This window comes from Musca vetustissima, unplaced genomic scaffold, assembly GCF_032173495.1.
Source record: "Musca vetustissima isolate MV318-11 ecotype Yass unplaced genomic scaffold, APGP_CSIRO_Mvet_v1 utg4915, whole genome shotgun sequence".
Classification (NCBI taxonomy): domain Eukaryota; kingdom Metazoa; phylum Arthropoda; class Insecta; order Diptera; family Muscidae; genus Musca; species Musca vetustissima.
The window spans coordinates 1-72,089 of record NW_026885991.1 but is presented as its reverse complement, the minus strand read 5'-3'; the positions used below and the strand labels follow the sequence as shown (position 1 = coordinate 72,089).

The window sequence follows — 72,089 nt, the reverse complement described above, 5'->3', positions numbered from 1 at the left end:
GTACAACATTGTTACCCAATCGCAACCCAGTGGCATAGAAAACGATTGAACAATCGATTGAATTATTAATGAATTCTACGGATTGCTTAGCGGAAATTGTTCTGAAGGAAACCAAGTGGGCGAATAGAGAGTGGAGGGAAGTAGTTTTGAAGTTGTGTATTTTGTTTCAATTCAAGGACGTTTGAATAAATATGCCAATGAAATTCATCGATTAAAAAACAAACAGATGACGCTGATTCAATTCGTCTCAATATTGTTCGAGCTCATACAGATGGTAGGAGAGTAACATGTATGTAGGTACTGCTACTTGTAAATAGCTGAAATTCCTTCTTTGTTGTCATAATTCGAAATGCATTGCATTTAGTGAATGAGTCACAAATAAAAGTCCCAATCTTATGCTACAATTGTTGATCATGCACATGCCACAGTTTGTTGACTTCTAGATGTCGATGATAGATGCAAGGAAATTCCACAAAACTCAAATGGTTTTCCACCATTGACAACAGCATCATTCTTGCAGCCGAGACCATTGGTCATCGTCACACCACCTCATCGCCACATGGTCATCATTTCTAATATTTTAAGTAGAAAATTGCTATGAAAATATTTGCACACTTATTATTTCCACATGAAATTAGCCGAAGCCGAAGTTTCAAAAAAGGGGAAATGACACTGAAGCACTGACATTCGAACGCACCATCCATCCAGCATCAAAACTAATGTCATTGGAAAAGTCATTCATGTGTTCCCGACTTTCAACTCATCTCCCCTGGATGTGAACTGACTTCTGCTAAATTGACCTGGGACTTTTCCCAAAGTGATGAAATAGAGAAGAATCTTGAACTGAAAAATGAAATAAAAACAGAACAGCCACATTAACATTATTACGGTATTTAGAAAATTATATTTTTCTCAAGTATGCATGCATTTCCAAGCACCACGAAGCATGGAAAAACTGAACAGCAAAGAATAAGCTCGAAAAGAAAAACCAAAAAAAAAAACAAGAATCTTATGACGGTTAGAATTTGTTGCAAATTAATGCACAGAGCATAGAACGTTACAACGAGATTCAAGCCAAGCCAAAACAATTCACAAAAGAGAGACAGTGGAAAGCAGTGATTTGAGTATCTTCTGGAAAATATTCCAAAGTCATAAGTCCGTCCAAAATGAATCCATCATAGCAAGCTTGTAAATCGCAAGCTTGATTTGATCGAAACTATTAGTGTCAAAGATGTTGCGAAAATCGGCCATGACATAACAGTGACCTGTAATGCACCGGGAACTATTTAGAATAGTTCAAATCAGACAATTCTTGACCAGAGTAAAATTTTAAGTCAATTCAAGCCCGTCTGTTATCCAGTATAATCTAAAATGAGAAAATTTCTTATAATATGTTAGTAGTTCTTAACTTTACTTTTCGCCCTGAAAAATCACTGTTGTCCGTGGAGCAAACTGAAACATCAAGAATGAAAAGTAACAGAAATAAAAACACTAGGCGACACAAGTGGATGTGGAAACAAAAACTGTTCACAGGTGCATGATGCCTTCCATACAGCGCTTGTCTTTGCCTAGCTATAGATTTGAATTGGTTCTTTTTGCCAGCGAAAAAGTGGCCGCAAGTGTGCAAACACTTTCCAAATGCACACTCAAGGCAATGGCCGGCCAAAGGCAACAACGTCTTTGTGCCGAAGTGTGGGGATCTACAGTTGTACTGAGCCATCTGTTTCAACAAGAAGAAACCATTCGCATAGATCAATGATATATTTTCCAACAATGGAATGCAATGCGAATTTTAGGTCCGGAACCTTTGAAGCAAAAAAAAAAACTTATTTTCTTTATTGCATTGCAATGTTTCCGTAATTAGCTCGGATTGACCACAATCGATTAGCCAAAACAAAAATGACAATGTTCCACAATGCGCAAGTATGCAACGCTCTGATGATAACCACGTCAACTCCTATCCATAATTCAATAAAAAGCCGACTGGGTGCCAAAAATAAAATAGTCGCAGGCTGTCAGATATTCGACTTGACTGATGTTGAAAGATGGTACGATTAGCATTTCTTAGTTGGTGCTTGCTCAGCTCATCGATAATATGGGCTCCGATATTAGACTCGACTGTTGCCGTTAGTCTTTCAACAAGACTAACTGAACTGAACATAAAGGATATTGTACCAACATGGGACATTGAAAATATCTACCATTCGGAAGACTTGACACCCTCCGAATCGAAACATCACGAAAAGGAAGAAAAAGAAGAAGAGGAAAGTTATGAATCGGAATCGTCAGAAGAAGAGTCCAGCAAACACGAAGAAGAAAAGGGAAAGAAAAGTAAGAAGCATCATAAAGAGGAAGAGGAGCACGCCAAGGGTGAAAAAGGACATCATGACGAGGAAGGAAAAAAGGGTGAACATGAAGAAGAGGAGGGTCATGAAAAGAAGCATAAGAAAGGCTCAGAGCACCACAAGAAACACAAGAAAGGTGAAAAAGGCGAAAAGGGACATGAATTTGAGGACCACGGTTCCTATAAGAAGGGCCACTCCATTAAAGGGAAACATCACGTTCACAAATTAGACGAAGATAAGAAAGAAAAGAAGTACTACGACGAAAAGCACGATGAGGGGGACGAAGAAAAGCACGGTGAATTCGAGAAGGGCGATCACTTCAAAAAGGGAAAACATCACAAGAAGGGTGGCAAGAAGAAATCTGAAGAGGAGGAAAAATATGGTAAAAAGGGCCACAGCCATAAGGGCCATAAGAAGAAGGGGCACAAGGGACACAAAAAGAAACACGAGGAGAAAAAGAAATGGGGCCACGAGCATGGTGATGACAAAAAGAAAGAGGAAAGTGAAAAGAAGAAATGGAAGAAATCGGAAAAAAAGAGCAGTGATGGAGGAGGCGGTCATGGTTGGTAAAATAATACAAACTGGTTGTATCGTTGGATCGTGGTAAGAAGACTTTTTGTGACCTATCCAAAGTAATAAATATTCGAGAGTATTCGATTAGTGACGCTGTGAAGATCGATGACATTGGTAATTTTTGTTTAAACAATATTTTTTGTCAGTATTTTTTATTAATTATGTACAAAATAATAATAAATGTTGCAGAGCATTCAAATGCTAAAGAAATATATATATATATATATAAGAGAGCGAATTTTGACAGTTGCTTCGATGGAAGTCTTTCACATTGGAATGACCATATTCGATATCGACGTATTTGTTTTTCCAAATTTTCGATAAAAACTAGTTAAAAACCGAAAAAAACAGTAAGTAATGATCAAAAGTCGGACGTGGCCGACTATATATGGGAGCTACATCTAAATCTGAACCGATTTCCACAATACTTCGTAGACATCAATATGGAACTATTCCAATACGCTTGGCAAAATTTTGTATTAATCGGACAATCCTTGGGAGTTTGTTGCACTATTTAGATAAAATCCGACGAAAACATATATGGGAGCTATATCTAAATCTGAACCGAATTAAACAAAATTTCGTATACATTAATATGTACCTATTTCAATACGCTGTGCAAAATTGGACAATCCTGGGAATTTGGTGCACCATTTATATAAAATCGAACAAAACTATATATGGGGCACCATTTACATAAAATCGGACGCAACTATATATGGGAGCTATATCTAAATCTGCACCGAATTTCTCCAATTTCAATAGGGTTCGTCCTTGGGCCAAATAAGTGAGATGTGCCAAATTCCAAATCAGATCATAAATGCGATCTGTACTTTGTTCACCAAAAATACATGGACGGACATGCATAAATCGACTCAGAAAGTGATTCTATGCATATTCTTAAAAGGAACCATGGTTCTACCACGATTACTTTTGCCTGTTACAAACATATGCAAAAATCCATTATAAGCTGTACCGCAATGTGTAAAAACCAACAATAATACCAGTAAGCTAAGGGCTGGGATGGCTATATACATAATGAAATAATTTACTTACTGCATTACTGTTTTGATATAGGTTATATTTCATAATAAATGATATGATCAGACCTATTTAGATCTGAAAGAAGAACCACAAACAAACAGATATCTACTATATATATATATATATATATATATATATAAAGATAGATTTAAATGTTATAGAGAATTTCCCCGATATACACATAAGTGGGAGATTCCTTTTGAAAACTGGGATAAAGTTTTCAAAGTTTCCAAATGCAAATATAAAAAGCTTACTTGGCCACAAATAATATCTAGTTTAAGCAGTGGTGTACGCCGCTAGTTTGTCAATGAAAGATATAGATCGTTTCATTAAAGCTCGTAACGAATTGTAAATTCCCCAGGGCAGGATTTAAGCTTGAATCATTTGTGTGTCTCTATTTTAGGTGTTTTATGAACACATTTTTGTGACAAATTTAAAAAATCCAGAAAATAGGTTGAATTGTGAAACAATGACTACATTTTTCACACAAGGCCATAACACGTCTTTTCTTTTCAGTTGGCATGCTCCGTTCATCTATTGTATTAAATCGACAATGTGAGGATATATTCAATATCCCAAAAGACAACATCATTCTAATGATAAAATTGTTAATACTTACCATGTTCCACTTTAATTTGCCAAACACATACACTCTTATTGTAATATAATTGTGATCGGTCTTCGATGTCTGTGAAGAATTAAAAAATATTTATATCATAATTGCACATTCTTCAGATTAAAGTGGCCAAAATATTGAAGGCAAACAATTGTACGAACATTTATGGAAAACCCAACACTGATATTATCCTATCCCCTATTATCTATTGACAAAAGTACAGCATCATTACGATGACAAATCGAATATTTTCCCAAATTCAATTATTCACTCCGAACTATTAGCTAGAATTATTATGTCGACAAAACGCTCAACGGCACTTTATTCACAACAATGCCAATCTAATGAAGCTCATCCATCCAGCCATCCGCCGTTCATTTACCATCCAAGCCGTTACAATTCCTTCCCGACGAGGTTCAGGGGTCCATCAAACATTTGTCTGATTCCCACCAGAGTGTAATTGTTACAAAGCAACGACAGTGACTACTTTGACATCAGAGCACGTTTTAGACTGAACGCTATCCATCTCTCCCAGCGCCTCATCCACCCCAACGGAGTGTCTATTTCTGTAGTCTTGTAGTCTGAGAAAGCCCTTTGCAAATTACAGGTCATGTCAAATATTACGAAATGAAAATTAGGCTGTTCTTTTAACAAATGTTCACAGATTGGAAAAATAACAACAACAGCGATGTTAAACAATTTTCCGATGCTCTACTTTGTCCCATGTTTGGCCGAATAGACATCGTCAGCAGTATTTGAATCTTCTGCACAGTTGTGGTCATTGCAGCCATAAGTAGATAATTGCGAAAGAACGCTCATTAAATCTTGTACCGTAACAACAGATTTCCAAATGTTGCATCTAAGCAAGTAAGCGTTCAGCTAATCACACTGGGAGTAGTAAAGGATGTTGATGATGGTGAATGGCCATGACGATGCCGATGTACTGAACGTATGTCTGACAGTAATATTCAAAATTAAACAGTGGTTGAATGTTATATACAAATTGTATTTAGCTTCGTTGTTTATAGTTTGAGATGGCCCATACGGAATTGCACACATGATCTATCATTAGTTTTTATCAAAGAGTAGACCATATGTGGAGTGCTACCAAAAGAGCTGCCCTATAGACCCCATCATCAGATTTAATGTAGGTTTGGCAAAGTATCACGATGTGCAAACAAGGGTTCAAATCTGTTATTCAGTTTAAATTTAAACATGTTCAAAATGTTGACACTTGACGAGAGATGCCAGAGGCAGTGGAACGATGGGTACCACTTTCGGAATTGATCTATGTAAGGTAAACATATTACTATATGCAAAGTTTCGATGAATTTAGATATTGCGTTCGTTTCATTTGAGATTTACAAGTTTTCAAAATGTTGACCCTTTGTGGGGGAGGCACTACACGGAGTGGACCGAACGTTACACAGGCATGACATTATAAAATTAATTTACAGCAAAATATTGACCATTGTGTGTGGGACGTACCAAAATGAGTTGATCGATTTATACATCTTCAAAGAATAAAATATTACGAAGTGCTCAGTTTGGATTAAATCGGACTTTATATTCGCCTTTGTTGGGGAGGTACCCATCTTATGACTCGATCTTGTCTTGGTTGTACATAGCGTGGTTCAAATCTGATAGACCGTTCGCAAAATATTCAAACATTAATTTTTCAGAAGGAATGGAACTGGATCTTTGAACTTAGATTTAGATTAAATATTACGATGTGCAAAGTTTGAATGAAATTGGTTACTCCCTTCTAAAGTTATCATGCGTACCATCCAGGCAGACGGACGAACCTTTGTTAATCGACTGCAAACTGTCAGAACGGATTTGCTTCAAAGATGTTCAAACATGTTTATATTACATGTTTCTTTGGACCAAATCCAATTTTTGTCAAGTTCACGAGCAGATATGGTCGGTCAGAAACAGCGACGTAAATGACATACATTTCCAACGTATAACACATACGTCAAAAAGTCGGAAACCCACCCAAAACCATTAGTTTTTCAACAAAATAGCTATTTCCATTAAACAATTTGGAATTTGCATATGCCTTTCTAAAATCCATTTTAAATTTCAAAATTTTCTTCTCAAAAAAGTTTCGAATTTTTTTATCCGTTCTAGTAAGGAGTAGTCAGATATAATATCTATTCTTGAAAATAACTGTATATGGCGATAATATTTAAAATAAATGACGTTTACTACATTTTTTACTATACGTTTTCGACGTTTACACCTTTTTGACAGTCGAAAATATAAAAATTAGTCACAGGGACCATCCCTGTTCAGGAGCCAATAATTCTGATTCCGAAGTAACAACATCTGCTCGCCCATTCTATTATTTAGTTGCCCACCGTTTTACTGATGTTCAATTTCATGGCAAATAAGTCCGGCTCCGTTTTTGGAATTTCAACTTTAACTAAAAGTTTCAATGGCCAAACAAATGAGCTCAGTTAGTGCTCTGTTGTCCAATTCTTATGGCCGCCTTATTCACAACACCGAACATGTTGTTGATTGTTTTGTGTATGGATGGGATCGGATCGTGGTGAATTTTTGGACACAGCATTCCTCTTGTTCACTTACATCTTGCATCTGTTGCGGACAATGCTGTCGATAGCCATGTGTGGCGCAGTGTGTGCAGTATTCGAATGAAATCTGCGATATGTGACCCGGCTCCATGAAAACACAATGCAAGTGGAAATCCTTTTATGGCCAATGGCAATGCAACTGTAGCACTTGTACAGGAATGCATTTTCATTATTGCATTTCTTTGTTTTTTGGAATTAGCCTGATTTCGGATTAAGAACCCTACCTACGGCAGCACAGCTTGCACTTCATTCTTATCCATTATGTCATCACATCTAGAAACAATATTCCGCTTGATTTTAACACATATGACTGATGATGATTTCCTTCGTAAATAATACATCCTATTCAATTGATCGTCAAAGCATGAAGTAGTGATCAACTAATCGATGATAGTCATTTCGTACCAACTCTCCGATAACTCCTCACGCGAATTAAATGATTTCATTCCCCGTAAGTGCGTACGTTACTCCACACTGCCTTTTGGAAACGTTGGAGGTGGTGCTCGCTGTTGTTGGTGGTGGTGACGCTATCTGCCAGACTTGGTGGATGTGTTGCTCAAATTGGTAAATTGCTGGCAACAAAACACTTTAAATTGTCAATGAGGCGATATTCACAGCGTGGAACAAGCATACCACGCCATGCCATGTGGACAAGCATACTCACCGTGTGGACATGCATACTCACTTTGTGCTCCATCATACAATTTTATATCGAATTGTATGTGCCCATTTTGGTCTGAAGGAAAAACTAACAACCGCAACAGCCAACTCATAATCCAAAAAGAGCTTTTTGGAAATCTTTCGATTTGTAAGCGAATTATGGAATGCAATGCCTAATCTTGCAGTGGCTACAGCATCAGATGAAGAAGAAGGCACAGACTTAACCTTTTGCATTTTTTCGATTAGTTTATGGAAAATTAAATTTTCTCTTTTTTATTTGTAAGAATTTCGAATAGTACAAAGTAATGCAATTTGGGCAAAGGACAAATTTGGGTATCATATTGCATTACGAAGCCCGGCACAGTATTCACCCATAAATTAAATGAATGAAATGGAAATAGAAAGTTAACACTGATTCTGAAATGCTATAGAATTATTTCTCTCTCAGGACGTTTGAGATCGAGTGGATTTAGTAGTATAAACATAGCCTTATTCATACAATCGATAACTCCATATTCATTAGCCACATCCAATGCAACTCTAAAGGATTTAATTAAGTTATAGGTAACATGTTTCATCACATTTTTTTATTATTATTTTTTTTCGTTGGAAATTGATTTCATAAATTTTTAACCAAAATGTTTTTTTGAGGGTTATACGATTTGTTCGGTTTGTGATTAATAAAACATATTGTTGGAGATTGTTCGATTGAAATGCAACACTTAAAGAAGGAGAAATAAATTAAACAAATTACAGATTTGGTTTTTGCTTATAGATTGAGAAACCCTCCTGAACTCTTGCTCAAACTACTACAAAAGTCTTCATTGTTACCAAATTGTCCTCTGCGGAATATTATATTATATATGTCTTAGCATGACCGCACAACGTTCGAGCTCAGTGATGAGAGTGCCATCGCTGAAGTCGGATCGGCATTATTCTTCTCTTCTTAAACTAAAATATATCTCCACAGATTTATCGAATATTTGCTAAGGTTATGATCCAATAATTTTCAAATCCCCATTTCAGATATGGTTTAAATGTCGTTCACAAAAGTCGTTCCAAAATTTTCATTCAGATTTTGTTAATGAATGAATGGCTAGCGGAAATATAAACTACCAACGTCTAACAAAAAGTTGCAAATTTTGTACGCCATTTTCCTCGACAAATAAACCAACAGCAAAAAACGAAAATAATTAATTGCCACCTGGTGAATGGATGTTATGTGTAAAATTTAGTATCTGCGAAAGAATATTAATGGAGAAGACAACTTAACAGCAGCAACAACAACCACCACACCATGAACAGCAGCTACGAAGAATGTAACATTTACATAAATTATCTTTATGTGTGTTTTTAGCAACAGCAAGTCGAGGTTAATGGGTAGATATAGAAAAAGGGGGTATGCAGGGAAACTAAGCGAAGCTTGGAAGCCAAGAAATGATAAAAACTAATAACTAGAGAGGGGAGTTTTTCATCATCGTTATTTTTTCCTTTCCGTTTACTGGAGGAAAATGAGTTTCTGTAAGTTTAGTTTTTTTTTTTCAAGAATTCTCTACCTTGGCTGCGAACCATCGAAATTAAACATAATTTATGCATAAAATCACTGAAGCATAAAACTAATGCACAACACAAAATATGCGAATAGAATAGCAGAACAATCATCTGTAGACAGAAAAAGAACAAAAGGCCATGGCAAGCAACAAGTGTAACGAAAATTCCATCCAACCAAACGAAGCCGAACCGAACTGAACTAAACTGAAATGAAGCAAAAGGCGGCGGTACTACATAAATAAACAGCTGGGGTTGGAGCTGATGTCGTTTGTTGTTGTTTTTGTTTTTGTTTTGCTTGGCATTTTGCAGTCACATAACCTTTTATTACAACATTACGTGCCCGCCATATCTCGCCGAACTTTCCAAGTGAATTTTTTTCGCAGCAATATTACGTTGTTGTCGACGTAGAAGGGGGTCTGCTGATAGCTTCCCTTTATATTTTTTATTAAAAAAAGAAAATATTTACACCAAAAAGTACTTGCTTAGATCAAGAGAACATGCAATAGTTCCAGACAATTGAATTCTCAATTTTCATATTACATTGTTTTTTTTCCTATTTATTTTTGTATTGCGTTTTACTTTTAAAGAACACTTGTTGAAGAATTCTAAAATACATAATTATGTACGAACGTATGTATACCCAGCTGGCATTGGTACCCCTTTCGTGTTCCGTCTTATTTCAGCAGTTATACTCGCCATAGCTGTGTTCACAGCCAAAGCAAAGGTCTTTGGCCTGTTAATTTTCCTGTAAGAATATGACGTGTGTGAAAGATATAATTCTTCAAGGTTGATAACTAATGCCAAAACAAAAACATTTTGGAAAATCTGTTCTTCCTATTTTGCTGGCCATGGTTGCTAGATGGGTCGTCAGCGAACGAGACAACATGCAAGCATCGTACATATATATGTATATAGAGGAAGCACTTAAAGTATGAAGTTTATGAGAATGAGTGTGGAGAAAAAAGCAAAGAGCAAAAGATTTAAGAAGCAAACCTGGAACAGAAGGCCTTTCATATGCATGGGTTAGACAACGGTTCTTTCCATTGGGTATTATTTGTAGTTTCCATTGGGTATTATTTGTAGTTTTTTCCGTTAATATATTTTCACAAACAACCGCTAAATATGATAGTGAGCCACAAGAAAAGAATAGTCATTTAATATTATTTAGAATTATTTGTATTTTTTTCGAATTGCAGCTCTTCATATAAGACTTCAATTCATTTATTTATTTATGTTATATACACATATATTAAATAATTTCAAATTTTATTAATAAATCAAGAAAAACCATTGGCACTTTTTCCAGCATTCCTAAAAATACGATTTTAAACCAAGAAGAATCATAAAATGTATAAATATGTTCTCTTAGTACCTGGTATATTTATTAATTTTCTAAATACGTATATTGAATCGAAATCATTTATTTAAATAAAATCTTCTTATTTTCTAATGTTTTTTCACTCGGTCACATTTTCAAATGTTTGTAGTTGTCAACCCTGCACCATAGATGCCACTAAGAGATCACGGGAAAGTGTATTAAAAACTCCCGTGAATTCTTCCAGTGCCATTAACTGTGCTGAGTTTTACTTCTCTTCACTTCTTCTGTTTTTCACTTTATTTTTGTAACACATGTCACTTTACTTACCCCGCAACTGTGGCCAACAACCATTCCATTGTCCAGTCAATGGCCCTTGACGTTTGCCATTTTGTAGAAAGAGTACAAACGCTTATCACTGATTATAGTTATCACTCTTGAATAAAGCTAATCAAATAAATTTCAACAAATAACACAAGATCCACCAAACATAAATTCACCAGGCACTATCTACAACAAGTGTTTTGCTGTTTCTCTCATTTGTTTTTCTTTAATTTCTTTCCCAAGCTGTTAATTCAAGGCACCGCATTCACATCGCTGGGAATACACAGCCAATGTTGCTGGATCGACGATGTATGGCCAAAGCATACAAGAGACCGAAAATGAACATGACTTTAATAGCAAATTTACGGCATTAATCTCAGCGACATAATATGCAAATTAGCTGGGAAGCGAAATCTTCATTATGTCAATACATTCGGACAGACATGTATTGGCGGTATCTTGTGGTCAAGTATATGGTTATTGCCAGCTGAAAGAGAAAAGAGGGTTATATGGAAAGTAATGAGGACATTGAAAAAAAAACATACCGTCAACCCTTTTACGACCATCTGAAACAAAGCAAGTTTAGTTTAATTGTAAACAGTTATAAATAAATGTTGTGCGTATTTTATTATGTTGTGTTAATCAAAAATATGGTTCCGCTTTTATTCAAATTAATGTACATTTGAAATGTCCAATATTTTTTTGGTTTTTTTATTAACCCTTTGCGGCAACATAATTGTACTCTGTGGCAAATGCCGTATTTGTGTATTTAGATTCACATAGCAAATAGGCATGTTGACCTGCGCATTGTCGCAGAGATACTCAAAAGCACACATTAGACATCATCATTAGCATAGCATGAGACAAAACCAAACCATTCATGTTTGTATGGCACTGTTGTTGGTATGTCTTGTGGAGCAAATTATCGCAGATGGACGGTGGCCATTATGATGTGACTGTCGGATTTCGGCGACAGATTTTTGCAACAACTGGAAACATTTGTTTCTAATTAGAGTGGGGACACCAGAACAGTTTTGAATATGACAATGTGGCGTTTCTGGCGAAGTCTCGACGTACAGTGCTGTTCCATAGATTTGAAGTTACCCTTTTATGGACAAAATGTCATGAACATTCGTTTGCTCTCCCCCACACGTACAGCTCGCCACTTGATGATTGCTTTGTATGCTTGACATGGTAGTGTCTTGGAAGCCATAAATGGCATAGATGATGACGGTGGTGGCAGTGGCGTTTGGTGCAGCTGTGGCGCCACCATCGCCTGGCGTCTGGCCGCCACACACTTGTAACCATTCAAACACGAATGTAGTACACCGTTAAATGAGGCAAAGCACAATGGTCGCACAAAGTATTCCACGCATTGTTGTCACAACACACAGCAACAGAGCATCATCATTGTCAATGTCATCAATTGAGTGATGGCAACCAATCAGCAAACCAGCTGTTCCAATGGCCGCAATTAGAAGTGGCCGATGCGGCGAACGGACGAAGATACCAACTTCTGGACCATGCCAGCCCCAGTCCATTGACGGCCAGTAATAAATCTAATAATTTATTGTTGTCATCAATAGAAAAACAAAAACCAAAGATTGAACAGCATTGCAAACATGCAGCGACTTGATTTACAAAACCCAGTTAATAAAGCATTGCTGTTTTAGCACATTTTTCCCGTTCAGCTTTTTTTCTCTGCCTTTCTGCCAGCATTCATCAAAGTAAGTGACGCCTCATATTTCGATGTCTGTTCGATGACGACGTTGGTCTGTGTGGCAAGTGATCTTGACCATAAACTTCATTGTTGGCAGTGACCAATGTCGTCACTTGTTGTCGTCTAGATGACCATTTCTGTTCGACAATAAATTTTCAACATTACCGTTCGTTCTACTGGACATTGTTTGTCGTTTTCAGTTCGCTGTTGCGATACTTTTCGTAATAGACGCCTGAGACACCACATATGTGGCCTTCTATTATTTAATGATTGCTCCTCCAATACGTCCCAACCAGCCAGCCAATGCGTATATAGCATGTTTCCGAACAGTGCCAAAGTTTTGGCATTGCCTTGCCTTATATTATTCCTTGAAATGACCGCCATTTGAGGCGGTTCGATGTTAAGCTGGCTGTATTTGTAATATTGAGAGACAATTATCACCGCCTAAAAGGGATCTAATTACTTGTGGTGCCATTTGTGGCAATGACGGCTGTGCTTATATGTCTAAGTGCAAACAGCAAGTGACAAAGCAGGTAACTATGCCAAAAGTCAATTGAGACCAACTGGGCAGGGATACTGTGATGCATCAACATTGTGTGCCAGCAAATCTGCAATAATAATTTTGTGGAGAATTTTATAAATTAGAAACGGGAAATAAAAACATATTTTCGAGTCACTGTACACAGTGCATTGTCACCATCGTCATCAAATTCTACTGATCATTGCCTTTCATTTCCTAAATTTAGGACTAAATTTCCTAAATTTTTTAACATTGTGTTTGTCTCTTAAGTCTTTTGATTTAATATATAAAACCGTATTTACCATTAATCTTCCAACATCTAGTGTGGAATGTATTCCAATTAGTAAAAAATTGCAATAATTTATTTTATAATGACCCTGAACTGAATATCATTTTTTGATGTTAGAGCAAAAACTCCCACCTCCTACCAACTTGAATTGAATGTTATCGGTCTACATCTGCCACAAAAATTCGAAACAAATCAATCATGCCACACACATACATCAAATGACGAAACAATCAAAACTTCAACTGCTCAGGTGGTGGCATGTGCTGCTGGTGCGATCACTAACGGTTTACATACCGACACACAGCTGGCAGCATGAACGTGATTGCCATTTTTATAATAACAGTCAGCCGGGTAACGGACCATGGCAAACCAAACCAAATCCGCCAAGTCATAATGTCGCCAATTGGACTTTTATATCAAAAATAAAAACAACGCAAAGCAAAACAAACTCGACCGCTGACGCTGCAATCGTTACGCATTCAGCATCCCAGTCCAATGATTTCGTTATCCCAATTGACAGTACAATCACGCATCAATCTAGCACGTTTATTATGATGATCGACTGGTCGACAGATGGACCGCCGCATTGTAGCTGCAGGCAATCAAAACAACAACAACACAGACGAAAAACTGTAGTATCAAGTATGAAGCAGGGGGGTATGTGTGTGCGTGTGTGTGTTTCTATCAAACACAACAAATCCAACATTAAACAACAGCTATGCGTCTAACAATTGTTAGTTGCGAATTGTGAATTGCGTATCGACGCCATGGCAATGGCTAGGACAATATTGTTCCACAGCACGACAATATGTACTTGTAGTCCATCATTTCAGCTACTAGTAGCACGAGTCATTTCATGTCTTTTCATGATTGTTGCTGGCTGTTAGCGCTTCTCCTGCTTATCGTGATGTTGAATTTTTTTATTGAACTGAATTATGTCGATGGATGGTTGGGTGGATGGCTGTATGAATCCATTGCTATGTTTACCAAGGCAATATTACAAACACACACATACATATGGAAAGTTGGCTATGGCTATATGATTTGTATCAACGACTGCTTAAAATATTCATTCATGCTGACTGGGTACGTTTGATTGCCACATTTTTCTCGATGCGTCTACAATAAATAAATTGAAAAGTTTTATGTATGAATGCGATCTCAGCGCATATTTTAAAAAGCGCCCGGGGTTAGGGAGGAATTCTTGTTATGTTTCATTGATAATTGTGCGGCGTGTACATAAGCTGAGCATGAATGTAAGTAACATAGTTGTATGTATGGGTATTCTGTCACACATGCGTATTGCATGTTGTCGTCTCGTACGTGCTCGACATCCTCAATAGGTGATAACCATTCTTTGCACACTCAATATAGACTGCACTCTATATTGATGCTCAGAAGGCATGAATTGCTCATCGTGATGTGGGTTAGTATGTATGGTGTTTCTTTTGAACTCATTAAAACAGGATAATAAGCTAATTTATAAACATCAGGAAATTAAATAGTCATATACAGTACAAATACAGTACACATAGTTGAGATAATCATAAACAAATTTGACGTGTCAGAAACATTTTTTAATGTATTGGGCTTGGATTAAGAGTAATACGTACTCAATGCGTAATGTTCCATACACATAGTATCCAACTCATCGGATTTTCTCCTCTCAATAATTTACATCTACATATTCCAATGACCCGCAGTATAAAATGGGACACCAGCAATAATCGGCATTTCATTCCAACCTAGTTGGTGCACCCTCACACTATTGTGTGTTTATAAACAACAAACCTATCGTGCACGATCTGTCAGTTAACAACAAAAGGTACAACAGCAACAACTTAATTTTGAAGAGAGGGGGGAAATGTGTCCACTTTAATTTACTTCGAAAACTACACTTAAGTTATTGTCTTGTCAGTAGTCGAGTGCAGGGCAGGAAACATGAAATCAAGTCCAAACCAGGAACATTTTTGCCCAAATCAGCATTCATGGCACAAAAACCGCTTAATTGAAGAATCATGATGAGAAAATATTTATCTGCGCTTCATTACAGAACGTTAAAAAATATCGAAAATCTCAGAGAAAAACAAACAAGCAAGCCACAATACTGTTTGCTAACAGTTTTCCTTCTGTTCCCCAAAGCAAATTCCAGTCAACTACAGGGTTTTCTGCTCCTCTGTAATGACAATTCAATTTTCTTTTGAGCTGCTTGTTGTGTGTGTGTGCCACTTGGCCAACATTTCGGATCCACTCCAAGATATGTCAAAGACGAATTTAACATTACAAAAGATTGATCATATTACATGTTCATCTCCGTTTTGGGGGATTATTTGCTTTATTGCCAAGACAAACAAACAATTTCCACAAAGAAAAATGTCCATTTCGTTAGGCCTTAAGTGGCAAAACTGTCCATACTCTTTACGTTAATATGACAGGAATTGATGATAAACATTAGGATAAAAGAAAACAACAAGCACAAAACATATGTGAAATTTTAAGGCCAGCCGCTGTTGGCCACTACCACTGGAAATATGGCCAAAAGTATGTTTAGTATATAGGCCCATACTCGCATCATGTATATGTACTGTATGAAGGTGTGTTTGTAAATAAAATGTTGTTAGGAAACTGGTTTTCATTTCAAATCTAGCTAACAAAAAAGCCAAAGTGTGAGAAGAGAATTGAATTTTTGTCGGGGAGTAAAGTTCATGAGTACAAATGAATAACAAGTTTGTTGCTTAAGTCTTTCGTTTGTAGCAATCATCTGGTGGGTCTTAATAATAATTATTCTTAAATAAAGAAAAAATCTCAGAGTCAGTTTGAAAACCGGCAATAGACAATTTTATTGTCTATGTAAACAAAGGGGACCAAAAATTCCAACTCCAACAAAACTATGGACCGTACCAATAAATGTTTAATTAATTTAATATGAATAGCCTATTGAAAGCTACTGTAAAATGCAGCAATCGTTTCCGAAGAAATATAGATCAATTGAACAGCCTAGAAATGAAAATAAAAATTTAAATTTTCGCTTCTCAAATTTTGTTTGAAACTTTTTACAATATACCAACTTATGTTCATCATTGTGAAATTATAATTTCTAAACACTTGTTAATTACACTGTATAGTAGTTTGTTTGAAAGAATTGTTTATTTGCTATTTACAGGAATGACATACACACATATGTATGTATTTGTATAGACATACATACATACTTACACTTACAAGCATAGTATATGTAAGTCAATGTGATGTGCATGACACGACCACCGCAATTACATCCGGTAATTTAATGTAATTTTAGATTTCATTTCAATCACATGCAATATCTCTCCCATAATCGCACCCGACTTCTTCCACATCCTCGCCCTCATCTCAGTGCTAATACTCAATGGAGACAGGCAAAACTTTGATTTGCTTGTAACCAATGAAGCAAATACGCTGAACAACGAGTTGCTACATTTTGCCGGACTATCTGTTCGTCTGTCTGACTCTCCGAGTGTATGTGTCTGTGTGTCCATCAAGATTACTTGATAACTGACTACCGTTGAGTGTTTGGATGTATGTGTGACTGTATGGTAGTTGGCTATCTTCGACTAGAAAAACTGTTGCTTGCTCATTTCACTTGGCTGGTGATTCGTTTATAACATTGATCAGATGATTGCCTTTTTAAAAGAGATCTCGAGAGGTTATCGTCATAGCATTTGGTTTTCGACAATTTTAGATATCGATTCACACCGAGTGAATGTTTTTCCCCCCATTTTAGAATGGTCAAAAAAGTGAATGTATTTTATTTTGAATTCATACACGTTGAACGAAAGAAGGTATAAAACAAAAAGTTAATGACTTAAGCCATTTAACCCTTCTAAAATAACCGATTAGTCTACGACAAAGGTAATATTGTTGGTAGTCTTGATTTGTAAAAACAATTAGGCAGTGCTAAAAAATGGGTTAAATGGACAATGTTTCCGCTAGAACCGAAAATTCATTAAAAAAAACACATAATGACCAACACGTGTCACTAATAGGCTAGAAATGCACAACTACATTCGCACAACTCAAATTAGATCAGAATAATTGTTATTCCATTGTTGTTGGTAATAATCGGAATCTATAGAAACACAACAGTTTCAAAAATACTTTGACATCAATAATGATTTATCATTTCCAAAAACACACACATACATAGGAATATTTAGTTTCATTTGACCTGTTCTTGCATGGAAAAAGTTAAGTACATCTAAATTATGACTGAATTTTACATTGGCTAGATCCTGGGTTCAAGAATCGTGGACCGTCAAAGTTCAATAAAACATTGTGTGGTCTTCGTTTTATAAGCACTTTGGTTAAGTGTGATTCCCCTTTCATTTAATTATTTTAATTTGTTTATTTTGATTTTCGTCTTAATTTCTTGGTAATAATTTCAATCAATCTTAATCCATTTTCCAAAGATGGGAGTTTCTCAAAACTTAAAATTATATTAATAATAATCCGTTGTTATGTAAATAGCCAATTTTAGAACTGACACCAAGGAATTGGATTTTTAACACAAATCCATGTCTACCTCAAAATGAATAGCGGTTTCACCCTAAATCCCCATATTTGTTCGTTCGTTTTCTATGATTAATTGCCACGATTCATTCAATTGGTTTTTTCTCGTTCGTTACTCGCACGGTATAGCTAGGGTCAAGGCTGTTACTGTATTTCAGAGAAAAATAAAGAAACAAGTTTCTATTCAATTTTCGTTGTAGTACATAACAACAAAAACAAACACGTACTGTCTTGCCACTATCAATACTAACACATACATATGTTTAATTTCTTGCTTTGCATTACAACGATAAGAAATACACGCTTAACCCACTTTTAACCATCAATGAAGTTTCAATTATCAGATTTGTATGTGAAATTATCAAACAGTAATCAGAAACAGTAAGAATTTTCAATCAAATTCAATTAAATATTTGTAATCAAATAGTTGTAATAAAGATAACAATGCCAAATCAAAGTGAATCTGAATGAAATATTCCATCTAAAGTATGTAGAACTCAAATCTTATATTATGTATACATTGTTTTCGACACTTTTTGTGTTTTCATTTTTTTTCGAAATTCAATCTAAATCAATGCACACTATTGTGCTGTTTTTATAATAATAAAAATAACAACAATCAAAATTCGTTCAGTATGAACGGTTAATGACCTTGAATATTTCGTATCACATCGCTGTACAGTTCGGCGCGGGTTTGGCACATTTGTGCTGACACAGGTGTTCCGTTGAACTGTTCCACGCTGATGTGTGATATCGTTGTTGTCGCTGTTTGCTGTTGCCGTTGTTATTTTCTATCCGCATTGCCCAGAAAGCATAAATTCTTGTTCGGGTAATAAAATCCCGACTGGTGTACAAACAAATCGAAAATGCACGAGCAAGCCATTAAACTTGAAATGCTTCATATTCAAAAGTACCCCGCAAAATTTGCCAGAACTAAAAATATATATATATATATTTCTAAAGGCTGAAGAGCTTTCAACAATTTTGCAAGAAACAAACATATAACACAAGGCTTGAATAGTAACTTCAAACGGTTACTGATCCAGATCGGATGAAAGTAAAAAACTCCTTAGTTTTTCAACGGGAAAAAGGAAACCGGTTTGATCTGCTACACACTTCTTAGGTAACATCTCAATCACATGAACATATATTTATTTATGTAGGTATACATTTGCCCCGAAACATCGTCCAACAAACTACTCCTATTAATCATTGCCACCAAAAGAAGCTGTCTTCGAACCACTGGATCTACATTAATTTAAACCATAACCATTCTGAACGCATTTTGATAGGCCTGCTCAATGCTGTCAGCAGTTCAATCCATTTAAAGCTTACGATGGCGCTGCTCATGTTCGTTCTCCTTTATTAGATTACAATAAAAATTTAAATAATGTGTCATCAGGTGTCACCTCCGGCGCCTTTATAGCATTCGCAGCAGTGGCCGCAGCTTCAGAAGATGGGAAATGCCATGACGGCCGAAATGCCACTACCTGGCGAGGCCACTTACGTTAAGTGTGGATGGCATTTGTTGTCCGTAGCTGGCAGTCATTCGTATATCATGGAATTGTCCATTTTATTAACATTAATGAGTGCATTTGTGTCGTCACACCGAATCGCAGATAAAATGTTATGCATCTTCTATGGCATCTGTAGTTCTCTGCCTCCATCTGTGATGGGCATCTCGCCTTGTGAGTGCAACAACTCCAGCAACTATGGATGGATGGATCCTTTGGTCGGTTGCCTGCTTCTTTGCATGGCTGGGCATTGTTGGTTGGACGGTCGAACATTGTCTTAACACTAAAAGAGTTGTCATGAGCCATGCGCATTTCATGTTTGTTAAGCGCATGCAACATGCTTTGTTGTTGTGTTTTTCTTCCTGGCATACAACGTTCTGCAATGCTGAACGCTAATAAATATTGTAATTATTAGCACTTGTAAACGGGCTTTTAATAAACACTAGGCGCACACAGAAACAAAAAAAAGAAGACGAAGAACTCTTTACGCATTTAGTTTTGTTGGATGTTCGGACGGTGATTTATGGTCAGTGGTGGCAACTATTGCTGTGGAAAACAAAATAGTGGCGACATACTCACATTAATTGAGCATTGCATACGCATAATTAAACGCATGTTGGCTCCACATGAAGCACATCCTCCATAGAATGTTAGAACGGTGGAACAGGTTTTCCACTTGAGTAACCGTGGTGGTTGAATGCTTATCGAAACCAAATTGATTAGATTATGTTGTACAACTTCAGCAGCATCAACAACAACAACCACCAACAGGAACCATACACTAACTGGCAATTTTACTGCCACAATTACTTCCTGAAATGTTGTGATATTCTGATCACTGGTGTCTGATCTGTGAATGAGTGAGTGAGTCAATCAATAAATGTTGGCTTGTTGCTTTAATGAGTCAACAACTTTGGATAGTGAGTTCTCACATGAGTGTGTGTGCCTGACACTGTAGGAGTGTTAACAGATCCCATGTGTATGCCTTTATGTGTTTTATGCCATATCACCAAGATAACATTAAACGGAAGTTTCATTTCCAGTCATCTTCATCAGCTTCAAGTTATAAGTTTCTGCTTTCCAAAAAACCCGTCTTAAAACGAACAGAAAATGTCTTATAAAAGTCATATCGTTTTGCTATACTCTGTATTGGCCTCCCACGTGGGAATAATAACATTTACAATAATTAACTATAACGGAAGGTATCCGCATTCCAGGTTTCCATAACATGTCACCATGGAAATCATACCATAAAAAACTGGGTTAACATGTTCAGCACAGCTGGATAATTAAGATTATTGACTTAATTATGTTGTTATGTTCGGTGGGAATATATTAACCATATCCTAGAATATATCGACATTCAGGCATATAAATATTTATGGAAAAATTATTGTTTTCAGATATAAGGCCGATGTGAATAGTCACAAATTCCATTCCTTTAGAATGTCCAGGTGAGAGCGATTGTATAATCATATTTGTTTTAACACTTGGAGACACTTCTGACTATTGCGGTGTACATTACGGGCATCGTTGACAATGTTGCAAAAATGCGTACGTTGCTATTCGGCACAGACGTTTCATTTGACGAACAACTAAGGTTGTAAGGGAAATCTGCATCAAAACAGAAGATGCTCGACATCCGAATCTAAATTTCTCACATTACAAAGCGCCAGACAACACAATTGATGCACAGCGAAGTGTATCGTCTTTGATTGTTGTTGCTGTTGTTTTCCCTACTCTTTTTTTTGCGGTTGGGCTTTTGTTTCTGGTGCTGCGGTGTGGTCTGGTACATGTCTTCATCATTAACAACGTCATTGTCCCCAAAAAAGCTCCATTTAAATGTCAGTCTCGTCATGTCTGTCTTTCACTAGCCGACTAACAAACTGGGTCTTTTACGGTCTACCGTGTCATTGGATGGTATCAAATTAATTGTCTATAGACGAGACAAACAAACTACCGTTGCGCTGACAGCCATGTAAAGATATCAAATGAACGATGAATGTGAAAAAAAGAGAAAAATTCACACGCTTTCACTGATTTTTTTTACTTTCGTTTCTTTCACACACATCCACTAGCAACGCATTTTATTCAAAATAGAATTAACTAATTACGAACAAAAAAAGAAAACCAAAACAATAACTACTGACCTTATTTCCCAATGCCAATGAAATTGCAATCTAAAAAGAAGAAAATAACAATGGAGATGATAAAAAAAAAAATATTTTTTTAGAAAATAAAAATGTATATAAAAAATTAACATTATGGCAAATAAAAAATGTTGTCATCAAAAACTGTAATAAAGGTTACGGAACCTAATCATAGAATAACATGGGTTGAGAAATCTCCGCGAAAATCAATTCAATTGACTCGTGGAATTATTACATCGAAATTTATGACTTTTTCACAAAATAGTTAATTGAAAATTTTGTTTGTATGGTGTTAAATTGTTTCAATGTTTTATTTACGAATGTATCGCCGAAATGACTATTTTTTGAAAAATGTAGAACAAAAAACAATTTCAAGATTATTTTAAAAATACTCAATATAAACTTTATTTTAAAAATAGAGATTAGAATATAATATATGTATAAATATGTAGTCACGTAAAAAAACAAAAAATTTTCAATATCAAAATCCCTTATCTCTCTCTCCCAAATTTTATTTGTTAAAATAAATGTAATACCTGGTTAGCATTGATGTCCGCGATAACAGGACCAATCTCAGAGATTAGTCATCAACAAATCTATTTGTATTAATACTTATTTGGTTCATGGCTCTGCATGGCCTCCAAAGTTCAGTTTTCTCATAGGCACTTTTGAATACTGGACAAACATGATGTTTTATATGTTGGTTTTTTTTTTTTGTTTTTTTTTTCGTTTCTCTTACCACTGACGCTGACTCCATGTCTAACAAACCGCCAAGCCGGACTGCTGGTCGTTCGGAACAACATGCTATAAAACGTGACTGTGGCAAAAACAAATCGTGTACAGATTTCTGCTGTTCATATGAAGAAAAAATCTAAACTTCTTTAGCTTTGTAGCCGTCTATAGGTTGATAGCCCAGCACACAGTGTAATTACGAATGTTGTGTCGATTTGTAGCTAGCCCAATGTGACTGATGAATGTCTGTGGCGATCATTGAAATATGTAGACAATGACAACTATTTTTATGATAGGAACCATGGTGACTGAACGAATTCGAAAACAACTACAATACCAACAGATTTAACTTCATCACCATCGCCAGAATCATTGTCGTCGTCATCATTATCATCATCATATTAATCGGCATTGTATAGCTAATACTAAACATTTTAAATTACAACTACAACAACGTTGTTTTTCAACTGTATACAAGTGTATGTGTGTATGTACTCGTACTTGTGAGCCGTAAATGAAATAAAATTAAATCAAACATTTGAATGTGTTGGCCAAAGAGTATTGCCAGTATTGCTGTTGTTGCTGACTAAGATCAAGGGGTACAAAAGTACACCGCGCGACTTGTCCTCAACTGGAATTTGTTGTTTCATTTGTTTTTAGCTTTAAGCCGGTATGAACAACATTCAAATGATAGAATAGACAACAACAGAGAAGCAAAATAAAACTCATCTTCATTGTGTTTGTCTGTCTGTCTGCCCGGTTTGTATTTAGATATAATTGTCTTTTGTTAATGCTTTCCCATGGGCTTTTGTAGCTATCTCAATAACGTGAACAGAAACAACAACAGCAACTTTTTAGTAAACCCGGCTAAAGTTCATATGAATTGAAGCGCGTTCATCGTGTTCTAGGTGTACGATTATCTATGAAAGGAACCGTGTCGTATTGCCTAGCTTTTGTGGTAATTACAATGACATCGTACTATGACACAATCCAATGGAATATTACTGTGGTGCGGCTCGCTTGTCCAACCTCTAATTGCCCTACTGACACCTCATAGACGTCTGCGTGGAAAATGTTGTCTGACAATTCATCCATGCATATGGAGGAAAATTTGCAAATGGAAAGTAGGGTTTAGAGCTTGTTCGTATTTAAAAAATCATTTTCTAAAGTTAGCTGAGACTTTTACATCATCGTACCTAACCTTTACAATCTATTAAATAAGTATTTCATTCGAATGTGGAAGTCGTCTTTGGACAAAACTCTGCCTTAGTTTATTGACTATTCATCCGAATAAAAAACTCCATTCCCAACGAATTCTTTACATCAAAAAAAAATGTCTAAAAAATATTTTTTGCTGAAAAAAATTTCAAATCGTACAAAGGTTTTTAATAGACATATGTTTGTATAACATAAAATTTTATTATAAATATTTTATAAAGTTTTGAATAGCAATTTGCCACTTAATATTGTTTACATCCAGTTGAAGTGTAATGACCTTTTTCCTGTATAATTCTTAGGAATTAAATATCGATTCTTGGCTCCCATTTGAATGACATTGCATTGACAGACATAACCATATTTTGTTTTATTTGTGTTTACCAAAAAAAGAAAACATGGACAGCCAACAATACATCCGCTCACTTTTCATGGCAGTTGCGGTAATCACCAAACTTCGGCATCTTTCACATACACACACACATACACGTGCATGAATAGGCTCAAACGTTCAATGACTGTCAGTCAGTATAGTAAATAAGCCGCAGCCCAGCGCTGCTGATGCTAAGGAATGCTTAAAATGCAGTAATTTGCTAAATATGGAAGCGCAAAGGACAACAGGATGGATGGATGAATGTCTTAAAAAATAAATAAAACCTCACAACCTGTTGTTCTAAAAGGTTAGTTCGGGAAGCCAGCTAGAACTCATGTGGGCACTCTATAGTTGGTTTAACCATCTGTCATTGTATATTAATAGAAATTTCCATCATATCAAATCATTCCTTTTAAATGGATCATGTGTTGAAACTATTTAATTCTCATAGCTTAAAACAAATACTAATGTCAGATATAAAAAATATGCACAAGTAATATTAAATTCATATTATTGGACATGACCCCAGTTTCTTGAAGGTGATTTAAATTTGTTGTCAAACAAGTAGGGGTAATTCCTTGCAATTTGTAATCAAATAAATGAGTTAGCTGAATTGTAGAACTACTCTACCCACCCCATCAAGGTACTTCACTCAGCTAACTTTAGAGTCTATCGATTGAAGAACTGCACCCACCCTCTGCCAATTTGTAAACAAACTTTACAAACTGGATTTTTTTTCTTTTAACAAAAACCAAATTCTTTCAACATATTTGGATGTGTGTTTTGTTTTTACTTATTTGTAGTTGTTCCATTTTATGTTGCCTCAGTGTGTGGGAGAGGCTAACATACTGCTTTAGATCAACCAAAAACTACACTGACTGGACAGGATCTAAAACGAAATCGACGAAGACGAGGTAAACAAACAAGAAAACTTGGCTTACCTACCGCAAAGTATTTTGGAGAAACAAAGAAACACATCGAAAGACGAAGAAGGGCAATCACTTGATATGAACAGAATATGGCATGTGAACCGGTTATGCTGTTGGCATTAAAATGTGCCTAGCATCCAAGACGAGAGCACATGCAAAATAAGTACCGAAATTTAAACAAACAAAAAATCAGAGGAAACCATTATGAACGAATCCTGGCCTATAGCCTGCACATTTCCATAGTATGCAAGTAAAAGTAGAAACTCACTTCGTTTAGTGCCAAAATACAATTGGGGGTCCTTTCCCACCTGCTTGATTTATTGAGTGCCAAAGTAGAAGGTGGAGTATTGGCTGCTGTCGCTGCTGCTCCTGACTAGTGTTGGCAATTTGATTCGAACACAATGTAGTCAACGCTTTCCCCCCATTCTGATGTTACCATAATAATGTTCAGTGTTTGTCGGATTATTCATCCATTTCCTGCTGGGCTTTATGTCCATATATTCCCCAAGCTATCTTCATTTTTATCAATTCTTGCACAAAATGACAAAGGAAGTAAATGACCAAATACAGAAACTCAAAACAAAACACCACGCCACAATTTAACAACTCAGGAGGAACACAAGAGAAGGCCAGAAGCAATAGCAGCACCAACAGTACAGAACGACTCGAGAATGTAACTGACCACATACTTGTTGGCTTGGCCAAACATAATCAATATCGCAAAAAACGATCGCACTATACGGAGTCAGTCCACCAGAGACATTCCCATACTGACGCAAAGCATTATTCCTCAATGGTTCCTCTAAAAGTTGCCACAAAGGAAGAATACGACATCATCATCTCCGTCGTAGCCGGCGACGTCACTGGACACAGTGCAGAGTGGAAATACAAAACCGGTATTAAAAACCCATGGCGTTTCTTATCGCCAGAACAAAGCTACTGATCATATTAAGTCAATGGTTAAACAACTGTGTTTTGTCTGACTCCCTAATACATTCCCATTACCCATATTCTCGTCGAAGCAATGTGAATGTTTGAAATCCCCATTTTAAGTAAAAAAAATCAAATCCACAAACTCCTGGTCGGAACACTAGACAATTCAAAACAGTGGAACAAAGAATAAAATTGATGTTTTTTAATATTAAGAGATTATTATTCTGGAATTGTGGATCGAATACAGAAATTGGTTATAATTGGTTATTTTCTAGTAAGCGAATTCGGCCGATGTCGGATTATGTGAAAGTATACGACGCCGTTCATTTCTAATTATCCAATTGAGCAATATTCAATTAAATATTTACCGTCGACTTAACAACACGACTGAATTATGCTTACCGCTTTAATTGAAAACAAATTGTTTAAATTAATTTCTTATTAGAAACCATTATTATGAAGAAAAATATAATAAATACGAAACAACAGCACCTGCTCATTACTTTACAGCAGATTCGAATCTTGTGTCCGCCCATTTTGCTGCCAAATAACCACGGTGGCTGCAGCATCCCAACATGGCCTTTCGCCAGTCGATTTTGCCCAATGTACACCTGTGCCACTGGCAGTCGTCATACCTTTTGTTTTAGTATCAGTGTATAGAGCGGCAGAATATATTCAGCATCGGACCACATGCTCCGACCGATCGGCTGGCTTAATGATTTTTAAATGTTCGCATTTGTAATGAGTTTAGTCAGCATTGGTCGTAACCTGACACATGCGTATGTCATGTTCGCGCTCAACTGAGTGTGCGTAAATGCGAACAGACCGAAGAGGATCCTGCCGTTGAGCTTGGCCAGATGGACGGGCTCAACGGTGCGTATGAACCTCGTCAATAGCTGTGACAATTCATTTTTAATGCATTTTTATTTTGTTTTGATTCCTTTATTTTGCTTTGTTTCAGAGCGAAAGAACAAACACAAAAGGATCATGAATGAATATTTTGTTGGTGGGGTTGTTGTTGTTCTAAAACTTGGTGGTATGAATGAATACCATAAAAGGCAAGAGCAATGGACCAGTCAACCAACCATTCATACGCATTGTCGTCATATGACTTAAAAGATAGCAAATATTTTACATATGATTGTGTGCATGGTATATGGGGACATATTAATGTACGTATGTATGTATATGGGCAGCAGGAAGGAAACTGGTAGCAAATTCTACTGAAAAAAAATCAAAGAACAAGAAAAGAGCACTCAATTTTGGGCTACAAGTCCCCCTCCGTCCCCGACCGGCCGATCGCCTGAGTCTACAATTTCTTTGGAATCTGCCTTCAAATGTTTGTGTTGCAATTGTCTTGAATTGTCGTTACTTCGATGATGTTTCTGTTGTTGTTGTTGCTGTTCTTGGCTCTTGTCAAAAATGCTATCAAAATGCTTTAGCCCAGACTTACAATACAAAACTGACAACATTTGGTGGTTTCAGTTTCCAAGAACTAACATCAGCAAACTTCTGTTATGGCCGCGCAGTCGCCATTAGGTTGAGAAACTTGTGCTGGCAAATACTGCTGCCACTGCTGCTGTTGCCACTAACAATGAAAACCGCAGAAAATCCCATCCACACATACAGCAGGGAGCGGATACCAAGGGAGGCGATGTGCAATCGCCAAGCCATGAGAACCTTAAACAAATAGTTGGGAAATTACCGAAAGACAATCTGGCCAACATCTCACAACTCCATCCACTTCATTCCACTCCTCAAAGGTAATTAAGGTTTTAGAATTCTTTTTTCTTCCTCTCTGTCTCTCATTCTTATGCAACTGCAACAGTTTTTCCCATTTGTGTCTTGTGGCTAATAAAAAATTCACACGGCAACACTTGCTGGGGCTGAAGTTGCCCCTCGAGACTCCGAAGTGCTGGTTCGCAATTATTTGTTCGTTTTTTTTTTTGTGATTCGTGTGATTGTGTTTTTCTCGTTGGCTAGGTTGGCTTGCTATTAATGCAATTAGACATGCTTAGTCCATGGACCATTGACCGATTGGCCAAAAACTTCAATCAAGAGAAAAAAGGCTCAGGCAACCCATCAGAATGCCACCTATGGTGAATGATTTAGTTTAATGGTAAGGGGATAGAAAACCAAGCGACCCCTATTGAAAATAATTAGCTCTGTCTTCGGCTTTAATTAAAGATGAGTGCTTGTCGGTATACCGACAAAGAATTAACTTATCAAAAATAAATATGTTCACTATTAGAAAGAATCTCAATATTGATAGCAAGTTGTATCAACATTAAATTTTTATTTCTGACTTCGTTTGTGGATAACAATAATCGTATTCGAAAGTGCATATATTCGCATAAGGAAATATCAAATACCGTATTATTGTTAAATGTAATTTCACAAAACACCTGGTAATATTTCAGCCGAATCCAAGAGTTCTTCATAATATACCATTTATACCGTATTTATAAGTTTACATGGATTTAAGTTCTTCGGAGCAAGGATCGCGTAAAAATGGAAATTGACTATGAGAACATACAAGCATACAATATACACATATGGAATGAAATTATATATTATTATGATTGTGTTATTATGCCTAATCGATACAATTGAATGTATCTGTTTTTAAGCAAGTATTACAGTGGAACTGGAGAAATTGTAGAAATTTTCACGACAATGGGCCAAAAGAAGGACACATATGATCGCGTCCGTTTATAAACATAAACATAGAACCTCAGTGGACATATTTTAAGCCATGTTCTCAGTAAAGAAGAAATAATGCCGGAAAATATGCAAAGTAGCAAGATTAGTAACTACTTTGGCCATTCTGTGTTTCAAAACAAAGAGGGGAGGGTAATCAACACGTGCATGACCCTCGATTCGGGCTTATTGTTGTATACATACACAAGCTACTCAAGAATCTCCACTGATGGATCAATGTCTGAATCAATGGACGCATGCAAACTTTGCAAGGGATATATATATATATATATATATATGTGTCTGTTGTTGTTTTGGTTTCCCTGCAAGACATTTAGCCAGTCAGTAACCTGGAGTAATATTGTGGTCATGAGTGACAGTTGAAGTATGTATGTCTCTTGTTGTTCGGCCAGTATGTTAGCGCTAGCAGGAAGCTGAAGCATTGCAGAATATTGTTTTTTATGTATGATACCCCAGAAAGCATGTGTTTCTTTAGTACCTTTACCGCCTGCTTTACTTTTGTTCTGCTCATCCTCGGCAGAGTTTTTTTAAATTTTTGTGCATGAAATTGTTTAGGAAGACTTCTTTTATGCTACCTCCACTTCTTCTTCCACGTTATACAATCGAACTTAAAACCAAACCAGTTCTTTAGGAATTTTGTAATTGATACCATACACCAGCAGCCAGTGAATGGTCGGCCGTTCAGACGATTGTCGGAACATAATTATCTTTAAATTCGTCAATGTGAATTTATATAACAAAGTTTGGTCAAATTTTTAAAGATATCCATAAAGGCAACCGACTTTAAGAAAACTATTTTTGTTTTTGGGTATTTTCATTAAAACAACAACAGGCATTGCATGAACTAATTATATTTCGGATTTGAGATCTGTGCGGCGTGTTGTGAACCATGCGGCATTGACTTACAAGAAAACCATTTATCATTCTACAGCACCAAAGAGAAAACATTAACTCCACTTATGATAAAGAATAACATCTCAAGTTAATGATGTCAATTTCTGAAGAGCTTTAAAGTCGAAAAAGCGGAATTGTGAAATATGGAATAGAGCCTAAGCAGCATTTGCCATAATTAGAGAGGTCATACCATGTTAGGTGGTATTGAAGAACAGGAAAAAACAAATCCGTCACAAGCGAAGGCTTAGATTTAATCGTTTTTTTCCATTTGTTAGGAATTGTCGTTGTTGTTATTGCTCTGATGGTCTATGAGTTCTGTATCCCCTCAAAAAATTTTAAACATTTGTTGAGTACAAATTATTTTTAATGATTCTGCAGAAATCGGTCGGAAAAAATCGAAAAAATCGAAGTAGAAAACCAACAACAAACCGTAGTAGTTTGAAAATCTGAACAAAATCAAACACAAATTTAAAACCGTCCTCGAAATTAATTTCTAAAATATAACACCTACAAGTATAGTAAGAAAGCAATTGTTGTATATTATTGTTGTCACTTACCCTAACGATTTTCTTCGCATATTTTGTTCGGGGGATCTTAATCCCTTTCCTTCGATACCCTCCAGAATAAGTATCCTTTTTTCCAATAACCGAACTGGGGCTCCATGTTTTCACAGGTAATGCATCAGGTGTTCTTGTAATTGTTCTACGCGCTCCTCGTGGATACCATGACTGCGTTGGGGTAAATTTACACTTGTATGCTAAATTCAAAGGTACGTTTGAATTCTTCGATGTTTCCATTCAACCTCCACCTCCTCCTCTAAAACATCTCCGGTGTCTGTTGTATCATTGTTTGTGTGTGATTGGTGGCGATTCTTAACGGCAATTCGACAATTTCATTGACACGTTTTAATTGTTGTCTGGCGGGCAAATAAATAGGCTCACGCTAAAGAAACAGTGAAAACACACACACGCACACACGCTAACACAGCATTGCTTGTGAACGAACATTCATAGTTCTTGACTTTTGATTTATATTTTGTGTTAATTTTTATCTGAACAAGACCAGATACGGGTTGCTGTTATTCGGAAGGTTCGTTGCTGGGTATTGTTGTTGCGTTGCTCTGCTATTTTTTCTTTGTTATTGAAGGTTTTCTATTTTGCTTTCCTTTCGTGAGAGGGGCGGGCGGGCTGAGCTTGGTCTTTATAATTCAATTTCAATTCAAACAAACACCATTGTTCGCCGCTAACGACGAACAATCGACAACCGCTCTGTTCACTGGTTGCTTGTAAACTGAATTGATCGTTTCGAATGTGGCCAACACGACAGGTTACTGAGACTTTGGCAAAACGCAAAACAAAGTCTGCCGTGAAGAGGGCCAACTGCTGCAGAACACTCCATAACTGGCTCTCTTTTGTGCCCCTATCATTGTTCGCCTCTAAATGCCAACAGCAGCAAATTTACGACTTCAACTGAGTACTGAGACTTACGCGACACACTGGAAAAGCACTTAAGTCACAAGTTTTGGTTCACACTCGCTCAGCGAACTAACCAACTAACGTGTTCTTAGTGTTATTGCTTGATTTTGTTATTTTATTTTCTTATCTTCGAGCTGTTCATATCTCGGTGTTGTGATCACTTTTAATTAGGCGACGCACTGGATGGAATACGTCCAACACGTTTGAAGTACGTTTGATGACTTGTCCTATACTAGGGAAGACGTTTGGTTTTTGTAACCTTTTTCCCCGAGAGCGAACATAGTTAGAAAACCTTTGTGTGGCTGCCGAAATGAGGGTTCATTTAGCTCTGCTCACCTGTTTGTACGACACCACAATATGGTGTACTCTTTTCAACTCATTGATGTGCATACGAGGTGGATCGGTTCTAGCTGAGCATGACGCTCAATTACCACAGGTGTATGTAGTGAAACACCTGAGAGTATGCGTCGAAGAGCTTGTGTGTATTTGTGTTGAACTCTATCTGGCCATTTCTCCCTACCAATGCTTTCTCTTGTTCTCACTCTCTCTCTCTCTATCTCTCTATCTTTCTCCAACTAAATGATGATATATAATTTTGGGAATTATCTGTGATCTTTAGCTCTGAGTGTGTTTTGCATGTAACTAAAATTAAACGCACCGAGTCAGAACATAATAACATCAGTGTCAGCGTCTGTCCAAAAATCCATTCCCTTATCGCTTTCCAGCTAAACGTTTATTACTGCTTCTACTGGAGCTGCTACTGCTGTTGGTGTTGTTAATGTTGCCACACTTCCTGTTTCCGTTTTTGCTCTCGTCGTTTTCAGAATCATAGCTCTAAGTGATCTCGTATTTTTAATGTGGTGCAATCAATTTCTTCGTGTTATGAATGGACGTTGATTCTTTCACTTGCATTCATATTCCGGATGGATGTGCAACACATATTGGGTCATGGAATATTTTCCAGACGGAACCATCTGGAAATGAAAGTAGAAATGATTGTAATTTCATTTAAATTTAATAGAATATTTTGAGTGGTCCATAAGATTCTGGACTTTTTAATCAATGACTAGAGCAAAAACTAGATGTTGATAATTTATATTTGGATAATTACTCCGTTCAACGGAATTGGTGAGAGAGTTTTGGCTTAGTATAACCCAGCAACAGATGGTAGAAGAGCAGGTCTACATACCCGGAAACCGTCAAGACAGCCATTTATTTCCTGAAAAGAATCGGAAAGCCAGATTGGCTTTCGCAAAAGCTCATATCAATTGGAATTCGACTCTTTGGAGGAATAGTACGTTCTAGAATGAATTAGCCCGAGCTGTGCTAGCGTGACCATATGGTCACACTCATAATACGATCAATAAATCATCTAAAAAACCGAGCAGTGCTAGTCTGAACATATGGCCACAGCTCGAAAATTGATCCTGTCGATTATTTGAATTTTCTTTTCAGTGGCCCACAATCTAGAGACGCTGAAAGTTTCGTCCCACAATTCGAAACAAAATAATTCGGGTTAAAGTTCAATGTTAAAACCTCAGAAACAAAAACATTTGCCGTGAGATAGTCAAAAAATTAATGGTTGAAAGTTGCTTTAGTTTTGAACAGGCAAAAATTGGGTAAAATTAGTTCCATATAATATTTTTTTATTTCGAAATAAATTTTGCATTTGTATTTTTTGTTTTTTTATTGAATAAATTACCAATTTTTTCAGAAAAAAAAAATTCACTATAAATTTATTTAAAAAAAATTTGCAATTTCAATTTCATTAGTTTTGGCCACCAGTGTATATTTATATATATGGACCGAGATTAGAACCTCTATAACTTAATTAATTATTAAAGTATAAGAGAATTGAAAAGTTTGGATTAATTGTAAGCTTTTCATGATATCGATGTTTAATGTAGAAAAGTGGTTAAAACACATCGAGGCATCGAAGTGGGTATAACACATCTTCCCAAACCCCTCTTCCCCAAACTCAACGTAAATGTAGAAAGAAGTCTGCAAAGTGAGGATTAAAAACCTTTCTCGAAAAATTATCTGCATCTACCTTTAAAAGATACAGACATTTTGAAGCTCGATTTTGAGTGTTTTTTCAATTTTTCTTCTAGCTGCAATGCTTAATCAGAAATATCCAAAAATCATTTATAGAATCTGATTAATGTGGGTACCCACGATCAGTAAGTTTTTTACATTCTTGATATAATAAAATCTTCTTGTAAAAATCCATCTACTAAGAGGGCGGGAACTTTCCTGTCAAAAATACGAAATTTGACAAAAAAAAAGTTTTTTTGTGGAATTTATTCGCGTTTAACGAGTATTTAGGGACTTCAATACAACGTGTATTACATCTTTGCCATTTTGATATTATTCGATTTAGCGTGGTGTTTAGATCATTATTATTTTTAAATAAATTTTTAGTTGAATGGATTTAAAATAATGTTGTTGGTCAAAATAATAAACAGCGTAATTTGAAGATTTTATTTTCTTATGACCAAAAAAAATAAAACCTCTATAACATTTGCGCGCACCAACCACCAAACCACGGATAAGCAATCAGGATTTTTTCACACAATTACCAAAAATCATTGATGTAGTTCGAAAACATAACCATCGATTTTCCGAAAATGGAATATTAAAAATTGGCAATGTTATTCAAATATAGCGTTCATATATGTCTTCCCACATACTCTTAACCAACATGTTAATATGGTTTTGTTTCAAAGAAACTGTAAGAATCCCAATAGCCCTAATGAGTGAATTCGAATTACTTTCAACTTTAAACAGATAAAACAGAAAAACTGTTGCGTGTCAACATTATGACAAAAACAACAACAAAGAGACGATCGAGAGATATGACACTACAGGGGGAAAAGACCCATTGTTTCCACCCCACATTTCTCGGCTGTACGAGTTCATATTTTAGGTTCATATGACGGGTAATGGGGAGGATAGTTGGTGGGTTGGTGGCTTCATGGACTGAATCGCTGGCATTTTCCACTCATACTTGTCTTTATTATTGCCAGTTGATGTGTTGTTGTTGTTGCTGTTGTTCGGCTCTGTTACTATTGTTTAATGATAATTATCATAATGTTAAAGTGTTGGTTTTGGTGTTGGTGATGTTGGTTGTGATGGTGGTGTCAGTGTTATTTTGGCATGGTTCTGCTGCTGGTGGTGCTGTTTTATATCAAATAGACACAATATTTTCACGTGTTTGCAACCAACCAACCGTGGCAGAAGCAGGAAAATGGTAATGTTTAAAAAAAAAACTCCGACTACCACCACTGATAAATTCAGGAGTTCGTTGTGTTCGTTTTACTTTAAACACATTTCTTTGTCTGTTTGGGTGTAACAATTAAAAACAACGACAACGCAATTGCAAGAGTGGCCACAAAACCTATAGAATTGGTAATAAAAAAATTTAGAAACCAAAAAAAAAAATTAATGGGAAATGATGAAATACTTACACACATGTCTGTACACCACAATTATGGCAATGACGTTGCAGATACTAAAAAATAGATGAAACAAACGTATGAATATGACTCAATGTATACTTTATTACAATGTGGGCCCACTGTTGCACCTTTGATGGGGATACATACCAAGAATTATATAGCAAATTTTATTAAAAAAAAATAAATAAAAGGAAATATATTTTTTTTAATCCAACACATTGATGCTTAAAAAAAACTTCAACTAAAAATATATCTCTTTACCTGTTCCTCTTTCGAGATGATACTACTTTCCCATCATTAGAAGACGCGTTTCGCCGTTGTTGTATTTATGTCGAATATTGTTGCGAAATTTCATCTACGAATTAAATTCAACAGTGTCAATGTTCGGACATTTCGCTAACTTGACGTGAAAAGGAAATAAGACAACTTTTTCTAGAAATTGATATTTTCATACAGACATTTTCAATAACTAAAAATGCATCCATTTAATTAAAAACATATATAATTATCTCATTTGTTATTGTTGTTTTGCAATGATGAGTAAGGCCGCTTAGTCGAATTTATCACATGTCGCTGACTGTTTTTGTTTTTTCTCCTGTAAAATATGAACTTATTGCCTTTACATCAATAATCCAAATTCGTAACAATTGGCAGGGCAGTTTTGTTATGTATTCTTTCCATTTGTAATTGTAATAAACTTTTCATGGTATTCTAATCTAAGTAAAAGCAGAAACATGTAAAAAGAATTTTTCTGATTTTGAAACCTCGTTTAGTTTTCTTTTTTTTAATTTTTCTTCTACTCGCGATTTATTTCCGATTTCTGATTTCCATTGAAACAAAAATTTAATTTCAAATAGTTTTTATTTCGTAAAAATTGCTTAAGATTGGACACAAAATCCTTTAATAAAATTTAAATCTCGGATATAGTCTTTTGCGAAATGAAAAATATAATTAAATATAAATTTACTTACAAATCCTTACTTACAAATCCTTTGTCTTCAATTTCCTTATTTATTGAATAAGGTTTTGACTGTTCCTTTTGTAACCAGATTTTAAATTTAATAATGATATACTATTGTTCTAATTTTGTTCTAATTGTTCTATTTTTTTATTTCATTTATCCTTTATATTTATATAGCGATAACAAATACCTAAATAGCTTCATAAAAGATTTAAAAGAAAGAAATATAAGGGATATCCGAGCAACTCCCTCATGAATACGATCACACCAATACGCGCTATTAACATTTATAGCCAAGTCATGGCAGTTTTATGGAAATATCGAAACAGGTAAAATGCGGGTTACTGTTTAACCATTTCACACAAGCCACTTGCCATGTGTTCGAAATGGAAACAAACCAACAATTTCTTCCATTATCGATTCAGGTGACAATTATTCAACGAGAACAACTGCTCTCACACTCTATTCACAGCCCGGGGAACAGTGGCAGTAGTTCATGACTTCCCATTTATTCTAGTTGATAGACAACGTGTATTTGTATAGTTGAAAGGAATAACCAGATAAAGGAAACTATGTCTCGTTTTTTTGATAAGGAAATGACAGTGCGGAAAAATATCAAATAATAGATTTCTCAACTAATTCAACCAAACATCGTTTAGGATGGGACTAGTTTAGCATTAATTTGTTAGCTCAATTAATTATGTTTTCGATTCTTTATAAGTGAAAAACTAAAACATGTTTCTAATTGAAAAAATAAATTGTCATTTCGAATCTACACTAATTCAAGAATGTCCCTATGAAATTTCAAGTGAAAATCTCAACAACTCTTGAAGATATAACCGATTTATTGTGCTAGCATCAAGTGACGGCAAGAGGGCTTCTCAAACTTTAAACGCATTTGTCTTCAAACAGCGGTTTTGCGAATAGCGGGCACGATAACTCAAAAACATATAATCCGCTCGTTTCCAAATTTTGAGACGTTTCTCTTTGAGTGTATAGCTGTCGTATAAACTAGGATAAATCCAATCGATCAAAATCTTCCTTATTTTTAACTTGGTTTGTGGTAAAAAAATAGGCGATTTTCCAAAAATATTTTTTCAAAGGTCCGCACTTTGTTGATTTTTGAGCGAAGTCAATAATCCTAGTACATGTACCCGTTGGAATTTTCGAATTCCGATGTTCCAGTGAGGAGTTATCATGCTCGCCATCAAAAATAAGGACTTTTCTTTAATCCCATAAAATATCAACAAAATAATAACAAAACATTTTTGTAAATTATTATTTTTCCTTTAAATCTTCAAATATATATCTACACAGTTACAAGCCTTAACAAGATTTGGAATTGACTAAGAGAACATATTTGCCATTCCCGAAAGTAATAAATGTGATCATAAACCAATTTAAAACTATAAATTTATTTCTTAAAGCCTTCCAAGATCATAAAAGGTATTATTCAACAATAATAATCGATTTTATCACACTTGAATATCTATATCCCTGAAAAAATTCATAACCAGCTCTTAGCAAGACCTCTTCAGTATTAGAAACGAAAAAAGTCATTGAACAACAATTCGTTCTCAAGCAATGAAGCATAATTTTGATTATCCATAATCCACTGATCCTGAATACAATATCTTCTGAACACTTGTGTGTGTGTCAAATTCGAGCAAAGCTGGGAAGAAAATCGAAAACGAACAAAAAAGCGTTCATGTAAATTTCTGTGCAAAGAAAAACTAAATATTCGAAATAATAATCAAGGGTATTTTGCAATGCTTTGTTGACAAATCTCGTAAAAGTCTATCGACGTTTTTGACATACATATATACTAAACGTCTAAAATGTATGTATGTAATTCCAACAATCTAACATCGAACTGTTAACATTGGATCGACAATTTGTTTTAGACGTATATAAATGTATGAACAATATATTTTATATTTTCAATTTACAAATATAAACCTATTTAATAAATAAATAAAGTTTATATTTTTTCTGTTAAGTCCGCAGAAATAATTATTTCCATAATTAATTGAAAATCATTGTTCAATTAATAATGTTTGACTTGTCATTTATGAATGCGGGTCGAATTTGTATTTCAGTAAAAACATAGATTTATTTTAACTAGTAATATATTTTGACGTTTTCTACTTTTTGAGAATATTGTGCCCGTGATCTGTAAAAAGGCTATTGAAAAAAACAATATTTAAAGATCGCTAAATCAATTGATCTTGCTTGGTCTAAATACTTAAAACATTATTAATACCAGTTAAATAACTATTAATAAAAATTATCATAATAAATGACTTTCAAAGTGCAATAATTAGACCAAACAATACTAATATTTAAATGCACTATATTTTACGACATATTTAAATGCAGCATATTTTAATTCTGCAAATTAATATATTGAAATATACCTGATCCAAGAATTAATATTTCATTAATTTTTTTATTGTTAATTATTCTTAAAAAGTTTCTAGCCGTCACTGGGATATTTATTATATTTTGAAGTATTATTTTTTACTTCACACGCTGTCGCTAAATATGAATACATTGTGGTGTAACCCCTAATTAAAAAAGGTTGTCCACTTGTGTGAACCAAAAACACCCTCCGATCCTTATGTAAGCCTATGTTAATTTCGTCATCTAATGCACCCCATTTATTGTACAATTTACAAATTGTGGCTCATCATCAACACCACCACTGCTCGCATCTTTGGGCAAATGACCAATGCTAATTGATATGTCCTAAAAACTGATATTATCTAACCACTAGACATAGAATAATAAAACATAATTTCCCACCAAACACCGCAGAAACATTAACTTCCGAAATTTGACAAACATCTAAAGAAGAACTCCAAAAACGAGGCACATTGAACTTTCACCGTATTTACGTGTAATTGTTGCTGTATTGTGAGAGAGAGGAAGGTAGAAAAATGTGCGATGAACCAGAAACAATTTTTCCCATCGTCGTGAAATCCATACGGACTCATAACAACGACAACAACATCAAACCACTAAGCCTACATTAAATATTTTTTTTTTCAGTTAAAATGATGAACTTTAGACGCTCTGTCACAGAGGCAACATCAGCTAACAACGTACATATACTCTACATACAGACACACAACAACACCAAAGGTTAGTTTTTTACACATAATAATGACCTCCCACTGTGTAGTCTCAAATCAAAAAAAAAAAGAAAACAGACCAAACAAAACAACGTACAAAATGGAACCTTTTGACTTTTACACTGTCGTTATAGACAGTTTTCATAGAACGGAAATTTTATATTATAGGCCTGTATACTTTGGGGCTTGTATTTGGATACAATAATAATTTGGATTTTACAAATTGTAACTCTCAAATAGTAACATAACTTAACTCCTTTTCAGAATATCAGAAAATAGTCATCAAAGTCAAAATGATAAATATTTGTATTGCAATTCGAATTGCGAAGCCGCTGTCGCAGCCTGTGTATGTCAATTTGAGTGGCTCTAAATCTTGTGGGTAATTATATTTGCTTTCAATGGCTCAAACATTTTAAAAATGTTCATAAATAAAAAATCAAATGAATATACATTTTTTTTATTTATTTATTCCAAAAATGCACTTTGAAGCCGTTAAGGCCGATTTCAATTAAATTGCAAACTATACTACTCCCTTTAACAAGATTTCTTAATGATATCTTAGAAGGTATTATTCTAAAAATAATAATATATTTGAATGTTTGGCAAGTGGCAAACTACTCAAGTAATATCACATATTCAATATTTAGTAATAAACAGCATTGTATAAAATATAAATCAGACGATTACGCCCTGTATTATAGCTGCCATGAAACGAGACATGAATTTGGCTGCGGATTTTTGGTTAACAGGAGAATAAAAGACCTTGTCTCCAGATTCAGTCCAGTAGATGAGCGAATTGCTATAATCCGTATAAAAGCGAAGTTCTTTTACATCAGTCTAATTTGCGCCCATGCTCCGACCGAAGAAAAAGATGAACAGACCAAAGACATATTTTACGAGCGCCAAGAAACAGCATATGACCGTTGCCCTGGCCACAACATTAAAATTCTGCTAGGAGATTTTAATGCAAAAATCGGAAGGGAAAATATCTTTGGCCCCACCGTCCGGAAAATTCAGCCTTCATGAAGAAACATCCGACAACGGCATGAGGTTGATTGACTTCGCGGCAGCAAAAAACATGGTAGTTAGCAGCACCAGATTCAAGCATCTCGATATACACAAGGCCACCTGGCTTTCTCCTGATCAAGTAACGAGAAATCAAATTGATCATGTTGTAATAGACGGAAGGCATTCATCAAGTGTTTTAGACGTCCGATCGATCCGAGGAGCGAATATCGATTCGGACCATTACCTTGTGGCAGCCAAGGTACGCAGCCGTCTTAATGTTGCAGCAAAGGTGCGATCTAATACAACACGGAAACTCGACGTCGAAAAGCTGCAAACACAACAGGTAGCCGAGGCCTACTCCGCTCAACTTACCCATCTGCTTGAAGAAAGCACTTCTTGTCCCGATAATAGTATAGAAGCACAATGGCAAAGAATTGCCCACTCCCTACAAACTGCAGCAAAAAGAACAATTGGGTATCAAAAACCACCACCAAGAAACCCATGGTACGATCAGGAGTGTCGTAATGCTACTGATGTGAAAAACGCAGCGTATATGGCAACCCTGCAGACAGTAGCAACACGTAACGTGATGGAGAATTATTGGGAGAAAAGGGGAGAGGAGAAACGTGTTTTCAGAAAAAAGAAGAAAGAACAAGAAAAACGTGAGCGTGAGCAAATCGAGATGTACAGGAGTCAGAATGAAGTCCGGAAATGTTGCCAACGAGTAAAACACCAAACCGAAGGCTTTGGTGCAGGCACATCCTCCTGTAGAGATGAAGAAGGAAACCTGGTGACAGATACAGACAGCGTGTTGAGGATCTGGAAGGAGCATTTCGAAAAGCTACTAGTATCAAATAGTGGCGATGAGGTGATAAAAGCAATTAATCGGCTCAAGAACAACAAAGCAGCAGGAGCCGATGGGTTACCAGCCGAACTATTCAAGACTGGTGGCCAGATGCTGGTCAGGAGCATGCACCAGCTGATTAACACAATTTGGCTAGATGAATGCATGCCCAATGATTGGAACCTCAGCATCCTGTGTCCCGTGCACAAAAAAGGAGACAAGACGATATGTGCCAACTATAGAGGAATAAGTCTCCTTCCCATCGCATATAAAGTGCTATCCAGTGTGCTGTGTGAACGATTGAAGCCAATGGTCAATGACATCATCGGACCATACCAATGCGGCTTCAGACCTGGCAAATCCACCATTGACCAGATTTTCACTCTGCGCCAAATCCTGGAAAAGACCCACGAAAAACACATCGACACATACCACCTATTTGTCGACTATAAAGCCGCATTCGACAGCCCTATCCGTTCAGAGGTGTTTAAAGCCATGTCTGCGTTCGGCATTCCTGCAAAATTAATACGGCTATGCAGGATAACTTTAAGTGGCACAAGGTCAGCCGTTAAAGTAGGAAAGGGCCTATCGGAGCCCTTCAATACCGAACGAGGATTCAGACAAGGTGACAGTTTGTCGTGTGATCTTTTTAACATCCTACTGGAAAATGTCATACGAGACGCAAAGGTGAACAGAAATGGCACTCTGTACACCAAACAACACCAGTTACTCGCCTACGCCGATGACATCGATATAATGGGTCGAACATTGCGAGCGGTAACAGCCACCTTTGAACAAATTGAAAAGGAGTCTGCCAAAGTGGGTCTGGCAGTAAACGGCGAGAAGACCAAGTTGATGGTATCAACGCGCAAGACGTCCAGTAGACTCGGACCAACTGTGGAACTTGAGAACTACAGCTTCGAGGTAGTTAAAGACTTTATATACCTTGGTACCGCCATAAATAAAACGAATAATATATGTTTTGAAATTCGGAGAAGGATTGTGATGGCCAACAGATGCTACTATGGTCTAAGTAAGCAGTTTAAAAACAAGGCCACCTCACGCCAGATCAAACTCACACTTTACAGGACGCTGATACTACCCGTGCTATTATATGGATCAGAAGCATGGGTACTTGCGCAAGCAGATGAGGCAGCGCTTGGGGTGTTTGAGAGAAAAATTCTCCGAAAGATCTACGGGCCGATCTGCGTCGACGGTGAATATCGGCGTCGAATGAACCACGAGCTCTACAATTTATACGCGGACATCGACATAATCAGTCGTATTGAGCTGCAGCGACTACGGTGGCTAGGCCATGTTGTGCGGATGAATGAAGATGCCCCAGCTCAAAAGGCATATAAAAATGAGCCTACAGATGGTTCCCGTAGAAGGGGAAGGCCACGAATTAGATGGAAAGACCAAGTAGAAAACAACATCTTGGAACGTGGTCTTCCAAATTGGTGGACTTGCGCACAAGACCGACGCGCTTGGAAATCTTTTTTAAGCTCGGCTTATGGAACAACCGTTCTGTAACAAGCCAGCTAAGTAAGTAAGTATAAAATATAAGAATTTAAATTTGTATATTATAAAAAAGATGGCATACTTTAATTTAGGTAGAAAAATTGAGAACTACTCCAAACAAACTAAACTAAACTATTCTTTATTTGATTATTTACAACGCGTGGGACATGCGATAAGGACATTCATAAATCGTCGTATTTCACACTGCATTGCCTAAAGTAGGTTATATATTTTACCATAATTAGTGCAGTGAGTTTATAAAATGTAAGGATATCGGCAACGCTGATTGTAATTCTGCAAACAAATAAATATTCCAAATGTCGGTCTTTTTTAATTTTAAATAATCAAACTTTATTGAAACATAAGAAAAAATTAAGTTTGTTAGCAATATGAAGATCAAAATAGCATGAAATCGTTGGCTTATGTTTTATGGGTATACCTTAAATACATTTGTAATATTGTCAAAAATGTACCCGAAACCCCTAAAATTATGTCATATATACCACGAACCTTATGTCAATATTGATAGTTTTTGGTACGAAGAGTTCCTATCCAATCATAAATATCTTTTGATTTGCACGAAATTTGACACAGCGTACTCAATTAAGTCTAGAATGATGTGTATTAGGTTTCATGAAATTAGCTCCCATATATATTTTCGTCCGATTTAATGTAAATTGTGCCATAACGACCCAAAGTTTGTCCGATTGGCACAAATTGTGCACAATGTACTGAAATGATTGTACAAATTATGATTTATTAATATAAATTAATCTCTGGCAAGTTTCGTTGAAATCCGTTCAGATTTAGATATAGCTTTCGTCCGATATATATTTTCGTAAATGATGCATCAAACTGCTAGTGTTTGTACAATTGACACGAACGTATCAAATTGTGACTAGAATGACGTTATTGAGTTTTTTCTTTTTTTTTTGGAAATTGGTGCATATGCAGACATCTCTTTAATAAATACAGCCGAGTACTGTTATAGTGAACTCGTTGTACGCAAACGACTCTAAATCTGCCCGAATGAAATGAAATTTAGCATAGGTTGCAGAAAGACATGTGTATGGATTGATGTTAGTCGGTTCACTAATAGATAATGATCAAATCGAAGGACATGAAATTGTTAGGATACATATGTAGAATATACCGAGAGTGGTACAGTTTGACGTACAGGCATGTGTTGTTGACACTAACTTAAAAAAAAAAAACAATTTGCCTGAAAACAGGAATAAAGTCGAGTGGTAATCGATAAACTTAAATATTTGAATGACGATAAAGCAGGATAGCGCTGGTAAACCTGCTTTAATGCATTCATTCGTGGACGACGTTCGAACAATCACTCAATGCTGGATAAATTAAAAATTCTTAATTGAATCCGTGAGAAAAAAATGTAGTTTTGAATGTTGAATATTTGCATTCACATATCTGAAAATATGTCCATTCTGATATGTAAAGATAATAAAATAATTGGCACAATAGAAAATCAGTCTCATATTAATGACAGCATAAATTACAGTTACGTTTCTAACATTGAATTTAAGCATTCGTAGGCATTGTGAAGCGTTCATAAGCCAGTCTCGATGGCATGTCTTAATTTCGATTTCCCTTGAATGAGTTGCCACAATTTGATTTAGCTGGAATGACGACGATGGGAGCAATGACGACGATTAGATTACATTTGAAAATGTCATTTTGTTTGTCGTTTGGTTCTTTGGTCAAAACAACATGTCATAAGCCAAAAAGACAACAACCCTAGTCCAAACGCTAACTAACACATACAAACACACACTAACCATCGCCTATAATGATGGTATAGATGGTGGCCAATACGAGAATTAGTGGTGTTGCTGTGCCTGTTCCCATTTCTGGAAATAATCTTTGTCGGTCGACTGTAAATGTTTTTGTTGTTAAGTACATTTCATATTTATTGTTAACTTCTGTTTTCAACCAAAAATTTAAGTGAAGTCATCAAAATGAAGCAATGAGTCAAATATGAAAACGGTAGAAGACGAACCAAGTTTGTTCATCTTTTTTTTCTTTTGGTAAACATTTCTTGTGAATTATTTCGGTAATTTTTATGTTGTTTTTATTTTTTAATTTTATTTCGTTGTGTTATAATTCTTTCATGTTTTGCTTTATTATAACTACTTCTTATGACTGTTCCACAAGAGACACATAATACAGAAATATGAATACACACACACATACGTATGGAACTACGACGTTTGACGTATCACCCAACAAAACGAAATGAATGTATATTTTGGATCCATATTCAGATTTAGATTTTTGACTTGCAACCGCCTCAGTTTTAACATTCGAAGTCAATTTGGAGAAGAATTTATATGTAAATTAAATAATAGAGTCCAAAGACGTCACAGGAACTTGAATATTAATACGACTATTAATAAGGTATACGATCTATGGATTGCTTCTATTATTTAATTCGAGGTTTTTGAAAAAAACAATATCCTATATACTTCAACATAATAGTTAATAAAATGAAGAAGCCTACTACGAAGCATACAAATAGAATGCAGGAATTTCTTGAATATGTTTGTGTTAAAGTCAAGTTACCTTTTTTCAGCGTCAACCCCTCCAGGAACCTTGATCCTAAAAACTAAACTTTCCAATATAAAAAAATTCTCAATAACCCTGTGTGTTCATATTGTGATATACTCAAGGCAGTACAAGAATGTTCAAAAAGAGCAACTCTAAGACACTTAGTGCTGCGACATATTGAACGACTCTCGAAGAGACAATTCATGAGTGGTTCAGCTAATTTGATGAACAAACTCTCAAACATTTTGCTGGGTAAATATACAAGCTTAGTGTTTGGTTTGGTTGGTTCTACGTTTTCAGTTGTTTATTCAATGTTTTTAAATGAAAGCACTTTGAGATTGGACAACATAGTATTGTCTTAATTATGCTAGCACACATACAGCCAAATTATGAAATACGCACTCGAGCAGAAGTAAAGCGAAATTTTTATATATATCTTTTTTTATTTAACAGTCATAGGAAGTTCCTATTCGTTCATATGTTTGAAACAAAAATAGCACAGTGGTTCATTATGAGCAGGATAATTTCAACTTTACATCACGCCAATAAAACTCTTTATTTACTAAACTGCAGGGACGTACGCAGGATCATTACTATGGGACATTTGTTGAGTCTGAATCTCAAATTTGCAAAACTTTAAATATATATTTAATACTTCAATAAAGTATTATCAATAAATGGCAATTGTTAAAACAATGCCTTCTGTTTCGTAAGCCACCAAAAACTTAGACCTTTTTCCATTAATTCAAGTGTGTGGTAAGTGTTTAAAATTAATTTTATGATATTTATTTACATAGTGTTGAGCAGTTAAATGATGAAGCCGAAGAAACTACTCCAAAAACACGAATTTGTCCGAACACTAAATATGGATCAACTTTTCTCTGATTTATGATGATCAATGTTCCATTAATTCTGGGAGTGAAATCCATATTTTTGACACTGTATGTAAATACATGGACTCCACACTCTGCCTATGAATTTGAGCCACAAATAAATAAATGGAAAATATGGTTCGATAGGGGTTTTGGATCGCATATTCAAATTTAGCAAAGGAGTTTTAATAAAATCTGATCTGATTTTCCAATAAAGGAGGGTGAGGAAAGGGAAACTAGCAAGTCCCAGAATTACTGTTCTCGCGCCCTTTAAAAATTGGAAAGTTGCTATTGAATGCTTTACCGCCCACGAAAAACAAAAACTGAATTCCACAAAATCGCGATGATGAGGGCTCAGGACTTCATATCGAAAATAAATGATGTTTCAAAATATAGAACATATTATATAGAAACAAGTGCCCGACATATTGAAAGAACAAAAGTATACAGTGAAAGTGATCATTGAAAATATTTAATTGTGCGAAAGGGAGGACATCGCCTTGAGGTGAAGTGAAGACTCTGAAATACCGTCGTTAGACGAAAATAATCTGAATGTAGGAAATTTGAGAGCGCTGTTGTAGAATAGAGCGGATGGGGATGAAAACTTTGGAGAGTACATACAAAACTGCAACTAAGGTATGTCCCAAGATAAAGAAAGTGTAATAATACATCCAAATGTCTATTGTTGAAGAAGTGAAAAGCGCTGTATACTTTTCAATTTTAGCGGAGCAGTTATCAATAAGTATTCGATTTTTCGACAAGGTATCTAAAAAGTCAAATAATGCTTCCTTTGCTACGTGGAAGCAGAACGCTAACAGGAAAAAGAATTATCGTCCGTCATAATAAACATAATAATCAGGTTGGGTTTGAATCCAACATTTCCAGCGACGTTTCTGACGTATGTATTATACGTCGGAAATGTATGTCACTTACGTCATTGTTTCTGACGGACCATCTCTGTTCTCAATACAAAATAAAGCACAATGAAATTAAAAATTAAATAATGTTCACTAGCACATTTGCGGGTGTGAACCACAGTGCCATTGGTTTGGTTAGCATTTTGTAAATATTTCCTTTATGTGATACTCCAGTTTAAAAGAAGAAGTACGCCTCAGTATGTATTTGGTAATAGAAGACTAAGAAATTAAAAAAATAATAATACTTACTTCAGTTATAATACTAATAACCTCATCATAATTATTAGGTGTACTCCAAAAAATATATGTGTGTGCCTATGTACGTGTATGTTCCCGGTATCGATATGCTTCATTTAAACGGCACACAGAGTGTGTGTATGTGCATTTAGCCGTATCTTTGGATGGTATGGTTAGCCTAATGTCACTTTACTTTAACGATCTCTATGGCGGTTTAGTTTTTCCATGCCCGTCTCCGAGATATTTCATGAAAGATACGTTGGCCCTTTATGGTATTTTCTGGAATTAATCGAATACCTCTCACAACTGGTAGGGCCGATTTCACTTTGATGTAATAGTAAAATTTTTACGAGTTTTTCCTTAATGCGATAATATGCAGGTGCACCCTAACACTTTGCCACCAACCATCTAACCACACAGCCAACCCAAACAACTACCTAGTAGGCACTAGAAGTTATCACTTGATGGAGATCTCTCTATATTTTATTAGCCCATAACTAAAAATGAAGTCTCTGTCCATCACTTGCCGAGGCTGCTGTTACCGCTACTGAGTTATTAATCTTTTTGTTTCATTTTTCCGCCAACCTTATCATAATGGCAGCCCTCGAAAACTGATTCAGTTTTTCTGCAATTTTTCCTCCTCCGAAGAGTGAGAGGGACATTGACAGGTTCCAAGTTGAAAAACCGTTCATTATTAAAAAGGCTTCCGGTTTGTTATTTCGTTTGGCCAAAACAAAAATGAATAAAACCAAAACAACAACAACAGCAAGAAGCGCGAAACAAAACTATGATAAAAAAGAAATATGGCAAAACACATGATGCGCAACACCATCATTAGAGCCGTTCTTTGGCAAACGGTAGATTTCTTGGCAACCGCCAACCACATCAACCAACCATCGAATCAGCCAAGCATTCATATCTACTGGCGTAAACTGTGGCCACATTTACTGATCCACCAGTCCGTTAGCTCGTCAGTGAGCTGTTGCCTCGGAATAGATTCATGCCGACCATGTGGTTTGGAAACTCTGTGTACCATAAATTCGGAATGTCTTCTTGGTCGCGAATTCGTTCCCGCCTAGTGTCTTCTCCAGGTGGCCAAGTACAGTATTTTCAAAAAGTGTTCGCTACAATTCACTTGTTTCTAGGTTCTTCAACGGCGGAGGCCAGTAGTCACTGTGCTTAAGCATGCTTCCAAGTGTTGCTCGTCGTGTATCGTGTGCCTCGTGGCATTAAACACCGTTTGTGTTATTGTTGTTGTTAAGTCTTTGGATATCTTATTTTTTTCAATTCTGTTTTGTTGTATTTCTTGTGTTTTGACGTTTATTATCCATTTTTACTAATAAGTTTTTTTGGATTTCTTTTTTGCTGGGGCAAGTGATTCATAGCAACATTGTTTTGTTGTTGTTGTTGTTGTCGTCGTTGTTTCTGCAATCATCAATCTATTCATCCAACCATCCATCCATCTATCTACTAGCACAGCACTTACACATCTAACAACTACAACCAAACTTCATCACTTGATGGAAAACAGAAATCACCGAAGCAGAAAATCAGATCGCAAAACTCTACCCAAGTTAGTGGCAAGCGTCTTTGAACATATTTTAGGTTGCTTTCCTCGCTATAAGATAGAATCTGTGGTGAACCCTTTTTGTCTAAAATTAACCAAGTGTTTGAAATTATCTTTCGCTGTAGAGAGTTTTGTTGCATTTGTGCTGCAAACTATATTTTGAAATAAAGAAGGCGACAAACTGAACAGTGAATTGTATAGAAAGAAAGCAGAAAATTGCACACGTTCCGTATTCATAACTGAATTCAAGAGAATTAACACTGCCAATCGTATATGAGCGTCCAGATTTTTCACTACTCAGACTCCGAAAAAGGCAAATATTTTGGTAAAATGATTAGTGATTCGATACCGGGCCTAATAAACTGAAATTTACTTCACGCGTTAAAAAATAATATAAATAACTTAATAAATTATATACAATAATATCAGCGATTCAAAAAATATTTGTTTCAATTGAACAAGGTCGATGGGGAAAGATTGGTCAACATATATTTCTATCTCAAAGCGGTTATTTTTAGCATTCGTAGGCAATTACGAGTCCAGAAATTTTTGCTAACCTCCTACCCCAGAAACACTCAATATTATTATATAATATATATATATATATATATTAAAAGTGTTAATATCCACCGGGAAATTTAATAGCTCGTAGGAATTGTTATAGTCCCTTGAATGGTGCAATAACTAATTAAAACAGTTTTATAGTTTCCTCTCAAAGTATATTTTAAAGCCTATGAATACATACAGATTTTTTATTACGTATTGCAAGAATCCACGACAATAACAATTTTTTCTTGATAGTCTTGAAGACAAATTTGTGATTAGTACTGCTACACCACATAATATAATTTCGTGACACTGGTAAAGGTTACCAGCGTTATCGTAAAGATCAACTATTTGTAGGAAGTGCGTTATAACTAGACCTCGGATTTTGCATATTTGCATATTTTTTAATAATGAAGATATCGAAATTCTGATTGGACACAAATTCGTTTCAAAGGATTTAGAATTATTTGAAAGGTTCATATTTTTTAATTTTTTGCATATAATGCATATGCACGAGATATGCAAAATATTCAAAATATGCAAAATATGCTAGGTCGATATGCAATAAATATGCAAAATATATGCATAAAATATGCAAAATATAGGCAAAATATGCAAAAAATATGCACGGTATGCTAGGTCGATATGCGATAAATATGCAAAATATATGCAAGAATATGTAAAAAATATGCACGGTATGCTAGGACGATATGCAATAAATATGCAAAAATATGCAAAATATGGAAAAATATGCAAAATATATGCAAAATATGCAAAATATACAAAATATGCAAAATATATGCAAAAAATGCAAAAATATGCAAAATATACAAAATGTGCAAAAATATGCAAAATATGCAAAAAATGCAAAAAATGCAAAAATATGCAAAATATACAAAATATGCAAAAATATGCAAAAATATGCAAAAAATATGCAAATATGCAAAATATGCAAAAATATGCAAAATATGCAAAATATGCAAAAATATGCAAAGTATGCAAAATATATGCAAAATATAGGCAAAAATATGCAAAATATGTGCAAATATGAGCAACATTTTTCACATATGCAATCATTTGAATCAAAAAAAAAAAAAATTTCATGGCAGTTTTCGAATTTGTGTGCTTTCTTTATTTTAACCTTAGAAATCTAATTTTGTATGTATGCGTTTCATGGTTCAACTGTTAGATTTTTGGGGCATTATGAAAAATTTGCTAAATATATGTATAAAACATGCAAACATATATAACCGTTATATGGGGATATACTTAAACGTGGACCGAATATCCCATTTCCAATAACAAACATCCTAGGAGTAATAATAATATATGTGCAAAATTTCAAAGTTTTATCTTTAATATTGCGACCTAGCTTACCGTGCATATTTTTTGCATAATTTGCATATTTTAAATATTTTTGCATATTTTTGCTTGTTTTGCATATTTTGTATATTTTTTCATATTTTTGCTTATTTTGCATATTTTTGCTTATTTTGCATATTTTGTATATTTTTGTATATTTTTGCATATTTTGTATATATTTTGCATATTTTTGCATATTTTGTATATTTGCATATTTTTTGCATATTTTTGCTTACTTTGCATATTTTGTATATTTTTGTATATTTTAAATATTTAGCATATTTTTGCCTATATTTTGCATATTTTATGCAGATATTTATTGCATATCGACCTAGCATATCGTGCATATTTTTGCATATTTTTGCATATTTTTGCTTATTTTGCATATTTTTGCATATTTTGCTTTTTTGCATATTTTTGTATATTTTTGCATATTTTGTATATTTTTGCATATATTTATTGCATATCGACCTAGCATACCGTGCATATTTTTTGCATATTTTTGCATATTTTGCATATATTTTGCATATTTTTTGCATATATTTTGCATATTTTTAACATGACCCCAAATATCGACCAATTGGAGCATGAAACGCCTAAATACAAAATTTGAGTCCAATCGGATAAAGCATTAAAAATATGCAAAAATCCGAGGTCTAGTTATAACCAAATTAAAATATAAAATACTTTAAGCTGGTACATTATATCCTCCACCACAAGGTGGATACTCTTTTCGATACTCTAAGTGGCAATAATTTGGCATTCCGACTTACCGGTGAGTAAGAAAAACTTCTTTCCTGAAAGTTTCCAACACTGGTTCATGATTTTTACATCGCTCCCATACAAAAGGCGGCTTAATTTGGTTTTTCATTTTTTCTAATATACACCATATGAAGTACCTTAAAATTTTTACAATTTAAACAAAGTACAGGTCGCATTTATGATCCGAATTGTATGAAATTTGGCACAGCTCATTATTTTGGAAAAATCGGTTCAGATTTAGATATAACTCCCATATATATTTTCGTCCGATTTAACGTAAATGGTGCACCAAAGTTCCTATATATCCTTCGAATTTCACGAAATTTGGCATAGCGTACTGAATTTAGTCTAGAATGATGGGTTAAGTTTCGTGAAAATCGGTTTAGATTTATATATCTCCCTTATATATTCTCCGATTTTATGTAAATTGTGCACTAAAGACTTAAAGTGAAGTGGATATAAATTAATCTCTTGCAACTGTCGTTGAAATGGTTTTAGATTTAGATATACATAGATCCCACATGTGCAACAAACAAACTCCTAATGTTTATCCGATTGACAAGAAATTGTTCACAAAGTATCAAATTAAGACTAGAATGAAGTTATTGCGTTTTGTTGTAACAGGTGCAGATGCAGACATAGCATCCATATATATTTCCATATATTTAAACATTTTAGTAAAAGTCTATCTAAATGTCGTATGTGTAAAACATAAATCTTGCAGAGTCATAATTTTTGACATGTTTTCTTTTTAATGCCATCAAAAAAGATTTTATTTTCCAAAATTAAAAAAATGACTTTTTGCCCAAAAAACTGTCCAAATTACCTATAGTGTATTGTCTTAAAGTTTGTGTCATGTTTGCTTTAAATCGATTTATAAAAATCTGCTCCAATGGATTGATCTTTGTTGGTTCACATCACATTTGTTGGGTCATATTTAAGTTCGTATAATTTCATGTTAGGATACATATGTAGAATATACCCAAAGTGGCGAAGGGTATCATATAGTCAGCCCGTCCGATATATATATATATATAAAATGATAAAAAGGTGGCAGATAACTTTTTTTGTATTGAGCGAAATTAAAAGTGTTAAATTGGCAATACTGGATGCAATAGAGTTTTCTTTAATTACAAAACAAAACAGCAACACCGACATGATAGGAAGTAGTTTGTATTCGCGTTGCATTGGTCTAAACTATCTCTACATCAATCATCTGTTATTCGATTTGTTCTAGTTAAATATAGATCTTCGTCTTTCCCACCTATAAGCTGTAAATAGCTTCTGGGGAGAATATCCTAACAAAAGGTAAAAGAACTGATGAGACTCAGGGTGCCAGATCCGAAGCTATAGTCTTCCCCGTCTAACTCCTAAGTGGACAATGTCATACATTCCCTACTAATAAGCCTGACTTTTTAGAAATAACAAATATAAATAATATTTGGAATTTAAAGATGTTCAATAAATTCTCCCATGTATTTATATATATATATATATATATATATGTCCAATTCTATATGATGTTGTGTTTCCCAGATTAATTATACTTTTTTTACATTCTCATATGAAAAATGCTATGGACAATATTGAATTAAATTTCAGCTACAAATATTTAAGATTTTTTTACTTTGACAAGGTCCAGGAGATAACAGGAAACCAGAAATACTACATTCCTATCACTTTTAATGGCAAAATTTGTCTAAAATTGAGAAACAACGATCTTTTTTTTAACACTGAATCTAACCATTGGTATGCAAATTTATTGGTATGCAAATTTACTATCCAATGAAAAATAAAAATATCGAATCACAAGCGACACGGATACCCAATGAAGTACAAAAATGTCAAATTATGCCAATTGGAAAAATTAAACCCCAAGTTCTATAGGATATATTTTTCTGGAAACTAAAGACACAGACTAAATACTACTTCAATGCTAATATACATGGATATAAATAACACAATCTCAGTTGGATGCTCTGAAGTCATACATAAAAAGAAATCACAAACAATTATGTTGCCGTTCTGTAGTGCGTTGCTTATGGTTTGTGTTTAGAAATATTAAAGGAACAGCAGAATCGGGATCAATAAAGGTCACAGCCCTAATACTTCATTCGGTGTGCTACCTAAACATTTATGACACTCGACACAGCTATCTAGCTAGCTAATAGCCATAATACAGATTGGTGCCGTCATATCTATAAACACATCTACATAAATTGTTTTATAAGAGCAATACCACTGAGTTTTCTTGGAAATTGAAAATTACAATGTTTTCTTCCTTCAATCTCAACCCTTTTCTTTTGCCAGTCATGGCAGAGTGATCTTCCATGGCTGTGATCACGTTATTTATCGCACCGTTTCTTGGTCGTTGGTGATTGTTATTTTCCGAAACGGAACAGGTGTAATAATTGAAATAAGTCTTTGGGAAGACGACGTTAATAATAATTCTTTCTTGTCTTTTGTTTTTGTACTCATCATTCGGTTGCGCATGCCTAAATGCGCGCGCGTGCTTCTTCATATTATTACAATTAAAAATTTTAGTTCAAGTCCCCCTTTTTTCAACATGTCAGACAATCTGATAGACTCGTGCATATACATATACACATTTGTATGTAAAAGAAAATGTATATCTAGAAATGCAAAACACATTAAAATATGAAAAACAAATGTACAGTCTCATACAATGGCGCAGGAAAATAACACGCCAATGTTAATTTGAATAATTTTTTGGGGGAGACAAGTCTTCATATTTCATTCACTCTATTCTTGAAGATTAGAATCTCGTTAAGGTGGACTACTAACTACATCGGCAAGTTGTTTAATTCATGCTTACCGTTGTCTAATAGCTCCCACTGTGGCTATAAGCCAATGGACAGGCTCGTTTATAGTTGATAGCGTTGTACGCTTTCCATTGTATGCCAGGTTATGGTTGGTATAACTATAACAATTTGAAATGTTGTAAGCCCCAATCGTTTCGAAACCCCATCCCTTGTCTTGGTACTGCCACAAACTGTGAAATGACTCAAAACATAAGTTCATAGTTGTCATTATGTAAATTGCTTTTTATGATTTGCTTATAACTAAAAAAATAATTTCAAAACTAAAATTTCAGTACAAAATTAGTTTCTACATGCGCTTAATTTTTTTTTAAGAACTTATTAATAGTTACTCCTAAAAAACAGTTATGGTACTGATGAGGGATTGTGGCGAGTTCCATGACTATGTTCTGCCCTACCTTGTTTTCAAAGACGTTCGCGTCGATTCTACTAGTATTCAATGATGATATCAATAGTATTCAGTTGATGATATCAATACGAATGCAAACATACAATGTACTTATTGTAGCCTCATTGAAACTGTTGGTTTCATTTTGGTTCCAGTGAAAATAAGAACTTTTGTTAATATTGAAAAACGATAACTAATTTTAATATGTTTCTCAATTTTTTTGGACCTTAAAATAAATATATACACGGTTACGAGGCAGAAAATTGTTACAGGACATTTAGTAAAAATGGTTTTAACGGTTTTACGAAAAAAAAACATATTTGAAGGGAACACTTAATAAACATACCAATCACTTTTTACTTTAATGCTTTTTATATCAAAAATAACTTCGTTTTAGTAAATCGCTGTGCACATTTTTTTCATTTTTGTTCTAATTAAATGTCTTATTAAACATCATTGAAGTAAAAATATCATGTTGTTCTAATTACGTTTTTTAAGATAAGTTCCCAGTAATAACTGTCTACCTTCACTCTAAATATGTTTGCAGGTGGTGTTCCATTCTACCAGTCTACCACTGTTTATTTTTTAAAGCAGTTGCAAACATGTCGATCTTTTTCATTTAAGTATTTATTTATTTTATATCATAGAAATTAATATGTACCCAAAACTGGATTGGGTTTTTACACATATCTGCATTTAAAAACTCCACTTAATATTTATTATATAATAATAATACACATATGTAACAATTTTAGTTAAAATGTAGAGTGAGATAAACATTGCGTACTTTACAACTCCGGCTCGCTAAAACGAAGCATTTTAAGGAGTTAAATAGGCCTACGGGCTTAAAAAATACAAAATGGCGCTGTGATACGCTTTCGTTGAAATTATCCACCGAACTGGACAAAATTATAGTTTATCATCAAATACAAATTTGAGCGAAAATTGTTTTTAAGAAGATTTCGTTTTTATACAAAAGCCAGCCAGAATTATTTATAGAAATTTTTAGACGGTGTCTACATATGGGTGCATGGTCCTATACCTTCTATTTTAAATAGAAAGTGGACTAGTTGGAGGAGGAGTTAAATAATAACAGCGGTGTTAAAAGATTTTTAAACTTTTTAAATGATTTATATGTACAAGAGAGAGAGAGAGAGAACGCAGATTTCCACAGTGGATATTCGATATAACGGACAACCTTTAAATAATTAATATGTAATTAAATAAAGCAAAGCTTGATACAGGCGAAGACTATTATAGTAATTTGATATTTTGGAAAATGTTTGTTATTGTTTTGTTGTTGTTTAATGGGATTAAAGAAAAGTCATTATTTTTGATGGCGGGCATGATAACTCCTCACTGGAACATCGGAATCCGAAAATTCCAACGGTGTCAGAAAGGGTACATGTCTGGCTTCGCTCAAAAATCAACAAAAAATCACATTGAAAAAATATTTTTGAAAAATCGCCTATTTTTACCACAAACCAAGTTAAGAAATAAGGAAGATCTTGATCGAATGGATTTATCCTAGTTCATACGATAGCAATACACTCACAGAGAAACCTCCCAAAATTTGGAATCGATCGGATTATTAGTTATCATGCCCGCCAATCGTAAAAACGCTGCTTGAAGAAAAACGCGTTTAAAGTTTGAGGAACCCTCTTGCTGTCACTTGATGCTAACACAATAAATCGGCTATATCTTCAAGAGTTCCTGAAATTTTCACTTGAAAATTTGTGGGGACATTCTTGAATTAGTGTTGGTTCGATTTAAGTCAAAAAATGAAATCAAGGGGGGGTATTTTTTCTGAGGAACTGGCCAGGATTTCAAGTACTTAAAATGGGGACGAGCCCTTAATTCGCGACAATGGAAAATATAGGCTTCCATTCGAAATAGTCTGTTAAGATATATGATATGATCAATGTTGTAATATCAATAAATAAATATTGACTCTTGATTTCCACCGTAACATATAATAATTGTTGATATTTATAAATTATCAAGCACCAATTGCGAAACGAAACGAACATACACATGTTCAAAAGGTCACATAATTACTGATTAATAGAACAATAAACGATCGATCAACGTACTTAAGTATGGCATATCACAAACTGTAATATACTTGTTCACACATAAGATCTGCCATCTGCGAACATACTTCATATAATACAGAGAAGATTTTTATAATCAAATTAAAGTTCAAAAAAATTACCGTCGCAAAGTCGAACTTACTAATTTATAATAATGTTATTTTTATTATTTTTAACGCTTTTGCTCTCTCTGTCACGCTGTATTGATGCTGAAACTAGGAAGGAATTTTTATTGGAAACGACAACGTACGAATAAACACCGAATTGCTTTTTATAAAATACATATGTACATATATACATAAACATTTGAAACCCTTTGCATAGCCTACCTTCGGATCTGAACTTTATGCCTTCGCTGTCGAACGGTCATTTGGGCTTTACGGTTTTTGGTGATGCGATTTTTGTAAACGGTGTCTACAATGGACAGAAAGGAAACAGTCGAAGAGCTCGGCTGCCAAATTGGATAAATATAAGTGCAACTATATACGAAGCAAACAACAGCATACTGGATCCAATGCACAATAACATAACATATGTAATGAATTTGTCGGATGGTTATTTCCAATGGTCAACAAACATGACGGATCGGGGAATTGTGCTGCAACAAAGAGTATACGCGCATCGCTTCTATAATAGGGCTTTAATTTATGAATTACTTGTGGAACGTCAAACTACTAAAGGTAATCTGCTTAATTATTAATGCACGTAGTATGGAACATTCAAAATCTTAAATTTGGTATGGTGTGTTGAATGTATTTGCTCAGAAACTGTGACAATTAATCTTCAATGTAATCCTGGATCTGAAACGGATGCATTCGACCTGGTCCCCATGAATGTAAATGAGAACGAACAGAACATCAAAGTTATTAGAGCAACAACTAAAGAAGTAGAACACAAACTGTTCCAGCCCCATAGCACCGAAGTGTACATTGCATTCAGTGACGATTTACCAGAAAGACAACAACTTCTTAAAATGGACATCGGCCAAGAACGACTCCGTTACCGATTCGCTGTTACCGTCGACATAAACAAACAAGTAGCTCTCGAAGAGCTTCACGAAGGTATGTTGATATGATAATTATTGTGCCACAGAAGTACAAATATATTACTATATCCAGTAATGTCAAACCGGCAAGAAAAACTATTTGATAAACATTGTTCCAACTGGCGAGCTTTTTGGAACAATTTTAGTATAGATGTCAAGGGTCATCTGGAATTGGTGAGATAACATCGAAATACATTAAAAATAATAATTAAATAATTCATTGTAGTCGCAAATTATTAATGCTGGCATTTTCTATATGGCTAGCTCTTTGCCGTCCATTGCTAGTAACATGCCAAATAATCCATACTTCGGTTTAAGTCCAACTGGTTTAGCCCGTGGTCAATTAGATGCCGATTATGAAGGACACAATTTTTGGGATACTGAAATTTGGATGTTGCCAGTTGTTACTCAAATGCACAACGGTTGGTCTAAAGAACTATTTAACTACAGACTTGACCATCTACATGGCGCTATTTACAATGCGAATATCACTGGCTTCGAGGGAGCAAGGTGATGTGTTACATTAAAGCGTATAGGAAGAGAGAAAGCCAGATTTATCAATTTTATTCATTTCTCAAATTGCACAATCACATGCTTTATAAATACAATAACACGTTTTTCACATATACGTAAACAGATTTCCATGGGAAAGCGCATTTACTGGAACCGAAGTCACAAATCCATGTTGTCCCGAAGTGGCAAAACAAGAAATTCACATTTCTGCCGACATTGTCATAGCACTACAAGGATTTTATGAAACTACATTTGATCGCACTTGGTTATGTAGCACGGCTTGGCCGTTAGCTTGTGAAATTGCCACATTTCTTGTCAGCCGAACGGAATTCAATCTGAAGACAAATAAGTATCACATATTAGGTAAGGACTGTGTCCTTTATTTTAGTACTATTACTATTATTTTAGTACTATATTAATTGCATTACTAATATCAGATGTTATGGGCCCTGATGAAGATCATGAACATGTCGACGATAACGTCTATACAAACGTGGCTGTGCAGAAGGCTCTTAGATTTGCCAGGTACTATAAATTCAATTTATTATTTTGCAAATTAAGCAGAGATCAAATATTTTATGTTTCAATTTATGAGAAACAACATCGAAGTCCCAAGACCCCGATTCCCAAAACAAGAACCAATTGTTAATTAAAAATGAATGCAACTAATATTAAATGTTAAAAAACAATTTTGAAAAGCACAAGTAAATTTATGTTTTAAGAACGATTCTTTCAGCTACGTTCAGTCACAGTGTTCAGCTAACTCAAATCATACATCGGTGGATTGGTTAGATCTTGCCAACAACATGTTTATTTTGTATGATCCCGAAAACGATTTTCATCCCCAGTATTCCGGCTATAAAACTGGAGAACAAATTAAACAAGCCGACACAATTTTACTGGGCTATCCTGTGCATTTTGAGATGAATAAGTATGATTCCATCGGTAATATTCTGTACAACAATAACACTCTGTTTTTCGATTTAGTTCTACTCGCCATAATGACCTGAAATTGTATGAGAATGTAACCCGTCAATCTGGTCCCGCCATGACCTGGTCAATGTTTGCTATAAACTTTTTTGAAATCGGTCTAATGAACAAAGCTGATTTTTATTTTTTGAAAGGATATAGAAAATATGTACGACCAGAATTTAAGGTAGGTTTTGCCTGTTGAACAGTAAGATTTTATGTTTATTAAAGGGCTATCCACAATTTGCAAATGTTTTTATAAGGTAAAACCAAAAATTGTCATTAACAACTCATTAAATTATTACGTGGAAAGTACACAAACAAACCTATTGTAAAATGTTAATTTCAAATTTTAATGAAGAAACATTTTTGGCTCAAGTCAAGTTTAGAGGATCCACTCGGATCGCTTTGAGTCCATAAGTATATATATTTTTATGGGGGGAAATGCATACATGCCGATATATGGGCCTTAAATGTTCGGAGAATATTTTGTTTAAGTCAGTCGCTTTACTATTTCCAGCAAGGCAATATGAGTATCATATTAAAGGTTATGAATAGTGCCTTAAAACTGGATGAAGAATATATCATTATAATGTATATAATATATATATATATATATATATGATATATATATATATATATATATATGATATATATATATATATATATCACTGTAATCAGCTTTTAAGGTAATCGGTTTAAGCTTTAAAATGGTGCCCATATTGTCTTAGTGACAAAGGCCCATATCTCGGAAACTATGCTTATGTGGGTGAACATAAAATATATATATATCACTGTAATCAGCTTAAGGAGGACTAAAAATGATCCGAGTAGACTTGACTTGTTCCAAATGTTTCGAGATAATTTTTAACAAATATGACCTAAATGTTTCGTTCAGTTTACGAACATTTTTAAATGTTTCTTCTTTATAGTTAGACCTTATTAAGACTTTGGTTTACTTTATGTTACTAATTTAACAATTTCCAATCCTAATCATGACAAATCTGATGGTACTTTCGAAGGTGTGGAGCGAAACAGAAATTGGCTTCAATGGATCGACAAATTTTCTTACAGGCATTGGAGGATTTTTACAGTCCATAATCTTTGGTTATGCGGGAATCCAATTTGAAATGCGCGACAACATTACACAAATGTCAATTCGAAATCCAGCAACATTGCCGGGAACTAACGAATTAAACATTTCAGGTTGGAATAATTAGAAAATATTACACCATTTTAAAAGTATGTTATACTGTATAATTTTTAAAGGCATAAAATTTGCGGATTCAACATTTGAATTGTACATTAAGAAATCAGAGAGAAATAGTTTAAAGTGTAGCCAACTTGGTAAACACCAATTAAGAATGAATGGTCCACATATAAATCCTACCCAAATATTTACCGGTTTCAAAAGTAAGTAAAACAATGTGCCGTAATTTTATTGTATTAAAAATTTATTTCAAAAATCTTTTCTTTTTTAGTTCTCTTCGAAACGGAAATCTTGATAATACGGACAATCTGAAAGCCTTTTATTACTGCCTTAGGATGTCTTATGATTACAGTAAATGTCGATATATATTTGTGTGAGACATATATAATAATAGGGGTATGGAATATAATTGCTAAAAAGAATAAACTATTGCATTTTTGGAGATGTGATTGAAAATCAATCAAAAACATAGATAGATTGATAGAAAAATCAATCAAAAACAATCTGTGCTGCTGCTGATTTTCACTCGGTTATTCTTATTCATTGGTTTGGTTTATAATCTATGTTTATGTGACTATTGCAGTTTATGGAAATTTTGCTTATTATACGGTATACGTGTAATTTTTTTTAATCGCTCCTACTAGGAAGATAACATATGACTTAAAGGAAATAAAAGCTTACAGTCTACTTAAATTTAGATATTGTTCCGCCTGAAATATTTGTAGATGCTTGTTTGCCACCGCTTAGAACAACATATGGGGTCTTCGTTTCTTTCTGCTTCTGTTGCAGCATGGTAAGTGTCCCCAATGGAGTATCGGTTGAACTCATAGTTTTCATTAACTAGAAAAATATAATAGAAAAAACTGAATACATGGTCGACACTTCTTTCAGAGAATTATTTTACCCCCTCTTGTTCCATCTTCTTTAAACGTTTCTCAATCTTATTCTTGCCCGGCCCTTTGCCATGGAACTTGTGGGACAAGTAACGGAAAGCCTCCTTCAAATTTAAAATGCGTCCATTGTCATCAATGTATTCCAATTTAACATTAGGCTTGAAATTGTCTTTATCCTTGAATTCCATAATGGGACCTCCATGAAAACGATCACGTCTACCAAATTTATCATCCTCTCTGTAAGTAAATGCGACGAGATGTTCAAATTAGTATAGAGATTAAAAAAATAGAAATCCCTTTAAACATTACCCCATATTTTTGTCTTCTATGGAATAGTTCTTTGCTTGCAAATGAGCCATTTTGGAATTGCTAGGCCGATTGTGTTCCTCTTTTTCCAAATAGCCTTTCGACAGGGCCAAACGAAGAGCATTAGCTACGCCGGCTCCAACATCGGGTTCTTCATCTAAAATGGCCACTTCCTCCACCTCATTAACAATAGCATCCAAATTGGCAGGCTTGTTAACTTCATCCGGATTAACCGAGTTCCAAGTGCCATGACCTGGCTCAACGAGATCGTCTTCGGGTTCTTCGGTCACACGATCCTCGTTGGTCTCATTTACTTCAAAGTCCATCATTCCGTTTGAGTCTTCATCTCGATTGCCAGCCATTCCATAAGTGGGTATGTCTCCTAATGTACGACAAAATTCAGCAGTGGCATTGAGAACAATGTTACTTTCCCGACCACCATCAATATCCATAGCATTGTCGTCTTCTTGCTCGGTTTTCACTTCTGTTTTTATGTCTATTGGCAATGGTTTCTTTATGATGCTTTCTTTCTGCTTCAGCTTGCGTGCCTTTGAGAGTATTCGTTCCATGTCGTCGTCCTCTTCCTCGATTTTTAAGTTGGCTTCGGTAGACATCGGAGGGTCCCCATCGCTGGGACTGCGATGACGTCCCGAGCGACTTCCAAAATGTTGTGTTGGATTTTCATCAGCCAGTGGTACCAAATCATCAGCTTTAAGTTTTTGCCGGAGTTTTTTCTTCTTTTTCGGTTTCTTAAAGCTATTGAGATAAATAATAATTTTAGGCATTATTTACATGCAAACATTTAGTTTTCTTATTTTACTTACGTGGCCAGTTCCGCTTCTGTCAAAGTATCGGATGCCAATTTTATTTCAATGTCAGCTAGAGTTTCTAGTTTTTTGCCGGCAAGTTTTGTTTTTATCTCCAACATTTTTCGTTGGTGTTCTCTTTCTTCTTCAAGATTTTCTCCAATGACAAATGTTTTCGTTTTCTTCTTGTTTCCATCTAAATCTTCGTCGTACTTTTCCAAAATGCCCCTCTCTATGGGATTTCCCAGTTCATCATACTGTTCCTCATAAACATTGTAACCATAAGACAGGGGGTTCTGTTTTTTAGCAGCGACATTCTTCTTGTAACGTTCATCATCAATCATATTAACATTGACCAGAGTGTCGTCGGCCTTTTCGTCGAGTACATCGGCGTCTTTAAGTGTCAATATAATCGATTTGCCTTCTGTGAAATCATTTACATCGTGATCAACCTTAAGGCCCTTAAGATGTTGTTCATTGTATGAACGTTGGCGAATCTCCTGTTGCTCCTTTTGTACGAGATCATCAACTCCAAATTCTTGATCCATTTCCTCCAAGAGCTTGGCCTGTTGAATATAAGATTTGTAAGCGATTGTTTATCAAAATTTGTCAAAACTTACCCTTCGTTCGGCTTCCTTCTTTTCATCCACCGCCCTTTTGTTGCGTTCCACCCACTTACTAATGTCATCTACCTCATCGTCCGATTCACCAAGGGTTTTAATTCGAGCAAGACGTTCCTCCAACGCCCGTTTTTCTTTTCTTTGTTTTAGTTTTTCCCTTAACTTTTCCGTTTCCGTTTTCTCTTTCAGATTTTCTGCCGGTTTATGTAAAAATTCTCCCCATTCATCCTTATATGAAGACAAATCTTTTTGGCCCGGTTTTTTTAATTCGGCTGCTGCAGCCGCAGATGTGGTAGGCTTTGACGATGGACCTGAATCCAATTCAAGTGGCTTTAAACCCAATTTGGCTCTTAATTTGTTGGTTTCTTCTATAGAAAGACAGTCGCCAGCGCCGTTTTCCGGTATTGGAGAAAGGTCGCGCTCTTGAGACTTGACGATTTCTACAGATTTGGATCGTTCGCTCTCCATCGATAGAGCCCTTTCTATATCTCTGTCTTCATTGTCCTCCCGACGACGAGTATGTCTATCCCTATCCGACCTTTCTCTTTCGCGGTCTCTTTCTCGACGTCTTTCATAGTCCCTTCGCCGTTCCCTATCAATATCGTCGCCAGCATCCCGTTCTCTTTCTCTTCTCCGAACTTGGTCCCTTTCGTAACGTTCTCGTTCACGTTCTCTTTCGCGAGCTATTTCTTTTTCATAAGCTCTTTCGCGTTCACGTTGTCGTTCTCGATCCCTCTCCCGATCACGTTCTCTTTCACGGTCTCGTTCACGATCCTTATCCCGCTCCCTCTCATATTCACGCCTTCGACGATCCTCTTCATGATCATATTGCTTCGATAGCTGAGGCGGTGGGGGAGCACTGCGATCACGTTCCCTGCTTCTACTTTTAGTACTGCTATTGGCCACAGGTACTTCAATACAGTCTGAACCTGAAATAACGAAAATTGGTTAGGTCTATATTTGTGTACTGCAACTCTATGTTATCGACTCAAGTTAAACCCGTCAACACAGTATCTCAAAAAGTTATTTTCAACCCAGATTACCTCATGGTCATCGAGCCTGTAAGAGAAAACGAAAGAAAATACGATGATTTTGAGGGAACCCATAGATATGTGTGAGTGCAGAAGGAATAAAACTATCCTCTAAAGATGCTTCACATAACAAAAATCGCTTAACTTCTATGGTTGCTAGGCTTTATTCCTCCTTCCGGACACAACACACTTCCCCAAAAAAGCGTTATCTTCCCAAACCCATATTGACATTTCCAGCCAAATCAAACCACTTACTGTCGGAATCGGACTCTGTAACCGTAATAACATGTTTCTCCTTGTGCTTCTTATGTTTCTTGTGCTTTTTATCCTTTTTGTGTTTTTTGCCGCTCGAAGAAGAACCCATTATATATTTCTCTTCGTATTTGGATATTTTCTATATTCAGTAGACAGAATAAACGTTTTGAGGATAGATGGGAGAGAGAAAACACTAGTTTCTTCTTCTTTTTAATGTTAATCGAGTGGATTAATACCCCCTTACTCAAGGAAATTGAAATGATGACACACTCTTCTAAACACTGAGAGTGTTAAGGCCCCCACACACTATCCATGGCACAATACAAGAGATAGGTTAGTGGTACTTGCTGATTACAACTTGTTGCTTATAGTGAGTGTCCCTATTCTGTCGAAACGATGACTCAATTAGTAATGTTTGGAAAAATACAAAAAAATAAATATTTTCAGACTCAGTTGAAAGTTGGTATAATCTTTCCGAGGTTTAGTAAGAAATATAATATTTGCAACCCCATTGTGTGAGAAAGCTAGTTTTTTTGCAATATTTTCCTTATTAAAAAAATCTAAAATATATTATATAAATAAAACAGATAGATATGTTTATATGTAAATATGAAATTATAAGACATTAAACAAGACTACAATTATCACCTCAGCTCATTGTGCGAAAGCAATAGGGCTGCTACAACAACAACAACAACAATTGGTCTGTTCCCGTACTGCAAGAATCTACTAGATTTTACTATTTTCTTCGATATCATAAAGGAAAATTCGTTATCGTAGTAAAAGTAGTAAATTCTTGCAGTACGGGAACAGACCGAATTCTAGCAGTGCGGGAGCAGACCAAATATGTATTTTGCCCAAAATTCTAATTTTGAGTCGTAAATTCAGTTGTTTTATTTACTGAAAACTTATTAATGTTATATTATTATTTTATTCGTTCGTGTCATTTGGTGCACATCTTGAAATCGGACGAATAGCAAACGATACAACAACCACATGGAGATTTTTTGTTGTAAGTTGTATTAAGAGCTAAGCAGAATACTCGCGTTGAGCCATCCGTCGCGTTATATGTTATCGAAAATATAACAACAACAAGGAAACGATATGCGTTTATGTTATCGTTTCATTTTGGTTGTTGTGGATGGCTCAACGCGAGCATTCTGCTTAGCCCAAGGTAGATATACAAGGTAGCCGCATCGGCGAATTTCTACAACAAACATCGGTTGTTGTATTTTGATATGTCAAAAATATTTTGCCAAAACAAAGAGATTGACAAGATTTTTTTACACAAATTTTTGTAGAAAATGTTAATAAAAGTATTGCCAAAAAAGCTCTTCGAAATTCGGAGATTTTCATTCATAATTTTGTTTTTTAATTTTTTGGTTCAACATTACAACAACATTTTTGACATTTATTTGTCCAACAGCTGGGCCGATGCGGCTACCTTATTAAATATACCTTGGCTTAGCCTTAAAAGAGAGTCAAGCGAGAGAGCAAGTTTGACAGTTAAACAACAACAATCTTACTGGAGTTTACTGAAAGAATTTTATGCAGTAAGATTTTGCAAACTCAGCCATTTTGGAATCAGCTGTTTTATGACCAAACACAATTTTCAAAAAAAATTTTTTGTTTTTTAATTTGCAAAGTTCGATTTGCATAAAAATTACATAAAATGCATAAGTAATGCATAGTTTAATTAAATTAGAAAATAATTCTTTATATTTTTAGGCAAATTCAAGAAAGAGGACAATTTATTGATGCGGGAAGCTTAAATGTTCCCGGGGAACATACCAAATCCATTATTCTTAATTTTATTTTTAATATTAAATGCAATACAAATAATTGTGTTCGTCCTATGTTTTTTTATTTTGGCTCAAATAAAATTGTTTTCTTGAATCAGCTGCTTATTTGTTGAATCTTACTAAATGTCTGTTTACTTTTCTCAGTATTATCGCAAAAGAGAGTAAAAACGGCTTTCTCTCTGAACTAGAACTTACTGAGTTAATGTTACTGGAAAAGTAACCAGGCACTCTTAATTTCATTTAACAGAAAATGTAAACAAACAAATTATATTTATTTTGAAAATGTAATATTTTCGAATCCTCAAAATAAAATTGAAAAAACATGAATGAAAATCTATAAAATTTCTATCGCTTCCATATCCATAACGTGTAACACATCAAAATGCCGGGAGTTATTCCATGAAGAAAGATTTGCTTCTTCAAACTTTCCCAGCAGGCATTTTTAAAAACATAATTTGTCATTCATATTGGCACTAGTATTACGTTGGAATCAAATCAGCTGGGTTTTGCTGTTACCTTTTATAATTATGATAATAAACTATATTAAACGTTTGCAATCGTTTCGTACCGTACTTTTCAAGAGAACAAACAAAAGAAAACCACACAAAAGTTCTTTCGTTTTGTATGCCGTACTCAGGTGTATATGAAAATGCATTTTAGTTTTAATAATTGGTCTGTTCTGTAAATGTATTTTATGTTTTAAAATATATTATTTGTACCATGGATTTGTACAATCTTCAGTCTTATTCCAGATGTTTAAACATATCTTTTAATGCATTCAATCGAAATAGCTCTTCCCTCAATTCAATGTAATCTAAGTACGACAGATTGCCGTTTTGCAACTGGAAATTTTTTACGTGTAGAACTCTCATGAGTTCTTTTTGTTTACGCACAATTCCTTTGTCATCTGAGGGCTCGGGACTACCCTTTACCTTCTTGTAAGTTTTCCCCTTCTTTGCTTTCTTGCTGGAGGTCTGAAAGTGTATATGGATGTAAAATATTTTGTTGTTGTTCTGCCTCATATCATTGCATACCTCTGAATCCATATCAACAACGTGCGTATTGATTTCTGAACCTGTATCAATTAAAAACGTTCCACTTGGTGTGAATAGGAGAACAAGCCAACTAAACAGGGAACTCAAAACAAAATGAAATAGTTTACGAATGAGGTGTGATGCAGACGTCACAAAGGTCTAGATTATCGAGTTATCGATATGAGATATATATGTTGGTCTAAAAAGGGGTAAGCAAATTAGATCCGTCGTGTTGTGTTATATTTTAACTATTTGTGCGCGTTAACGCGGTAAGAAAAAGTCCTTAACTGCGTTTATATTTAAAAAATCGACTCGAAAAAGATCAAAATTATGAATGAATTAAAAATCGTAAAAAAATCTTAAGGGGGAACACGTTCGAAGATTCAGGCTTGGCCTCTTAAATTGTCTTCGTATGAAATGTCAATGTTTAAATATCGTATCAGGGTCGTATCATATCGTGCGTATGCGTACGATTTTATTCGCGTACGATTTTACCTCAAAAGTTAAATACATGTTTTGACAATGCGTATATTGGATTTTTTTTGTTTGTTGATTTTCTATAAATGTTTTGTTTTTCTATAAATAAAAACATTTTCGGTTAATTAAGAATGAATTTCAATAAATAAAATAAAATGTTTTCATCCATTATGGCCGTTTTCAACTGACACACAAGTAAATAAGGTCCTTGCGTATTTAAGTAATACAGACGTTTAAAAAGTCTGCTTTTCCACAGGTAAATTTTTATTTGGCAAATACTGAGTTTTTTGTTTGTTGATTTTCTATAAATGTTTTGTTTTTCTATAAATAAAAACATTTTCGGTTAATTAAGAATGAATTTCAATAAATAAAATAAAATGTTTTCATCCATTATGGCCGTTTTCAACTGACACACAAGTAAATAAGTTCCTTGCGTATTTAAGTAATACAGACGTTTAAAAAGTCTGCTTTTCCACAGGTAAATTTTTATTTGGCAAATACTGAGTTTGAGAGGGGTGCGAGGAAGAAAAACAAAAATTTGCCTGTTCAGAATTTGCCGTACACGCAAATTCTGCTTTGCTCTGTTCGTTGAAAACAATTTTGTTGACATTTCCTTTTGAACCTATTCGCTTTACTGACACACAGCCGGCTTTTGTTTACAAACCTGTTGCTTTAATTTGTGCAAGTGAAATTTAATTTTTAATTTTTGCAATTTATATAATAAAATATATAAAAAATAAAATATTAAAAAAAATCTTTAAAATGCAAACACTTTTGACGTTTTTTTCTTTCTTTTGTATTTTGATTCGCAAATTTGGCAAAGAAAAATTTGCTAATGGAAAAGCAAGCAAAAATTTCAAAAGAGAAAACAAAAAATTTGTCAAATAAAAATCTACCTGTGGAAAAGCGGACAAACCCTATGAAGGTGAGAAGATGGGTATTTTAGTACGAAACGCACTTGATTTTGGACGCCGTCATCCTTTATTCTTTTATAATAAAAATAAGCCAACTTACTTATACGTCACGTTAATCCAGTTCACAAATCCAGTGGATTATATTTGACGTATACGTAATGGAATTGACGTGTGAGATTGAGTGGATTTAGTAGTCTAAACGTAGCTTTAATATGCCAATATTGAAGTCCTCTTGTGTGAATCGATTGGTTTTTACAAAATGTTTTTGATATATCAATTTTACTACAACAGTCAGTTTCTTGTTGTAGAAATTCGCCTATGCTACTACCATGGACATACCAAAAAATAAACACCGCCGTCCATAGTAAAATGTAATACCGCCCTAACTTGAAAAACTGTACTTGAACTTGTCGCCATAGTCAAATATGTATCGACTGTGACTTTACTATGGATACGTAGAAGTATGATCCAATAATAAGGTCGTCCGACAAGGCCAGATGATTTCAACCGAGCTGTCAAAATGCTTTCGATTTTGACTGCAATGTGTGAAAATGTAAACAAAATATTTGACAGTATGGGGGATTTTAATCCAAAATTGTCGAAAACGATTGCTTCTGACCCGACCTGTTTATTGGATCATGCGTAGAAGAGGGCAAAAGTTGACTTTTCGATTTTGTCGAACATGTTCAAAACCGAGTTTCCACTTTTCTATTTATTAATAATAACGCCGTCAATACAGTCAGTATGGCTTGGTTCTCTTTAAGGCGGTTCTCATTTAGTCTCCATCCCACCTCATTCGTAAGTGTGGTTTTATATTTATCGGGATCGGTGTTGAGAGTTTCTCTCTCTCAGTGGTAAATTGTGAATTGTGTTGGAAAACATTACCACAGGTAGGAACAAAAAAGTACGAAAAGGTACCTAAAATTCTACTTGAAATGATAATAAATCATAATTATCGAGAAATATTGGCCAATATTTATACCAGTTATTTGCATAAATAATATATGTTATAATTTAAGGGTAATGTATTCACGAATAATAAAAAATCTAAATTTTGTTTTGGTACGTTTATGTCAATTCGTTCCTTTTGTGAACAAAAAGTACGCTTGTTACAAAATTTAAAATAGCGCAACTCTAATTACTCTCTCAAGAGAGAGAAACTCTCAACACCGATCCCGATCCCGACAAATATAAAACCACACTAAGCAATTCGGTTCTCATTTAGTCGCCATTTTGTCTTCTCCTCCTATTCGTTGGAAGGTGGAACGTTTTTCATTTTGTCTTCAGTCTTTGAAAAAGGCGCTGTGAAGGCGGGATTGTTTTTTTGTTGTTTATTTTTTAAATTGATAAAATCATTGAAACCAAAATGGATTGCAATAACGAAACAACGCGAATATTAAATTCCGAGACAATAGAACAATTGCAAAAAGCTCGTGATGAGGAGCTTGCTAAGGTACGCAAGTTGCGCCTTGTCCTGAAAGAACTCAAACAGTTGAACTGTAATAAAATGTTAATTCCCGACAAAGAGCAAATCGAAAAAACTTTGAAAGTCATTAAAATCGGTAACTATTTATACTTAAACGAGAAAAGGAGTGAATGTCTTTTGGGTAAATATAATTGTCACTTACTGGGGAGTTTTTTTTTATTAACGCAAATCTGTCCATTTTAGACTTGAACGAACTGTGCAAAGTCAATCTTAATTACACGGAAAGAAAAGCCGTGAGGCAGCAGTTATCAGAGAAATTGCATGCTAATTTGACTCGTATACAAGATTTTGGGACTAAAATGAGGGATGAACTGCCCGAATTGTTTTGTGACTCCGAGTCTCCGCACGAAGAGATATTAAGTCTGGAAATGCAGAGAAAATCGGACTGCGAACATCTTGCCTCTTTGCGGAATAAAAAATGTCATTTCTTAAAAGTGGCGGCTGATTTAAAAATGGGACCATATCTGGCTTACGAACTGGATGTTGCCTATGCCAAGGCTCGACAAAATCAAACTAAAGTCAATGTCTTACGTGGATATTTCATTAATGAGTTATTATCCCGAACTGAACATAGTCTAAAGGCTATAAGGGAAGTAGAAACATATATTAATGATGACCTCGAAAATGAATTGTACACAAGCAACTAACCTTTTCCAAAATATGAGTAGTAGTAGAAGTAGTTTTTATTATGGAATTTACGATTGTATGAATTTATGTTTTCAATTTTTTGAATTATTATTACTTTTGTGTAGTTTATCCTTTATTAAATTAAGCACTTCATATGCATTTTATAATGGCTTAATGGCTTTATAATTTATCTTTAATGGGCCTGAAGGCTTTGAATTAAAGTTTAATAAAATTGAATTGAAATTGTTAATAAAATGTTGGCGAGACCAATAATTTACTATTTTATTTAAATATATACTATTTTACTTTACACAAAGAAACGCAAAAGCTAATTTCAGCCGATGACTTACGATCAAATGTGATAAATAGATATATGTATAACTTGCTTAGATATGGTATAATAGCAGACTAAAAGTAAGTAGTGTATATATGCCAAACATTTCATTTTTGACTTTATGAGTAAACAGTTTTTTTACGTATGGCGGGGACGATAACTCAAAACCTGTTAATCCAACCGAGCGGTCTGTTTAAACCGGAAACTGTACGATTTGAAATATATGAATATATTGACTACCAAGCAGATCTATTTAAAATATTTTTTTCCTTTTCCCAATTATCGATATGAAAATCTGCATTGTCAAAAGTTTTTGACAAATCAAGTGCTATAAGAACAAAAATAATTATTGATGGCTTCGGAAAACCAGCAATTCTATTTTTATTAAAATTACCAGTGGGTCTTTTGTCCTCCCTCTATTATATGCTGCACTTCAGCACTTCTATTGAAGTCGTTCGTATCACACACCATACAACAAATCGACATGTAACCATTTTAAAGCGTAAGCACAAACACACAAACTTTTATGTATTCATATCATATGGCGTACAAAGTAGTACATCAGGTTTAGACAACAAGTAATGCTGGATGAAATCGAGGAAAACAATGCCGAGGATCCTGTATGTATTGACCGACAGGGGCACGACTCCGATGTTGATGATAAGGATGACACGGTGAGCACTAGCACCGCAACGTCTCATAGCAGTTCGGGCCTTAATAAATTCCCTCGAAAGAGTAAGACAACAAAAATTGTAAAGCCGTCGTTTAGGTACATGTAGGTTTTTAAATGTGCATAAATAGAAAATTTCAAACGGTCTAACACATCTCCAACTTTCCAGTTGTCATCTGCGAGAGGATCACGGACAACCATTATTCGGTGTACAGTTCAATCATCATTTATGGCAACAGGCAATATTTGCATCGGTTGGAAAGGATCGAATATCCATTTATGAGTGCACGGAACCGCCTGAAGATGGCAGTGGCGGGGTAAAATTGTTGCAATGCTACGCTGATCCCGATGTAAGTCAGAGTGTGTGACATCATGTTCAAATCTAGATAAAATATATTCAATTTGTTTATAGCCAGATGAAAACTTTTACACTTGTGCCTGGTCCTACGATGTGGAGACATCTGAGCCAATTTTAGCCGCAGCCGGATATCGCGGAGTTATACGTCTTTTCAACATTTCAAAAAATATGAGCAACAAACACTTCATTGGCCACGGGCATGCAATAAATGAATTGAAGTTCCATCCAAAACTTCCATACATTTTGTTATCTGGCAGTAAAGACCATTCGTTGCGTTTATGGAATGTTAGTTCAGATGTGTGTGTAGCCATCTTCGGCGGTGTTGAAGGCCACCGTGATGAAGTTTTGTCTTTGGATTTTGACATTAAGGGGGATCGAATTATGTCGAGTGGAATGGATCACTCACTTAAATTGTGGTGTCTTAATAAGCCATCCATTCATGAGGCTCTACAGAGCAGTTGTCATTACAATGTGAACAAGAATGCGGCACCATATCCAACAATTAAAGAACACTTTCCTGATTTTTCCACCAGAGATATTCACCGCAACTACGTCGATTGTGTTGTCTGGTTTGGAGACTTTGTCCTGTCGAAATCCTGTGAAAATTCCATAATTTGTTGGAA

The 72,089-nt window shown here is 35.1% G+C and overlaps 5 protein-coding genes across 5 annotated transcripts; 4 read left to right on the top strand and 1 right to left on the bottom strand.

The window, feature by feature from the left end:
- The first annotated feature begins 2,045 nt into the window (after positions 1 to 2,045).
- On the top strand, positions 2,046 to 2,915 carry LOC133333402 (cylicin-2). The gene has a single exon (XM_061541721.1). It carries the CDS (start codon positions 2,046 to 2,048, stop codon positions 2,913 to 2,915), a length of 870 nt encoding a protein of 289 aa, XP_061397705.1.
- A 53,355-nt stretch (positions 2,916 to 56,270) lies between these two features.
- Positions 56,271 to 59,863, top strand: LOC133333401 (protein-glucosylgalactosylhydroxylysine glucosidase). The gene is made up of 10 exons (XM_061541720.1): positions 56,271 to 56,362; positions 56,441 to 56,796; positions 56,881 to 57,177; positions 57,235 to 57,335; positions 57,388 to 57,671; positions 57,799 to 58,037; positions 58,112 to 58,199; positions 58,411 to 58,605; positions 58,662 to 58,830; positions 59,666 to 59,863. The coding sequence occupies exons 1-10, from the start codon at positions 56,271 to 56,273 to the stop codon at positions 59,861 to 59,863; spliced, it is 2,019 nt and encodes a 672-aa protein (XP_061397704.1).
- Positions 59,864 to 60,528: 665 nt separating this feature from the next.
- LOC133333394 (U4/U6.U5 tri-snRNP-associated protein 1) lies at positions 60,529 to 63,873 on the bottom strand. The gene is made up of 6 exons (XM_061541713.1): positions 63,765 to 63,873; positions 62,479 to 63,407; positions 61,877 to 62,424; positions 61,056 to 61,808; positions 60,758 to 60,983; positions 60,529 to 60,693 (listed from the first exon to the last, which is right to left on the bottom strand). The coding sequence occupies exons 1-6, from the start codon at positions 63,871 to 63,873 to the stop codon at positions 60,538 to 60,540; spliced, it is 2,721 nt and encodes a 906-aa protein (XP_061397697.1). The 3' UTR covers positions 60,529 to 60,537.
- A 5,484-nt stretch (positions 63,874 to 69,357) lies between these two features.
- LOC133333399 (augmin complex subunit dgt2-like) lies at positions 69,358 to 70,124 on the top strand. Its single transcript, XM_061541718.1, has 2 exons — positions 69,358 to 69,625; positions 69,661 to 70,124. Exons 1-2 carry the CDS (start codon positions 69,358 to 69,360, stop codon positions 70,122 to 70,124), a joined length of 732 nt encoding a protein of 243 aa, XP_061397702.1.
- An 895-nt stretch (positions 70,125 to 71,019) lies between these two features.
- LOC133333400 (polycomb protein esc-like) lies at positions 71,020 to 72,084 on the top strand (the record flags this gene model as incomplete). Its single annotated transcript, XM_061541719.1, has 3 exons — positions 71,020 to 71,190; positions 71,240 to 71,458; positions 71,521 to 72,084. Coding segments are annotated over exons 1-3 (954 nt in total), but the record flags the coding sequence as incomplete, so codon positions are not given.
- Positions 72,085 to 72,089: the final 5 nt, after the last annotated feature.

What these genes read in the sequence shown, in the direction of transcription:
- LOC133333394 (XM_061541713.1), bottom strand. Translation starts at nt 63,873, where the DNA reads ATGGGTTCTTCTTCGAGCGGCAAAAAACACAAAAAGGATAAAAAGCAC. An exon ending in ATAGAAGACAAAAATATGGG is followed by an intron (nt 60,984 to 61,055) that starts GTAATGTTTAAA and finishes ATTTACTTACAG; the next exon opens with AGAGGATGATAAATTTGGTA. An exon ending in AGAAGATGGAACAAGAGGGG is followed by an intron (nt 60,694 to 60,757) that starts GTAAAATAATTC and finishes ATATTTTTCTAG; the next exon opens with TTAATGAAAACTATGAGTTC.
- LOC133333399 (XM_061541718.1), top strand. Translation starts at nt 69,358, where the DNA reads ATGGATTGCAATAACGAAACAACGCGAATATTAAATTCCGAGACAATA. An exon ending in TAATTGTCACTTACTGGGGA is followed by an intron (nt 69,626 to 69,660) that starts GTTTTTTTTTAT and finishes TGTCCATTTTAG; the next exon opens with ACTTGAACGAACTGTGCAAA.
- LOC133333401 (XM_061541720.1), top strand. Translation starts at nt 56,271, where the DNA reads ATGTTATTTTTATTATTTTTAACGCTTTTGCTCTCTCTGTCACGCTGT. An exon ending in TCTCGAAGAGCTTCACGAAG is followed by an intron (nt 57,178 to 57,234) that starts GTATGTTGATAT and finishes TACTATATCCAG; the next exon opens with TAATGTCAAACCGGCAAGAA. An exon ending in ACTGGCTTCGAGGGAGCAAG is followed by an intron (nt 57,672 to 57,798) that starts GTGATGTGTTAC and finishes ATACGTAAACAG; the next exon opens with ATTTCCATGGGAAAGCGCAT.
- LOC133333402 (XM_061541721.1), top strand. Translation starts at nt 2,046, where the DNA reads ATGGTACGATTAGCATTTCTTAGTTGGTGCTTGCTCAGCTCATCGATA.